Below are 71,590 nucleotides of genomic sequence, written 5' to 3'. Positions count from 1 at the left end.
TCTACATGGGTTTAGGTAGTGATCAGGCTATATTAAAACCACACTTCAATAGTGGTTGGTGAAAACCGGGACATATTAGCGTCCCGACAGGCTTTTGTCGGGACTCGGGACACGCCACTCAAAATTGGGACTGTCCCAGGAAAACCGGGACGTCTGGTCACCCTACTGAAGAGACAAACGTCTGAGCGTCTGTTCATCTTTAGAATTATTATTCCGCTGTGCAGGTAGCCTAGGCACAAAGAATACGCTTTTGTTTTGCATTTGTAAAGGTAGAACGTAAGACGATTGTGGCAATTAAAGTTTCTGTTCTAGGCTGCTGTATGGTGGTAGAATTCCAGAGTGAAAGAAAAAAGTTGGTTCCATTTAACTTGGCTAGATTGGTCATTATAACAAGTCATCGTTGAATGCATCAAAATTGATGTCTGGTTCACTAATTCAGATCTGATAGATATTTAGTATATTTAAGTGATAATGTTACTCTGAACTGGGATCAATTTTAGCAACTCGATGTAGACATGATCTAAAATGTTAGTGACACATAAAATGTACATGAATTGGAAGAAATGTAGGATTTGCCAATGTCCAGCAGGTCACGCTATAAATGGACTAGAATACAGGAAATTGCATCTTAAAAATTAAAAATGTTCAAACTCAACTAAGATCTTGCCTAGGGTGACAAATTGGTTAGGGCAAGGCCTAGCCTTGCTTATTGCTTATAACAACTGAGTTACTGTACATTTACTTACATTTTTTTTGGTTCAGATGTACTAATAGTTTTGAAAATTGAAAATAAACAAGACAAGGTGCTTAAACAGAGTCTTACCAGTGTTCAGCCGAGCCTCTGCCCTTGTCAGTCTGTCACCGAGCTCTGCTGCCTTGTCTGAGGCCCGTATAAACGATATGGCGAGTAGCAGCAGCAGCTGCTGCAGTGTAGTCGACCAAAGCCTTGACATTTTCTTCAACTAGTCGTATAAGTCTGAGTGGATGTTGCTATCGTTTCCTCATTTATATTCTTAGGGGAGGGTTGGTAATGAGCACGTGGACAAGGATCACTACTGTCAAAAACAAACAAAGAATGACTGCATTCATGTTATTAGTGTTTTATGACTCCATTGTGGTATTCAGCTGACAGCTGAAAAAAAAATGAATTGTATAATTTCAAAGTAAAACAGTTAGTTCGTTTGTTGGTTCTATCATTGCCTTTACAGTTTGACCATGAACATATCATAACTTGACTATGAACTCTCAAATTACCATGAACTTCTTGGTCATACCTCTGATGCGGATTTGTTTATATGTTAATAAGTAAACATGATGCCATTCAGAGGCGCGGGAAGATATTTTTGGCAGGGGTGCTAGGGTGGGTAGGTCCACGGTCCATTTGCTGCTTGCATCATTTCTGTTTTTTGGTTTAGAAAACATTTTGGTAACACTTTATTTTAAGACACACATATTCACCATTAATTAGCTGCTTACTAACATGTATATTAGTAGCATACTAGCCATTTGTTAGTCATTGTAAGTCACTAATTAATACCTTATTCTGCAAGACCTTATTCTACCCTTACTAGACCCTTAATTAAGAATTTCCCCTATGTACGCTCCTAATTACCCCTTATAGTTATTAAATAAATTGTTCCATATGAATCATGGCCTAAATATGCATGGCTCAGTATGGGGCTTGTAAGGTGGTAGTACCACAAGAACAGTTATTCACCCCTAATATTATCAGAGATGCTCTGTATGTGGTTATGTATATTTAAGTCATAATTCAAATGCAACAACGTATTTAATAAGTAACTATGAATAAAGGGTAATTAGGAGCTTACATAAGGGAAATTCTTAATTAAGAGTCTAGTAAGGGTAGAATAAGGTCTTGCAGAATAAGGTATTAGTATGCTACTAATACACTTGTCAGTAAGCAGCTAATTCATGGTGAATATGTGTGTCTTAATATAAAGTGTTACCCTATAATTCTCATCTCTCTCCAAAATGTGCTTGCTCTGTAGGCTGGCCAACTTGTGCCAGCCTCTATGGAAATTTAACATAGGGGTGCAAATACTTATGACCCCCTGTATTTTAAGGAAAAATATTTATTTATTTACGATACATTATTCCACTAAGATCAATTTCCTAAGGATAATTTTATATTCCTCTTTTTAGCCAATGTTAGCATGGGTTCAAATACTTATGAGCCCCACTATGCATGAACACACACACGCACGCACGCACGCACGCACGCACGCATACACACACAAATTTGAGCAGCTAAATGCCATTTCACTACATGTTTTACAAAGCATCAATGTATGTGACAGATAAAATCCTTGTATTCTTGTGTTCATAAAAAGTTAAATATTTATTGACGGCTGGATGTCATCCACACAATATTTATTTAGCTTAATTTGCTTAAGGAATGACAAATAAAGGAAGCACTGGTCTGAGCAATGCTAATATTAACTGAGAAAACAATTCTTTCCTCAAAGTTCCACGAGAGTAGATATGGTGGTGTCAACTTATCTGATTCAAAAGTTGTACAATCAACAAACAGCAGTGTTCCAGTCTGTCTGTCTTTGTATAACAGGGAGGCGACACATACTGTAACTGAAGCATTACTTTCAGGTAGAGTCTGCTGCAACTGAAAGGAGAATTCCGGTGTGAAATTGACCTTAACTGTACCGAAACATTTTGCGGAGTAGGCCTACTTATACGTTTTGAAGAGGCACCTTCGCTCACCCCCTAGGATTCCGAACTCCGCCGTTTTCAGCCGAGCTTGCAGTAGGCTTGAATCTATTTGATTGGGCATCACGTATCCTATATTTTTTAAACCATTAAAATGGTTCCAAGTAACTCCACACAGTATTGGTAGACTTCTGAGGGTCCTGACATTTAAAACGAGATACTTAAAACTTTGGAAGTGCACAGGAAGTTTATTCAACACGTGTAAGTACTCCGCAAAATGTTTCGGTACAGTTAAGGTCAATTTCACACCGGAATTCTCCTTTAAGACCTATTATGTGTTCAGAATTACTTTTGTCCAAAAAAGAGTTAATTTGCTCCATGAAAGTAAGAGGTGCATTCAGCCTAATGTTCATGAAAAGGTCACCAGTCAGTTTGGTGGATGAAAGGACGTGCTCTCTTGTGTTTTGTGGACTCACAATGCTAACTGATTTGTGCATTCCGTGGACAAAAGGCATTACAGTGTTACTTTTTTGACACACAAAATACATTCTGTTCACAAAATAAGGCATGTTACACTTGGCACCCCATAGTGTATGTATTTGGTCCTTCTCAAAAAATTAGCATATTGTGATAAAGTTCATTATCTTCTGTAATGTACTGATAAACATTAGACTTTCATATAAGTTAGATTCATTACTGAAGTAAGTTCAAGCCTTTTATTGTTTTAATATTGATGATTTTGGCAAAAAAGTCCCTATCCATATAAGTCCAAAAATCCCTATTTCAAAAAATTAGCATATTTCATCCGACCAATAAAAGAGAAGTGCTTTTAATACAAAAAAAGTCAACCTTCAAATAATTATGTTCAGTTATGCACTCAATACTTCGTCGGGAATCCTTTTGCAGAAATGATGCTTCAGTGCGGCGTGGCATGGAGGCAATCAGCCTGTGGCACTGCTGAGGTCTTATGGAGGCCCAGGATGCTTTGATAGTGGCCTTAAGCTCATCCAGAGTGTTGGGTCTTGCGTCTCTCAACTTTCTCTTCACAATATCCCACAGATTCTCTATGGGGTTCAGGTCAGGAGAGTTGGCAGGCCAATTGAGCACAGTAATACCATGGTCAGTAAACCATTTACCAGTGGTTTTGGCACTGTGAGCAGGTGCCAGGTCGTGCTGAAAAATGAAATCTTCATCTCCATAAAGCTTTTCAGCAGATGGAAGCATGAAGTGCTCCAAAATCTCCTGATAGCTAGCTGCATTGACCCTGCCCTTGATAAAACACAGTGGACCAACACCAGCAGCTGACATGGCACCCCAGAGCATCACTGACTGTGGGTACTTGACACTGGACTTCAGGCATTTTGGCATTTCCTTCTCCCCAGTCTTCCTCCAGACTCTGGCACCTTGATTTTCGAATGACATGCAAAATTTGCTTTCATCCGAAAAAAGTACTTTGGACCACTGAGCAACAGTCCAGTGCTGCTTCTCTGTAGCCCAGGTCAGGCGCTTCTGCCGCTGTTTCTGGTTCCAAAGTGGCTTGACCTGGGGAATGCGGCACTTGTAGCCCATTTCCTGCACACGCCTGTGCACGGTAGCTCTGGATGTTTCTACTCCAGACTCAGTCCACTACTTCCGCAGGTCCCCCAAGGTCTGGAATCTGCCCTTCCCAACAATCTCCCTGCAGGGTCCGGTCACCTCTTCTCGTTGTGCAGCGTTTTCTGCCACACTTTTTCCTTCCCACAGACTCCCCACTGAGGTGCCTTGATACAGCACTCTGGGAACAGCCTATTCGTTCAGGTCCACTGAATGAGCCACCACACAGCTCTGCCCCTGCACTCCTTCCCTTGTGTTGTGATATGCCCTGAGGAGGGCATGCATGCTGCTGCATGTGGGCATTTTTAAGAACATGTCTGTTCAATAAGGACGTCCACTAAATTAAGGAAATTTCATTTGATGCCTTGGTCTTAGACTTCTGACTTCCATACCCAGATGTGAAATTAAACTGAAATTGGTGCAATAAAAACTCTTATTAAATTGTTTCAAGATAATACTATCTCGTTATTTCGAGACACTGTAACACACTTAGGTAAAAATTTTTTTTTTTTTTATTTTTTTTATTTTTTTTTTACTTTCAGATATTATCTCGTTATTGGCCGCGTTTCCCAAACACGTTAAGAAGCTCTTAACGCCAAGATCTTCTTTGGAGCGCTCTTAAGAACGCTGTGAAAGAAAAACGTGTTTCCCAAAGTCGCTCTTAGCTTAAGAAGATCTTTCACTAAGAAGGAAACGTAAGATCGAGCTGACCCACTCTTAACAGCCTTCTTAGCGATCAAATGCTCAGTGATCATAGCCTGCCGCTAGGGGCACCTAGATTTCTAGGCTTTAATGATCAAGCTGCGTCAGGGAAATGTATACTCCACTTATTTAAACAATAAAACAATTTTCAATGTTGCAATGCACTCGTGGCTGTGGACCACTGGCGCAAGAAACATAGACTTAAAAAAAAATAATATTGAATTACACGTTTAAGTTTTCAACATATCTGCATATGAGTTTATAATACTTCACATACAAAAAACATATATGAGTTTATAATACTTACAAAAACATACAATACTTCACATACAAAAAACATCAACAACCCTGTGGCATTCCACGGATATCAAGGAAACAGATGTAATTGAACTAAGAACCTAATCCAATGAGGCTTCACCTGCTATACTCTAGGCGTTGCCAAAGTCCGCGATGTAAAAGTCCGGTTTACATTAATGCATATGTGCACCCCACTCGCAGGCCACATGGGCTGGAGGGTTACATCTTCTCGGATATTAATAAAGTAGACTAGCCTACATCACATGCCTACTACCACACTATCTATAAGAGAGATGGGATGCGTCTTGCATGAGTTAAAATATGAATGGCCTGAGGTAATAAAAAATAGACCTAGGCTATATTGATCATCACCCTGTTTTATCAGTTAGTTTGAGTTTTTTGGCAGACGCAAGGAGCTGCGACCGCACAGCCCAGGCTGCAGAAGGGCGCAGCAAATTATCTTCAGAAACAATATTTTTAAGCTCACGATATTCACACCGGCCCAAAATAACGGCCCACCGGTAATCCTCCCGAATCTCCCGATTAGCCACCCGGGCCTGCACACACACACACACACACACAAACACGCACGCACACACGACACATGCGTAGCCTAATTGCACCTGTAGGGGGAACACGGGGCGCTGTGTGACTTGTGCGCTTATAAAGGGGTGGGTGATCGATTTGCCTGGCATCGATTGATTCAGTTTCAGCACCAACGAGGTGAACAGCTCTCGTTAAGAGCTTCTTTCGAAGCTTCTTTGGTTTGATCTTAAGGTTCTCCTAAGAAGGCAGTTAAGAACGCTTTTGGGAAACACCCGTATCTTAGCGCTCCTTCTTAGCGATTCCTTCTTTGGAGCCTTCTTAAGTCCTTAAGAAAGATCGCGTTTGGGAAACGCGGCCACTTTGAGATTCTAAGTCGTTATTTCGTGATATCATCTCGTTATTTCGAGATAATATCTCGTTATTTCAAGATAAAAGTAACATCTCGAAATAACGAGATAATATCTCGAGAGATAATATCTCGAAATAACGACTTAGTATCTCGAAATAACGAGATTAATGTCTGAAAGTAAAAAATAATAATATTTTTTTTTACCTCAGTGTGTTATCTTGAAATAACGAGATAGTATCTCGTAATTACAGATATTATCTCGAAATAACAAGATAATATCTGAAGAAAAAAAAAATATATATGTATGTATTTTTTTACATAGTGTATTATCTCAAAATTATGAGATATTATCTTGAAATAATGAGATATGATCTCGAAATAACAAGAACAAAAAAAAATTCTTCACTTGCGGTTCAGGGCTTCTGTACTATCTATTATCCTCATAAAAAATGTGATGCTAATTCATGTATTAAAAGGGGCTCAATATAGCCTGGGAATGCCCATGCTGCCTTGTGCGCTTGTACAGAACTGCTCGGCAGCCTGGAGACCAAGGCCGAAATCTTTGCATGGATTTGGGGACTATTTAAATCATTAAAAAATCAGAAAAAGTAATCAAAAAGTAATTAGTTACATTACTCAGATAAAGTAATTGAAATAGTTACACTATTACATTTTAAACAGGGTAACTTGTAACTGTAACACATTACATTTCTAAAGTAACCTTCCCAACACTGAATATTGATTGACCAGGGACTGGGCCTTCCAGACCCAGGTGTCTTCATATTATATGCTATACACGTTCACTGCACTTAGGCGATCACCGTTTCACTAACTGTAAGACTATTAGCACCAACTGGTTGGATTGCTGTTGATTTAGGTCAGTTACTTTAAGGAGGGTGAATATATACAACCACATATTTTGCATTATATACTGTATTTCTAATTAATCAAGTCAAGTCAGTTTTATTGTCAATTTCTCCAGTTATACTAGATATGCTGAGAAATTGAAAGTACGAAAGGCTCCTATATCTCCCAGAGGGCAGGAGGCTGAAGAAACGGTGTGCAGGGTGGTGGGAGTCACCAACAATGGTCACTTTTCGGGTGAAACACACAATATTTATTGAGCTTAATTTGCTTAAGGAATGACATACAAAGATCAAAATCAAATGTGGATGTCATCCACACAATATTTATTTAGCTTAATTTGCTTAAGGAATGACAAATAAAGGAAGCACTGGTCTGAGCAATGCTAATATTAACTGAGAAAACAATTCTTTCATCAAAGTGAATATGGTGGTGTCAACTTATCTTATTCAAAAGTTGTACAATCAACAAACAGCAGTGTGCCAGTCTGTCCGTCTTTGTATAACAGGGAGGCGACACATACTGTAACTGAAGCATTACATTCAGGTAGGGTCTGCTGCATCTTAAGACCTATTATGAATTACTGTTGTCCAAAAAAAGAGTTAATTTCCTCCATGAAAGTAAGAGGTGCATTCAGCCTAATGTTCACGAAAGGAAAAGGTCACCAGTCAGTTTGGCCCATGAAAGGATGTGTTCTCTTCAGTGTTCCATGGACACGTTGATAACTGATTTGTGTGTTCTGTGTACAAAAGGCATTACACTGTTACTTTTTGGACACACCAACCACATTCGGTCCACAAAATAAGGCATGTTACACTTGGCCGCCCCATAGTGCATGTATGTGTTCGTATGTGTGCCTCTATCTGTGTGTGTGTGTGTGTGTGTGTGTGTGTGTGTGTGTGTGCGTGCCAACAATGGTGTAAGAAAAAGTTCTAAATAATGAAAATATGATGAATAAAGGAATGCTTAACGCAGTTTAACGTGGGCGTGTGCCCTTCTCCACTTGTGTTGTGATATGCCCTGAGGAAGGAATACATGCTGCTACATGTGTGTCCATTTTTGTTTATTAAGATCAATTTTCTATTGACATGATTTATATCATTCAGATATAGAGAATAAATGAAATTCCTAAAACCGAAAGCGGCAGCAATCATTTTTTTTTTACTCTCCACTGAATGAGGCTGTGGGTGACCCCCCCCCCCCCCCCCCCCCCCCCCCACACCCAGCCACCACGTGGCTCTGCCTCTGCTCTCCTTCTCTTGTGTTGTGATATGCCCTGAGGAGAGCATGCATGCTGCTGCTGCTGCATGTGCCCATTTTTAAGAACATGTCTGTTCAATGAGGATGTCCACTAAATAAAGACATTTCAGTTGAAGGAATGCCTTGGTCTTAGACTTAAGACTTAGGACCAGGGGCATATCCAGAAGTGTAATTAAATTGAAATTGGTGAAATAAAAACTCACCAAATTGTTTCAGCACATCTTTCTTGTAAACAAAGATTATAAGATTCAATATACTTAATTGCCATACCACAGTACAAGTTGCTATACAGTAGATATTTTTTTGAACACCACCTGGGGTTGATCTGTACACAGTTACTTTATTTTCAGGGGAGCTTAAATACAATGCAGGGGTGTTTGAGCAGATTATTTATTGGAGGTGCGTTTGAAAAGACAAACAGAGAAATACAGCACATACCAAAAGAGGGGCGGAGGGGTGACTTAGATTAGACATGTTTCACTATCAGATGTATCCACTTGTAGTCATATTACACATGCTGAGATGATAACAATGAGTTATAGTGCTAGAGAGACTCCAACTGGTGAGTTAGGTGAGGAGAAGGACACCTGTCCAGATCAGTTATGAACAATGATGTTCAGCTCTCTCTGAAGCCACAGATGAATGTAACCAAAATTCTATTTGACTGATTTATTTGGCAGATTGTGGAAAGCAATTTGTCTTTGGGATTTCATTTCATTTCATCTCGTCTTATCTCACATCTGAAATAGGAGGAATCCCCTAAAGCAACTCCGGTTAAATTGATCATCATAGACCATGGATGTGCGGTGGAGCGTGACATAGATGTGGTCATCCTTCTCTAGGAGCAGAGTGGCTCCGTTACCAGCACTGTCTGTAGAGTCCTCAGCAGAAGCATGATCACAGGCTGTCAGTAAACGCTGATCATTTCTGAAGAGGCTCGTGCAAGCATTATTTTCAGCGTTCCCTGATGTGAAAGTTGAGTAGCTGATATAGTAGACACCACTGACCGGCACGACAAATACCCCTTTAAAAGAACAGAAGTGAGGTCTGAAGGTGAGGTGATGTCATTCTCACAGAAGTATTTCATCAACATAATACTTACAGTTGACACTGTCACCGCTTGGAAAGCGAAATGGTGTCTTTACCTGTTGAAGGGTTGTATGCAGTGCCAATATTTGTTAAGATCTTTTGAAAGGGTAGAGTCTGTTCAACATCCGAGGGACCCACTTGTCCTCCGTCTCCCAGCGCTGCCGCAAAAGCCACCTTGGGCTTGGCTGGGTTGAAAATAAATATATACCATTAAAGACAAAGTACACACTTTTATGGACAGAGTAAATTCAAGAACGAAATGTGAGCAGCAGTAAAGCTTCCTTGATTATAATGTTCCTTGGTTCCTTGGACATGCTAGGCATACATTTCATTGTGCTGCTGATGCAGGTCGGATTGTGGGTCAGTATATTTTTTTCCTAATAAATATCCGCAATCCGAGATGCAGTCAGGTCGGGCAAATTCGGACTTCTTGTGACCAAACCGGTGCACCACTGGTGGTTGGCCAGCACTGTATATGAAGATGTATCTCAGGGTTCTGATATATGACTACACAACATAATTACAAAACCTCACCAAAACTACTTGATTTAAATGTGCATGTTTTCTTTTCCATCTCGTTAAATTACACTCATTTTAGGCAAATAATCTCAAAAAACAAAATCATGAAAATCAAAACTGAGTTGTACTTATATTAAACATCTCAAGTAAGGATATCTGTTAGATTTAACAGTGTAGCTAATGTTTTCTCAGGAGTCTCCGTACAACTCTAGGTTCTTCTTTGTATGTTTTCAAACATTGTTTGTTATAATGAGATGACCCATCTAATTTCCCTTGACACATCAACTTTTCCTTTTGATTTCAATAAGGCACGCTCAGGGTAGAGAGAGCTACTAGCCTATATCTAATTGATTACAGTTTTTTCCAATCGTTTACACACTAAAATTAAGATTAACAGACAGTTAACAATACTTAACACTTAAGAAGCAAAACGCCTGCGCAGAGTAGTACAACAGTAAGCACAAATTCAGCTTCACACTTTTTGCGAAACATTACACACAGTGAATGTCAAAACGTAAAACACATTTTCACACCTTAGACACAGATAAAGATTGTTAGGTACTTCCTTCTCATTATAAAGCCCTGGCTTGCCAATGACCACACTAATGAACAAATTGAATGATCACATCCACCAGGTGTGTAAGCACACATGTGCAAAATTGAAAACGCAGCACTCATGTGTTATGCTCGATCCTCGAGGGGCGTTCCCACTGATCTATAACTAACACTGGATAGACTATCCCATTGTTTTCGCCCCATCATTCTTTATGTCGATCAGTGAGGATCGAGGCCAGAGGAGCGAGGGAGGACGTATAAAAACCCAAATGAGAGGCACCCATAGCCTGTGATGTGGTGAACTCTTATGGCCTGATCCAGCTAGACAGAGAGATGATTAGAGTATTGTTACTTGTTTGTATTGTTGCTTTAGTTCTTCTTCAGAGACTGTAAGTGTACAGTACTTTTTGTTTGTGTACAGATTTTTATTTTTCTACACTTTACAGTAGCAAGAACTATAATTTTGCCATTTTCTGTTGATTGACTTGTCACTGTAACTGAACATATGGTACAGTGAAAGAAAGAAATATTGCCTGCAGCATCAGTTTTGTGCATTGCTTGATGAGGGTTCATCAAAATATTTTTGTCATCTAAATTATCCTAATGCTCTCAAACAATATGTCTGAATAAGATCTATATATTGGAAGAGGGTTTTTACAGATGTGTTTTGAATTTATTGTGTTGGTGTGTATAAGATGGACACAGTGTAGAATCATTCAAAGAATGTGTTAGTGATATGAGAACAGTATAAGGTTTTATCAATGTGTTTATTGTTTTGACAGAAATATTCCATTTTGCTAACAATCTGATATGTTCTGCTGATTGGGTGTGGTGTTTGGCTAATTGTGTGATATGTTTTGACAAAAAGAGCCCTGTTTTCAAAATTGTGTGTAAACGATTGGAAAAAACTGTAATGGAGAGGCAGGAGGACCCCATATGTTGGAGAACCAGTGCAGTAAATAAAAAGTTGCACAGAGGCTGTGTGTTGAACTTGAACGTACCTCTGCCAAGTTCCTCCAGCAGTACGCTGTGGTTTCTCAGACCATCCTCAGCGAAGTTTGATCGGTACCTCAGAGCTTGGATCTCTAGTCCTTGAACTACAAAGAGGAAAGATTATAGAGAGTGTGTGTGTGTGTGTGTGTGCGTGTGCGTGAGTGCGTGTGTGTGTGTGTGTATGTGTGTGTGTGTGTGTGTGTGTGTGTGTGGGGGGGGGGGGGGGGGGACTACTATAGATACAATGGGCCTTGTAATATTATCAGGGCTGATAGGCAGGAAATTACTTGTGTCTGAAATGATCAAATTCATTCAAAGACAAAAGAGAGAATAGCCTTTCTTGACATCGTACGTGGCCAAGCTCAAGCCTGAATTCAGGCACCACGCCTGAACTCTATCAGGCCTGTATTATTGACATATATACATAAGTCGATTTGGATAAACATGTCTGTATTAAATGTGTGTGTGTGTGTGTGTGTGTGTGTGTGTGTGTGTGGGTGTGTGGACAGTATGTGTAGGTCTGTCTTTCATGTTGCTTCATCTCTACATCACTTTCCTATACACTATCACATGGTTCTTTATGCACATTGTCTCTCTTGAATGGTCTGAATTGGACTTGATATGTCAATAAAATGTACGTTGTCTGTATGGTCTGTTTATTATTTACATGTCTCTGTATTGCCTGTGGTAGTATATAGTAAAAAAAAGTTTGTGCACATCCCAGGTCAAGGTGCAGAACAAGGGTAAATCATAAAAAATGGAAAAAGGTTTGCACACTTGAAATCCTTCTTTTTGGTTTTATTTTCTTTTCTTTAGCACAAAATGACGTTTCGACCGTGTGGTTTTCTTCAGATCATAAGTCTGCGAAGTGTGCGAACCTTTTTTCCATTTTTTCTGTATTGCCTGTGCTCATAGAGGGACACCATTGCTGAAAGAAAATGTTTGTACTATGTCACTTGCCTTGGTATGCTGAATAGCATTGCACATTTTTAGACAGTGACATTTTAAAATTATCACAAAAAATTACACCAAAAATGTTCCTTTACACAACTATAAATTGGTTGGACCACACACACACACACACACACACACACACACACAGTCCTGGTACCTGCTACTTTTCTTTGCAGGGCACACACACACACACACACACACACACACACACACACACACACACACACACACACACACACACACACACACACACAGTCTGGGTACCTGCTACTTTTCTTTGCAGGGCAGTAAGAGTGGAGTTCATTGACATCAACTGCCCCAACTTCCTGTTTGTGTTGTTCAGACGCTCCGTGACAACTGTTAGGTGCACTAATAGTGCTTAGAAATGTAAAACATAACAAACAATCATGAGAGATGAGACATACACAGAGTAAAGTAGACTGTACTGTATCGTTCACTAAATCGGTCACAATACAGGCAATAGAGATTATATACAATGCAGACAATACAGAACAAAGGTGAGGATGGCACACCTACAGTACTGTACATCTAATCATGTTGTTATCAAACAAATGTATCACGATAGTGTGTCCTTTGTGCGTTCCACTGTAGTAAACAGAGTTTTCAACCCTATTATTCCCCTCCCTCATCCTACATACTGTAAGTTCATATGCCTCCTCCAAGCAGCAGTGTCTGTGTAGTTATCATTTTAACATATATTTTTGTTTAACAAATTTCCCTCACGGGATCAAAAAAGTATATATTCTATTCTATTCTATTCTTCTATTCTATATCTTTGAAGATATTCTGTTTATTGAAATTACAGTGTGTAGGCTCAAAATTGCCCCTGGAAAGTTTAAAAGGTCTACTTCAAGTCAGAAAGCGATGCCATATAAAAGATGCCATCCTATTTTGCTGGACATTGATGATGGACTCATCAGTCTTACCAGTGTTCTCTCTGTTCAGCTCCTGCACGTGGTCCTCTGCAGCGGTCAGTCTGGCCTTAATGGCCCCGAGCTCTGTCAAGACAGCACACATGTCTGGATGGCACATGCGTGGGTTGGTCTGGTTAGCCTGGTGCTGTGCGGCCTGCACTGCGTTGGCATCGTCTTGCTGACTGGTAACATTGTCGCCGAGGACCTGAGTCACCGACCCCAAAAGCAGCAGAGCAGTCAGCCACGGTCTCAACATTTTCATACAGATTTCAAAGTCTTAGTGGAGGATGCTATCTCCTCCAAAGTTTTATAAGGTAAACACCTAAGGAGGAGCTACTGTTAAAAAAAAGAATAAATAAATAGGACAGGTTACAGTACATATTAACAACATTTATAGTATAAGTTTAAATATCAACAGATTTTTATGACTTGTTTGGGAAAAGGTGCAATCAAGCAACAGTTTATCACTCACAGAATCAAAAACAAGCACATAAACAAATCTGCGGAGCCAAAAATGTGACATGGAAGAAACAATAAACAAAGAAAACGATGTATTGGGGACAAACAATGATTTTGATTTGCGAGATCTCAAGTGTTATTTGCAAGATCTAACAAATCCAACAATGCATATGAGAACCACTATAGCTGTCAATGGAGAGCTTAGACACTGAAATAAGGTTGCAGTTCCTTATTTTTCCAGCATGGAAAATGTATGGCTTTGGCTATGCACAAGCTTGGCTACTGTCAAGGTGTTTAATTTCTGTGTCAGCGTTGGTGAAAGCATGCAACAAGTGATCTCAGAATTGATATAGACTGTTTACGTTTGCTAGATTAGATTAGATTAGATACAATTAGATTAGATTTTATTGTTATTTAGCAGGTACAGGTATGGAGCCAATTAAATGATTTCGGGTCCTTCAGGTATCCCTCATTCCCAAAAATGTTTGAGACACCTGGAGTAACAAAAGTTCTCATTGGCCTCAAGCGTTGCCTCCATGGCTCCCATCTTCTCCTGCATGGCCCCCAGCTCTCTCGGCAGGAGCTCACAGGTGCTGAGCTGAAAGGCCCCTGGTGCAGTCTGGGTACTGTAGTTTTGAGTCTTGTTATCATTCTCTGTCCAGTCTCCAATGTCAGATGTTCAGATGTGTCTGTATTGAGCACTGCTGCTGCAGCCGCAAACTCACCCTTACAAAAGATAAATGTTTGCGGCAGATTTGCAGCAAACTTTATGGGAAACAAATAAATTCACCAGAAAATATTGCCAGAAATTTGAAACTTAACTTAGTGCAAGCTTTCGGTCGTTAGACCTTCATCAGGCAGAGGCGAAGATTTTGCACAAAGACTTGAAGTGTGCGGATTCTTCTTTAAAATTCTGTTCTAATCACAAAGCTACTTGGAGACTCACAACACTCAAACAAGTTCAAAGACACATCAGACATCAACATGTCACCTTAACACAGAGACTCGAGGGCCTGACTCATGGTTACCTCTCCTTTCTGTGCTCAGGTTCCAGAGGATTGGCAGACATACAGTATAGGGATGCCAGGTAAGAGATGTCTGATAAGGTGCCTATTGGCATTGAGATATGAGGTCAATCATTTTACGGCACATAAGACAGGCAATAAGAACTACACGTGACACTTCATTAACACAATTCCAGTAAAGACAAATAATAAATATGATGTCATTCATTCCAGTCCAGTTGAAAATTAACCAGTGAACTAAAAACAATAGCTGTATTGTGCCGTCTGTTATGTTTAGTCAAATATGTTAAATATCAAACTCTGGGCACATACATTCATGTGTAACCACTGTACATGATAAAATCATGTGAAACCAGTGATTCTTTTTCTTCAATGTAGTCTCTGTCTGTTCTTGATCATGGATTTTGTTAAATTAATTTCGAATTAAATGCGTCCAGTGCAACAGTGCGTTGTTTTGTTTGCTTTTCAAGAGGCAATTTTTTACTGATGAGACTTACTGACACTCTGGAGCGACATATAGTCCGGAAAATACAGTACTCAAAGACTTTGGGGAAAACATTTTCAAACTTTATTAAATCAGCTCAGTACCTTTCACTTTACAGTCATTCATCAATACAAATCATTCATCCAAGATTTCAATCATTTACATAAAAGGTAATTCAGCAAAGATTGTAGTTTTTTTCTTCATAAAAACATACTGCAAACTAATTCCCTAAGCACAATGTTATACAATGCCATTATCGTGCCTAGGTATTTTATTGAGTTGGCTTTAAAAAAGAAGGGAAAAAAATGTGTATATATATGCCTTTAAAGGGATATTCCGCCATTTTTGGAAATACGCTCATTTTCCACCTCCCCTCGAGCAAAACAATCGATATTTACCTTGTTCCCGTTCATCCAGCCATTCTGTGAGTCTGGCGATACAACTTTTAGCTTCAGCCTAGCATAGATCATTGAATCGGATTAGACCATTAGCTTCTCGCCTGCTAGCTTCATGTTTAAAAGTGACTAAGATTTCTGGTAATTTTCCCATTTAAAACGTGTCTCCTCTCAAGTTAGAAAGTGCAATAAGACCAACTGAAAATGAAACCTGGCGTTTTTCTAGGCTGATTTGACATGGAACTACACTCTCATCTGGCGTAATAATCAAGGCAACTTGCAAACGTACCATAGGCGCAGTGATATCGTACGCAGCATCTGAAAATAGTCGCCATAGACAACAAGCAATAGTAGTGCCAGTAGTTTGCAAGTTGATTCATGTGCAACCAATGCAAATGATAAAATCAAGTAAATCCAGCTATTTCTTTTTTTCAGTGTACTGTATTTGCAAAAAGGACTTGCGATGTTGTTCCTGACAAATGTTTTTCAACAAGACCTCATAATGCAAGATGGGAGGATGGTATCCCTTCATGCAGAGGACAGTTGAGTCACAGAAAATGAGTTGGCGAGAGAGATGGGGGTGGGATCTGGAAATGACCACTGGCCGAGATTGCACCTGAGTCACCTGGGACACCTGGGGACTTTGTGATGCTGTGATGATTTCCCATAGAAAAAATCTCAAGATACCGGATCTCCTTATTCGGGCAAAAGTAACTTTTTTGTAGGCAAACTTCAGAGGTCTATTAACCAAGCTATTATGAGGAGATGAGGGAGGTGAGTGAGGTGTGCAGTCTCACCCCAGATAATCAGAAATGAATGGATTGACCACATAGATTCAGATGCCGACAAGCAGCGAGTTTAGTGGCTAAGAAACGCTCTTGCATCAATGATGCATGAGACATTTTATTAATTTGATTCAGCCTAGAAATAGTTTTTTAGACTACAGCTTATTTATCTGGGCTAATTACATTGTTGTATGACTCATTCTGAATTACAGTGGTTCATAAAATTTTTAGTTTTACATTTTGTGCAAGATATTTTCTAACATACTCTTGTTGACAAACATCTCAAGATATGTGTTTTCAAATAATGAAATGAAATAGTGTGAGCTATTTGTTTGCATCAGAAATGGTTGACCAGAAAACCTGTGAACACAGTATCATGGTATGGTCCATCCCAAACCCAAGTGTTTGCTCGTAGATTGACATAGACTTGATCCCCCTCCACCAGCTGCAATGCAACACCATTCGATCCGTTCTCAGGGCTAGTGGTGTCCGTATCGTGACTTGAGGCTGAGGCTACCAATGTGCTATTCTTGTATAAGGCAATTGCTGCTCCATTCTGTTGGCTAGCATGATAGCAGAAGTGGAAATAGTAAATTCCTGTGATTGGAGCAACAAATATTCCTAGATAAAAGATATAGAACAAAATAAATACATTAATAATTAATTCATAGATCACCCTCCTTATAATTCCATGTACACTAAAATTAAGTCTTGCATGTACATATTTAGTTATATTTATTCATGTTTCTCAGCAGAAATTGTTGACATATGTTCAATATGTACTTTTACAAACATTTCATTTTAGCTAAGGCCTACCTGTGGCTGGGTAATAGGAATTGCCTATGTTAGTGAACACATTCTTGTACTTTAGAGTTGTCTCTACATTATATGGGCCTGTGTGCCCCCTACCCCCAATGGAGGCAGAGAACGCTACCTTCCCTGGAAAAGACAGAAATACATGTGAGAAACGGAGAGAGCCCTAACGCATCATGGTAAATGCTTGAACAGTACGCTACCTCTGCCAAATTTCTCCAGTAGTCTGCTGTGTTCTCTCAGCTCAGCCTCTGTGAAGTTTGACCGGTGCTTCAGAGCTTGAATCTCTAGTGCTTGAACTACAAAGAAATACTGTATGTCATTATCACTCAGAGAGAAGACTCTTTTCTGATTGTCTGGAAAGGTGGCTATCAATGTTTCAGCGGTCGTTACCCCTTACTTTACACATTGAGTGCCAAAAACACAATATTACATTTAAAACTAGAAAAGCACTCAGAGAGCGCAGACCTCCGCCTGTATTGCTCTTCCTAGGTTGTCATATATTTGAACCTAAACTATTCAGATCGCCACCACGCGGCCATACCATTCCATTACACCACTAAGTGAAACACATAAACGGCTCCAGAATCCCGACGGTGATACTGATCAATCCCAATTTGGGTCGAATCAGTGACACGTGCACATCAGGTCAAAACCAGGCCATTTTTATGGGTATATCCCTAGGTGGCAGTCTAGCCAGGTCTCGCTAGATCACTTCCTGGAAACTTTACAGGCATATTTCTAGAAAACAAACAGGGATTTTGATGAAAACTAGCCACTGTTTAGCATGGTACTCAAAGTGTTAAAGTGTGTGTGTGTGTGTGTGTGTGTGTGTGTTTGAAAGTTTTATATAAAATAGTTATCTTATTTTTTTCCAACAGACTTGACAACAGATTACTTACCAGCAAAGCTTAGCACAATCACAATCCATGTCAAATGTTGCAATAGTATTTTAGCTAATATCACTAAAGGCAATTGTCAACAAACGTGTTCGATAATTTAAGAATTTCTGGTAAAGAATTCATTACATTGGCCTAGTTCATAACAACTGAGTTACATTGACTTACATTTTTGGTCCAGATGTACTGACAGTGTATTGACTGTTTGGGGTTACAGTGAGTATATACAGATTGAAAACAAACAAGAGGCAAGATGAGCACAGCCTAACCCTCCTCATTCAAGGTATTGAGCATCTCTTAGTGCTTAAAGAGGTAGTCTTACCTGTGTTGTCCCTCTTCAGCTCCTGCACCTCTGCCTCTGCTAATGCCAGTCTGGTCTGTATGGAACTGAGTTCTGCTAGGATAGCACACATGTCTGGATAGCATGAATGGGTATTGATCACATTAGCCTGGTGCTGTGGCACTTCCTCCTCATTGCTGGTGGCCAGTATAAACGGTATGGCGAGTAGCAGCAGTAGCTGCAGTGTAGTCGACCAAAGCCTTGACATTTTCTTCAAATAAGTCTGAGTGGATGTTGCTTTCGTTTCCTTATTTATATTCTTAGGGGAGGGTTCGTAAATGAACACATGGACAATGATCACTACCAAAAACAAAGAATGAATGACTGCATTCATGTTATCAGTGTTTTATGACTATGTTGTGACATTCAGCTGACTTTATAACTCTGTTTCTCTGTTTTGCAGAGAAAATTGCCCAGACTCACACCCACATACACTTCGTACAGGGAGTCATCTCTGTCATAACAGCCTGTTTAAATTATATCCTAGTTGCATTTAGTAGCCTAACTTAGTCAATTATAAACATGGATTGTATTTGGGGCCGAGGCGGCCACCCCACATAGACCTCTGAAGTTCGCCTACAAAAAAGCTACCATCTTTGCCCAAATAAGGAGATCCGGTATCTTGAGATTTTTTCTATGGGAAAATAACATGGGGATTTTCAATTATCGCACCTGTTAAACTCACCCGGGGATGATGACACTGGAAATCCAGACGTTTTTCGCTACACAGTTTTGTCCACTGCCGTCTAATGGATACTGTGATCTCCGGAAGGTGAAGACGGCACACTTTGATCTTTGCTACCCCAGAGCTAACTTGCAATGCAACTTGCCATAGGCAGTTAGCTTCAATTAACTCCCGGCTCTCCTTATATGGGCAAAAATGGCAGCTTTGGATCCTTTTTGTAGGCGAACTTCAGAGGTCTATTGTGGGAGGTGCGACACTGGATTGGTGGTGTTGAGAGAAGGAGGTGGCAGGAAACAGCAGTTTAATACCAATATATCCATTTATTTCCATAAAAAGGCAGATTGGTCATTTTATTTGACATGGGAGGAGTAACTACGTTTACGTTCTGTCGTCACATCTTCGTCGCCGTGCACGTGATATGTTACGTCAGGTGCTAAGTGAGTGAGTGTGTGAGGTCACATGGGCTCAGATTGGGACAGCACTTCACGAGATCACATGTGCCTTGGCGATACTAGGCGCGTTTGACTTCTCGGAAATCTGCGCAGATCTGACTTGATGTGATGCATGCTGGGTTAAACACAATGCATACTGGGACAGACGAAATGCAAACTGGTTAGAAATCATGTCCGACTTCTTCCAGACGCAGTGGGAGTTACCACCATGACATCATGTCACATGTCCTTAAAATATCGCGGGCGTCTGTGTCGGCCTTTCCTTAGCGCAGTCAATTTTTCAGCGACTGCACAGGCTGAAACCCACCCCAATTTATGATTTCTGGAACAGCGGTAGGCTAGCCTACTGAAAACGTGAGGATATTCTGCTATTTTATGCTGTTGGTTAAATAGATACAGTACACACGGAAAACACTTGATATTTAATTAATGTGCTACAATGCAGGCCTGTTAACTGTATGACAACAGTGGTTTATTTAAACATATCACATCAATTTATTTCGTCAGTCATCATGCTCATTTTAATGAGTAAGAATAAAAGTTTTACTGTATTTAATACAAAATCCCGCGAGGTCTCCCGCGAGTAACTTCAGGCACACGGCAGCTCAGCTGGACTGTCCGGGGCCAGCTGCGTCTGATATTCGCCCCACCCGCTAAGACTCAAGCTCTCGTTGACGTATTTAGCCAGCCTAAGTCAGCCGCAGCTCATTGTGAACGAGCCTATTTTTGAGCTTTGACGGCCCGCAAATTCTATTGCTTCGTCAAGCGCCTCCATGTTGGAAAACGTGGGTGGAATTGTTTTCAAATCAGGATGTGATGAAATATTACAGACATCTTTACAGAGGGTCGCGTTCGCACGGGATTAATATTACCTACGGTATTTTCCCCGGACCATTTTACTGAAGGTAAAAGTGGCTGTAAATTTCACGGACATACTCCGTTATGTTTAATGACATGCCGCGTCCGGACGGGACTAAATTCCCTGGTAATTATTACTTTACCTCATGTCACCCCATAAAACTAATCCCGTCCGAATAGGTCTTAGTTAGTGGAGTGAAATAGCCTGGGTGTTCCCATCCTGCCTTGCGCGGTGATTTCTTTCACGCTGCTAAGGCAGTCTGGACACTAACACCCAAATTTTCGCCTGATCTTGGTAACCAATCACAGAACATCCGAGAAGTTTCCGTTGCCTTCTTGCGTCTGCATTCGACACCAAAGGATTTACACTGATGTCAATGGCAGCCCTTAGCGTTGCATATGAACGCGCGGGGGCACTTCATGCGTCCTCGTTCGACGAGTTGATATGCGCATTTGATAGACATCCGTGGCGCCCAATGAATGGATCTGGGCATTTTTTTCAAATACGAGAAAATGAACGTCTGGTTGCCAGACCACGTCTCATTTGAGAAGTGGTAGGCGTTAGCCAGGCTAGGAGTGAAATAGTATGTTCGTGAAATTTACAGCCACTTTTACCTTCAGTAAAACGGTCCAGGAAAATTACCATGCCATTACACCACTAAGCGAAACACATAAACGGCTCCGGAATCCCGACGGAATCCATTACTTTTTGAGTTATCTTGCTAAAAGACAGACAGACAGACAGACAGACAGACAGACAGACGCTGATCCCCGATGAAAACATAACCTCCTTGGCGGAGGTAATAATAATTAGGATGGGAAATAAGAAAGTATGAAACAATGATTAACGGGGGTCACTTGCGCTTCAGCCTTTGTTGGTGCTCGCGGAACAGGACACAGGGATCAGAGGTGAGACCCAAAGTCAAACAAGGATAAAGGAGCGAGACCGGAGTACTCGATACTTTTCAATGCTTTTATTAATGGTGCAAAGTGTGTTTTCAACGTCCATGTGTCTTCTTACAGGGGAGCTACACCAGGCGTGTAACTGAAGCATTCTGTTCGCGATGCGTAAAACCCATTTTAGAAGACTGGTCTATTTTTTTAGAATCTATGCGCCACTGTCGCGTCTGGTGTAGCTACTTCCATTGATTGTCGTGATTATTAACTGCTGCAGCATACGCTTCGCGAACAGAACGCTTCAGTTACGCGCCTGGTGTAGCTCCCCTGTTAGTCACTTTGCACCATTAAAAGTATTGAAAGGTATTGAGTGCTCCGGTCTTGCTCCTTGGTCCTAGTTTGACCTTGGGTCTCCCCACTGATGAAACAAGGATTATCAGACCCAGACATCAATTTGATCCAAACTGGACCAGGGCCGGATGCACTCCAAAATCCGGTGTGAGTACAGCAAACGGATCAGTCTAAGATAATTTTTTTTATCTCCGCCTCCTATTCGGCATAATGCGCCATTATAGCATCCGATGACATCAGTGGCTTACCTTCTGAACAGTCAGCACCTCTCATGTGTGTGACGGTTGTCTAGTCATTGCATGTACAGAAGTCTTTGACCATTGCGTTCTTATTGGACCTTCTTCAAGGACATTATCCTGACTTTGTTTAGTTTTTTTATGGTGCAAAGTTGAATCATATCTGGTAACAAAGTGGTCAAATGAAATCAATCAATCAATCAATCAATCAATCAATCTCAGTGGGTGGGTGAATTTGAAGAACATTTTATTGTCATTATACATCTGAAATGGAAGAAATGCTCCACACAGTGAGTTCTGTGGACACCTGAGCAGGTCAGGCATGCTGATAGTGTTTGAAAGATTTGTGAATTTCAAATTAATTGTGGAAATTAATGTATCTCTGGGAATTTTCTGACACAAATGTCTTCATGCTTCTGACATCTGATAGAGGAGGAATCCCCTGAAGCAACTACGGTTATGATAATCATCGAAGATCATGCCCTTGGCATGAAGTGTGATATAGATGTGGTCGCCCTTTTCCAGGAGCAGAGTAGCTCCGTTTCCAGCACTGTTTGACAAATCAAAATTTTTATCACAGGCTGTCAGTAAACGCTGATCATTTCTGAAGAGGCTCACGCAGGGTGCATATCCAGTGTGCCCTGTTGTGAAAACCGAGAAGCTGAGATAGTAGACACCCCTGACCGGCACGATAAATATACCTGCAAAAGAACAGAAGGACAGACATGAGGTCTGAAGGTGTTGTGATGTCATCCACACAGAAGAATTTCATCAACTTCATAATAATGAAAGTTTACAGCTGTAAACTAGAAAATGTCACTGCTTCGAAGCTTGGAAAGAAGAATGTTGTCTTTACCTGTTGAAGAGTTATACGCACTGCCAACATTCGTTAAGATCTTTTGAAAGGGTATGGTGTGTTCAGTCATCGCTGGACCCACATGTCCTCCATCTCCTAATGCGGCCGCAAAAGCTACTTGGGATTTGACTGCATGAAAAAATAAATCATGGTTTGATCATCACAGACTACATTCCAACACAGGGTACTCCCTTTTGATCAATAGGCTACGTGCAGGAAAGGCTCTCTGTACGCTCGTGTGTTTCTGATGGAGCCAGGTGTGTTTGAGCCTGTCGCTATTGGTAATGCAATTAGTGTCTACACGGACCCGGTTGGATGCTGCACCTGGGCATCAGCACGTTACGACAAAGAAAGATTTATATGTGTTGAAATTGTTATTATTAGTTGAACAAGATATTTAGTGTCAGAGTGGAAGATTTAACGAGCATAATGTAACAGAAGATGCCGTTACAACAGTTTAATTTCCACCGGAAATAAATGTGTGTACAGGAAGAGCCTTTTGTGCAACTAGGCTATTATAGTGTACACATGTAGCATTATGGGGGTACCCATTTTGTCTAAAACCGTCAAAAGGGGTCATGCTCCTACCCACAATAACATTACTTAGTAGTGCATTATCAAACGTTCCAAGTGTACAAAAGAGACCTTTTTAGACAAAGGGGATATCATTTAAAAATATTTATTATTTAAGTCAATGAACATTCATGTTTGTGATTATGAATAGTGGCAGTGGATCAGGAGGTAGAGGGAGTCTTGCAGCAGGTTTTTGTTCATGGGTAGGGTTGCTCACATCTATTCAAACCGACAACAACCGTGAACAAATGCAATCGTATAGGCCTACATAGGCGGCATCAAAGCATCACCGACCCTGCATAGAACCCCCCACCACCACCAGCAGCAGAGATTGCAACAAGTGCACAAGTGACAAGTTAGGCTATCTGAAGGTCTGTGAAGTCTAACCATTGAGGGGGCAGGGATTGAGGATTTGAGCGGTCCTCAATCGCCTCCAGTGGGTCTGGTAGATATAGGCCTACTGTACGTCTGGAGGTCACTTGGCATGAATTTGACTTGATAACTCTATCTGTATCATGTATAGCCTTTCTCTACAACTGGCAAGAGGCGCCATCCGTACATCCTTTGGCGCGTTTGGTTCAGTCCAACCACGATGCAGAAATGAAAAATTGGAAAATGGACTCAATTTTAGTTTTGTATCAAATTCATTATTTACCGTTTCAAAGACCACACTCAAAAGTTAAAAATAGCATCAATTGTCCATTTGCTGAGTAGTCTGAAAGATGGATAATGAAAGTTTTGAACCCATTTTTCATTTTTTTCTTGTGAATTCTGCAAATAGAACAAAGCACTGCAAAGTGTTACACAGACCTTCATCCTCATCTCACCTGTGTTTGCTTCCTTTAGTTCCTCAATCTCATTCTTGTGGGCTTGCAGCTTTGCCTCCATGATCTCTGTTCTAACCAACGCTTCGGTCTCGCTGGCCTTCAACCTGGTCTCCATGGCCATTACTTTGGTCTCACTGGCATCCAGCTTTGCCTCCATGATGCTCATCTTCTCCTGCATGGCCTCCAACTCTTTCAGCAGGAGCTCACAGGTGCTGAGCTGGCAGACCAGTGGTGCAGTCTGGGAACTGTAGTTCGGCATATCATAACCATTCTCTGTCCAGTCTCCAGCATCAAAGGGGATATCTGTATCCAGCGCTGCTACTCCAGCAGGGTCAGACATCCAGGTGAGAAGCACCACCAGCAGACATAGAGGCCCCTTCATGTTCAGGCTCAAAGGCACGTTTGGTTGTCTCTGTTCAGTGTGTCCACTGATATAAACCTTCAGTAAATCAAATCATTAAGAGTTGGTGATATGTTGGTCACTTTCCCCTTCTCACACTTTTAAAACATACAGCTGATCCAGCTGAGCATGATATACATTTGTAGCAGGATCGACTGCTTAGCACCAGATTGGTGCTCTCCTTTTATTTTGAAACAACTTTTTTTTTCTTTTTTTTTCATCATGCCTACCGCTGAACATACATTAATTGCATTTCATCATACAATGTTATGTCCCAGTGTGTTTGTGTTGCTTTTCCCAACTCTGTTCTGGGGAGTATTCCATGTACTGTATGTGGTTTAGTGACAAACCTGGGTAAGGTAGCTCAGATTAAGTAGTAAACCTCCTAATAGAAGAGCTATATGGCTTCATTTACCTAACGCTACTGTATAGGGGCGTCTAGATTTCTAGGCTACATGGGTGTTCTAAACCTAAATAAAACATCCAAAACTGTTCTGAAAATTATCAAAAAATGTTTTGTGTGTACAGATGCCCTGTGTTAACAAAATCATATAAGGTGCTTCTCAACATGCCTCCTCGATGCTCGATCCTCGAGGGGGCGTTCCCACTGATCTATAACTAACACTGGATAGACTATCCCATTGTTTTCGCCCCATCATTCTTTATGTCGATCAGTGAGGATCGAGGCCCAAGGAGCGAGGGAGGACGTATAAAAGCCCAAATGAGAGGCACCCAGAGCCTCATATAGTCAAAATAAATGCATAATATTTTTGGGAGACAAGAATTGTCAATTGGTCGAATGTGACCGTAAACATTCTGGGAACAAATTTCCGCTAATAGTTTTTGGTTTTTACACTTGTTTTTGTAATATGCTCAAGCTGACAATTTTGAGTCCATGTTGGCTGTGCCCACTTAAAGGTGCAGTAAGCCTTATAGAGCTACCGTCCTGTCATATTTGCTGACAGTGACCCTATGTTCGATTAGAAGTACGAAGCAGGTCATTTTAAAAAATAAATAAATGGCTCCTCCAATCAGGGCCAGGGGGTATCTAACACAGTGGGTGGCTCTCAAACTCTCTCCTCGATCCTCGATACTCGGTCCTCGAGGCTCGTTCCCCGAGGCTCGTTCCCACTGATCTATAACTAACACTGGATAGACTATCCCATTGTTGCCACTCCATCATTATCCAGAGCAGTGAGGACGGGGATCGAGGAAGGAAGGGAGGGTATATAAAAGAACAAATGAGAGGCACCCAGTGTCAATCGCTGCTCCTCCCCTGCATCTCCCCCCTCCCCTTCCCCGCACTCTATCATGAACAGCTCTCCCTTGTGGGGGGAGGGGCTTAGGAGACCGTTTTTTGGCTTTAGCGGTAAGAGGGAAGGGACTGAAAATGTGTCGACGTTCAATTTTTTTGGCTAAATCCTGGATCTTTACAATTCTGCCTACGGGATGTTTAAGTCAAACTTAAATCATCCTACTCATAATACTGAGTCATTAGATTAGTTAGTAGTTAGCATTTGATGATTTGATTTGAATATTTCAGTTCTTTATTGTCAAGTTAAAATTACCAAAAAAAAAAAAAAACCTAGTGAAATAGTTTGATTTTCAAAATCAATTCTTATAACAGGGTGAACAACACTTTGCGGCCTTCTATCGGCTATAACCATTCTATGTAAGTTTACCAGATCGGGTAGCGGATCTGTAGTTTGATGGAATGAGATATACTACAAATCTGACTTGCTTCGATGTCTCAATACATCAGACTGTACTTTCATGAAAACCATGCAACATACTGTACCTTGTCTGTGGACATTGCTATTTGCAAAGCTAGTGCTGGATACAGAGCAGATCTGTCTAATCTACAGACATCAACTACACATAAGAGATTACACATTACCCAGAAAACTGGGGTAGAGGGGAAAAAATCAACAGATACTCACTGATTGTCGAGATTTATTCCCTGTTCCCTGGGGCTGCATGCTATCTCAGAAAGAACATGCGACAGCTATATATTGCTCAGCGAGACTATAACAATATATCCCAAACACGTGCCTGTCTGGATTCTGATGTGGATTCTGCTTGAGGGGCAGATATCTGGTATGTGTTTACTTTCCACCCGGTGTTGACAAAGAGTCAGAATTGACCATAATGAACATGTCTGTGGTTTCAGAGTCCATGTTTGTGTACGCTGCCTACGAGTGAGGCAGTGTCTGTGTTTGTGCAGAATCTCTATGCACGTGTGTGTGTGTGTGTGTGTGTGTGTGTGTTCTCTGCAGAGCTTCCCCGACAGCTTTAGCGTGTATATTTATACATATATAGGCTATATATAAATATATAAATAGCAAGCGTGGTTCTTCTTGTTCCTCACGCGTCTCTGACTTCCAGATGTAAACAAGGAGCTATCGTCTACTGCAGAAACTGCAAGGTTGCAATGGCGGATAGGGACACTGGGGGCGGGAGGAAATATGACTGTTTTCGATGAAACTGGTCAGTCAAGCAAAACAACGATTTCTGAGCGATTTTATGACTATGAAAAAGTTGCATAGGGTCTCTTTAACTGCTACACTACCATCGCACCAAGCTAAAGTCACTTCAAGACAAATTCAAACTCTACAGAGAAGTGTTAAAAAATGTGTGCAATTTAGTGCTGCTGTTAACTTTTTAACTATTTTAAGGGCACTCTGCCTTTAGTTAAAAGCATTGATCCTGGTCATTGTAAGTGTCATGCACACGTGATATTTCAGCCTCTAGGCTAGCTAGCCAGGAGTCAAAGCTACCTAGATCTGCCACAATGTCATTAATGCGTGCATTCATTTGATTTTGATTTTTACATAATACAAATACAACAACAGAACAGAACATCGGATCATCGTTTATTTCCCATGACAATATGTTTTCCATTTTTTAAGGAAACAAACAATAGACATCTTTAAATTTTGTCACACATGTAGCATACCGCCAATTCTGAATATAGTGGTTTAGGTCTTGAGAGATGGACTAATGAAAACTAATGAAAAACAATAATAATAATACGGATTAAAATTGGCACCTCAACTCAGACTGGCTGTATCTTGGGAAGTATTGATCTGAATGGAAAAAGTGCTAGAAACAGATAGAACCATCTGGCTCATAGAAAATTACCTGACTAAATGACTGAACATTCAGTGTCAAAATTCTGCATTTCTCTATGGTATGCCATCATATCGACGCCTTATTAAACTTATCGCCTAAGTCATTTTTTTTTTCAAATTTCATTTTTTTTCATAAATCTTATCCTCTTTATGCCTGCCACCTCTGGTGAAATTGATACAATCTTAAATTACTTAGAACATGTATTTTTTCCCAATAATTACAATTGCCTAAATCAATAGGTCTTGATAGTGTGACTTAGGCAATATTAATTTTGCCTTAGTCAAAGTTAATTTGACTTAGGCAATTTTACATGTGTCTTAAAATGGCGACAAGGAGAAGGAAATTGTTCTCTGTAGATGAAGTTATTGACATGATCCAGGGGTCATACCCAACTGGTAAGTATAATGAGAATTTGTATAACATTGGTCAGGCTATAGGTTGAATAGTGATCAGTTATGTTTTGTTTTTATTATATTAAGTCAGCCTTGGGCTACTGTATAAGTGAAATAGCATGGTCAGGCTATAGGCTGAATAGTGATCAGTTATGTTTTATTTTTATTATATTAAGTCAGCCTTGGGCTACTGTATAAGTGAAATAGCAAGCCCATGAAGCTATCATTCAGAATGGAGCGGCTACACAATCTGTGGCTACTAAACTTTGTCTTTTCAAAATGTTTCAAATAGCCTACATTGTTTTCTTCTAATATGTCCTTGTTTCTTTTCAAACGAATCATTGTACTTGTAGGATCATCTAGCAGCTAGATCATATTATCCTTACCAGTTACTAACAAGTTAATTGTCAGTCCATAAAGCTACAGTAGTGTTTTTCTTGCATTAATGTAGGCTACCTTTAGCTTAGCTTAACATTAGCACCTTTCTTACACTTGAGCTATAAGAAATAGGGTACTTAACTGGAATTAAATAAAGCATTCCTATAATGTCTAAAAAGAGTTCAGATGCAAAAGCCTCTAAATCCACTTTTTGTCAAAAATGAGATGATGGTGAGTGAATGCTCTTCACATTTAGTGTACGTTAATTCAATAATTAAGCTTCAGAACTCACTAAATACCATTCTCTTCCTGGTCTGAAATATTGATTTGTAGGCGAAACCCTATAGGAGCATGATACAAAATGCTCATTTAAAAGAAAAGTGGTCAGATGGATTTAGAGGCTTTTGCATCTGAACCCTTAATGCAGCAAAGTCATTAAACTTTTCCTTTTTGAGTACACTCCTTCATGAAGCCACACTACTTACAGACAACATCAGCCCACCAAACCACTGTATCATCATACGACACTGCCCCATATACACAGCACAGAGATTTCTTTGCCAATAAAGCAAAGAAAGTTCCCATCATGCCTGTTGAGTTTCATCACTTCTTTCACCATTTGCCTCATCAATAAGCAAGTGCCCAAAGAAGAGAAAGAGAAATGAAGATGATGGGAGAGGGGAGACAGGAGTTGGGATACATAATTGAAATGATTTCAATTTAGTGTATTGATATTTTAAGATGTACATTAATTCATAGTATGTTTAGTTTGTCGATTATTGCATTATTCTTGACAGAGTTGAAGTTATGGAATTGCCTAAGTCAACATGGACATGTTCATGAAATTGCCTAAGTCATTTTGTATCTGTTATGATACATAATTTATTACAATTATTATTACTATGTCAACAGTCATCAATTTGTATGGCCTTTTTAAAAAAAAGTGTCAATAAATAGCATTTAGTTTTTTGTGTCTCCTGAAAAGTTGGAAAAAATGACTTAGGCGATTAGTTTAATAAGGCGTCGATATATCTGAAATGCAAGAAATGCTCCACACAGCAAGTTATGTAGACACCTGTCTAGGTCAAGAATGCTGATTGTGTTTAAATATCCAGCTCTCAAATATTGTGAGTTACTAATTAATTTGACACAGCAAACAGATGCGAAAATGTCTTCATGCTTCTCACATCTGAAAGAGGAGGAATCCACTAAAGCAACTCCGGTTATGATGATCATCGTAGACTATGTTGCCGCTATGAAGTGTGATATAGACGTGGTCACCCTTTTCCAGGAGCAGGGTAGCTCCGTTACCAGCGCTGTCTGTAGAATCCTTTGAATTTGTATCACAGGCCGACAGTAAACGCTGATCATTTTTGAAGAGGCTCATACAAGAATTCGTTCCAGTGTTCCCTGGTCCGAAAGATGTGAAGCTGAGAAAATAGACACCCTTGACCGGCACGATAAATACACCTGTAAAAGAACAGAAGGACAGACATGAAGTTTGAAGGTGAGGTGATGTCATCCACACATAATAATATTTTCAACTTACTGGCTTCTTACAGCAATAAACTGAAGAACTTCACAGTTTTGAACCTTGAGATGAATGTTGTTTTTACCTGTTGAAGGGTTATATGCACTGCCAATATTTGTCAAGATCTTTTTAAAGGGTAGGGTGTATTCAACACTTATTGGACCCACTCGTCCTTCATCTCCCAATGCGGCCGCAAAAGCCACCTTGGGCTTGGCTGCATTCAAAAATAAATAATGGTTTGATCATCATTCATTTTTACATAGACTACATTATAACACAGTGTAGTGTATTCCCCTTTTCATCAATTGTGAATGTATGCATGTAGCGTTATGGGGGGAGGGTCTAAAACCGTCAAAAGGGTCATGCTTCTACCTACGATAATATCACATAGTGCAATAACAAGCTTTCCAAGTGTACAGGGACACATATTTAATCAATTTTAGACAAAGGTATAATCTAAAATACTCATTAATTAACACAACGAACAGGACTCTTCCATCCTTTGTATGGTTACATTCATATTCATGATTACAAATAGCAGTAGTGGCTCAGGAGGTAGAGGGGTCGTTATGCAACGGGTAGGTTGTCAGTTCGAGCCCGGCACCTCCTGAATCTCTATTTGAGCAAGACACTGAACCCCAAAATGCTCCTGATGTGCAGATTGGTGCCTTACATGGCAGCCTCCATTATCAGTGTGTGTCAATGGGTGAATGTAAGGAATGCATTTTTAAAGCGTTTTGAGTGCTTGAGGAGTTGTAAAGTCATAATAACATAATAAACCATTATTTTAAACTTGAATGCAATTATCTTACATGTAAACAACAGAGAACATTGTAGCCTGAATGGTAGTGATTCTAACTACAGTAAGTTTAGGCCCCTGTGGAGCTTGTCTGAGAACATGTGCTGTGATTATGAACAACTTCTACTGAACCTGTCTGTGCTGAAACGTACCTTTGCCAAGTTCCTCCAGCTGTATGCTGTGGTCTCTGAGCTCAGCCTCAGTGAAGTTTGACCGGTGTGTGTGTGTGTGTGTGTGTGTGTGTGTGTGTGCGTGTGTGTGTGCGTGTGTGTGTTACATTTTCAGTTATTACACTTAAGGCAACATGGAATGTATTGTAAGAGATGCCACTTTATAAGGAGCAGTGGGAAGAAATAGGGAAATTGTGCTGTACCATCAATCTTTCCACATTTTAACAATTTGAATGTCTCAATTCTATCCTTATTCATACAGTATGTCATCATTACGTGAAAATAAAACCCAATTAGAAAGCAAATCATCTACTTAAAAAAATAACAATTAGTCACCCTTACTTACACATTAATGTGGGATAATTGTACTTTGAATAGTGTTTAAAACAAGTAGGCCTACAGGTTGACAGTAGGTCTCCCATCTCACCTCCGTTTTCTTCCTTTAGATCTTCAATCTCATTCTTGTATGCTTGTATCTTTGCCTCCATGGTCCCTAGATTGGTCTCGCTGGCTTGCAGCCTGGTCTCCACAGCCATTATTTTGGTCTCACTGGCCTGCAGCTTTGCCTCCATGATCCCTGTTGCTACCACTAGATTAGTCTGGCTGGCCTGCAGCCTGGTCTCCATGGCCCTCATCTTCTCCTGCATGGCCCCTAACTCACTCAGTAGGAGCTCACAGGTGCTGAGCTGACAGACCAGTGGTGCAGTCTGGGAACTGTAGTTCTGAATGTCATAACCATTCTCTGTCCAGTCTCCAGCATCAGAAGGAATGTCTGTATCCAGCACTGCTGCAACAGCAGGTTCAGACACCCAGATGAGAAGCACCACCAGCAGACATAGATGATCCTTCATGTTCAGGCTCAAAGGCACGTTTGGTTCTCTCTGATCAGTGTGTCCACTGATATAACCCTTTAGTGAATCATTAAGTGTTAATGATATGTTGGTCACTTCCCCTTTATCACACTTTTTAAAAAGACAGCTGACACAACTGGGCAAGATAAACATTGCACTCATGTGTATATTATTGCCTTCAGCTTTGGATGAAAACAAATGCACTGGGTTTTCCCCTGCTCAGGATAGAACATTTGTGTCTACTGTTTCTTTTTTATTATTATTCATGAAGAAGCAGTGTTAACATTAGAGAGGCTTTATAAATCATTCGCATTGTTGGCATTGCATTTCAGATGTGGCAGCAGTATGTGCACTCTTTGTTATCTCTATAGCACACACTGAACTTTTGCTTTCTTGCTGTATTTCACTTAATTTACTCAGACTCGCATAACATTTCTTTTTTCACCACGGCTATCCTGATGGTTTCTCTTTTTGAGCACTCGATATCTATGTCAATAAACAACTGTGTTGTTATTTAAGTTTTATCCAGGGGGTATTCCATCATTCTCGCTAATAAAGGCGGCGCTTAAAGTATAAAGCTCTATAAACATGGTAAACACGGTGGGGGAAAAAATATATATTTTCCTTTACAAAAGGTTGATATTACCAACCTTGGCACATATCAGCCACTTGCAAGGTACTAACATCGATACATTTTTAACAAAGGAATCACTAGTTAGTGCTGATTAGAAACCCACTAAAGATAGTGTCTTGATTAATACCATCCCAGACCCAGGTATTGCTATGAAGAATAACGTACACCTGTTCTCCCACTTCCATCTGCACAGTGACACCATTAGATCCATTATCTGTCCCACTGTTAACCCGAGCATGGGAAGCAGTTGCTAGCATCTGACCATTCTTTTTTAAGCTAAGGCGTCCATCGTTTCCCGTTGAGGCATGATAATAAATGCTGAAAAAATACATTCCTCTCACTGGTGCAGTAAATATACCTAAAATGAGAAAAACAGAAATATGGTGTGTTAAAAACCTTTCATCACACACACACACACACACACACACACACACACACACACACACACACACTCAGAGAGTAAGAGAGAGAGAGAGAGAGAAATTAGAGAAATAGAGAGAAATTATGAAACAATATAAAGAAGCCTAATTGGAATATTGGAAAGAAGAAACAAAAAATCAAAGTACTGCACATTACAATGTTATCTGGCCCTAACAGAGAATATAAATGAGCAGAATATCTCTATACTGTCAGAGATAGAAAACAGAGACTGACCCTAACCAAGTACAGGCTAAGTGACCACAAATCGGAAATCGAAAAAGGAAGACACAAAAAAATCATGGCACAGAGAACACAGAATATGTGGTCACTGCACGACAGGTGAGGTCGAGACAGCGATGCACTTCTTCTTACAATGTGTGCATCCTCCAACAACACAAGAAGCCTTTTCTTCAATAAATTAAAATTAAAAAAATCTCAAATTTAATGAACTCAATTACATATCAAAATTCCTATGTATACTGTATATCTCCTACTTTTGCAGCTCATGTGTATATAAATGAGTGTGTGTGTGTGAGTTTGCTTTTGTGTATAAGTGTGTGTGTGTGTGTGTGTGTGTGTGTGTGTGTGTGTGTGTGTACAGTATATGTGTGTGTGTGTACGTGTGTGTGTGTGTGTGTGTGTGTGTGTGTGTTAGTGTGACAGTATCATTTTTAACTAGAAAAGCACTCAGAGAGCGCAGACCTCCGCTAAGCGAAAACACAACTGCCTCCTGGATCCAGACAGTGTTACGGATCACTCGTTTCTTCCTTGGGAAAAATTAATCGATATCCATCCATAACTTTTTGAGCTATCTTGCGAACAAACAAACAAACAAAAAAACAGACAGACAGGCAGACAAACAAACAAACAAACCCTGATAAAAACATAAACTCCTTGGTGGAGGTAATAACTAGCAACCCTTCGCTGAATAGCACCATTTGCAGGCCGATTGGTGTACAGTCCCTAAATGTAAAATACCATAAACATTCGGTCATCCTCAGTGCCCTGGTTCAGGTATTTATTTAGGAAAAACTTTTTTGGGATTTCGGGGGGCCAGCGCGGTGTCGAAGTGGCCCCCGGAGACCAAGCAATTTTTTTCCGTAAAAGTCTACTGGGGTTACATGCCCACCAGTTTAATGTGCCCTATATGAAAATTCAATTGAGAGAAAGAGAGAGAGAGAGAGAGAAACAAAACAGTTTACCTGTAGCTGGGTTGTACACATTACCAATGTTGGTGATGACATTTTTATACACTAGGGTTTTCTCAACATTATATGGTCCTGTATGCCCATGATGTCCCACAGAGGCAGAAAAAGCCACGACTATAAAGGACAGCGAGAAGAAGCAAGTCAAGTCTTTTTCACATTCTAATATCTCAGTTCTATCCTCAGTTATTTGACATACTTTTAGGACAAATTATTATTGCAAAATCATTTTACAATTAATAGCTAATCATTAAACTATCACTCGTTGTTATTATAGTTTTTACCGATTCACATTAATCTGACACAGCTGTGGTTGAACAGAACAGAAGGTCTCCCATCTCACCTCTGTTTTCTTTCTTTAGTTCTTCAATCTCATGCTTGTATGCTTGCAGCTTTGCCTCCATGATTCCTGTTTTCTCCTCAGTAGCCATTAGCTTGCTCTTGAGGGACACCAGCTCCTGTGCGCTGCTCTCGCTAGCCTCCAGCTTGGCCTCCATAGTCCTCATCTTCTCCTGCATGGCCCCCAGCTCTCTCAGCAGGAGCTCACAGGTGCTGAGCTGACAGGCCCCTGATGCAGTCTGGGTACTGTAGTTCTGAATCTCATTATCATTCTCTGTCCAGTCTCCAACTTCATGTGTTGTGTCTGTATTGAGCACTGCTGCAGCAGCAGACTCAGACACCCAGCAGGAGAGCAGAATCAGCAGAGAAAGACGTCCCATCATTTTCAGGATCCAATGCATGTTTGATTCTACAGTATCTGTCTGTTTGTGCAGATATAAATACACATTTGTTAATCATTAAACTGAGCATTAGCCAATCTAATTGTAATAACACCTTTTATCATATCATTAGGAGGAAGACTTGCGGAAAGCTTTGATTTTTATGAAAAGCTTACATATTAACCGTATTTTACAACGTTTTGGTGAAACTGAACTGGGGCGAAACAGGGTGGTGGAACCAAGCTTGTTCAACCTTCACTTAATCAAGACATGTTATAAAAATCACGTGTATTGATAAAGATTGTAAAAGAAACAGCTCTACTTCAATAGGGTTAAAGTCATGCCAGGAAATAAGGAATTAGGCTACAAGACTGGAGGTGATACATTGACCGATAATTCTGCATATCTCAGGTGGTATGAAGGGTGGAGTTGAGCAGTGTTGCATGTGGAAGAATGACATCCATTTCCAGACTAAGGTGGTCTTGAATGAATGAATGAATGATTTTATTTGACATTCTCAGTTCTTACATATAAAATAAATACATGATTCAGTTATTTAGTATACCATACCACATACTTAATCTAAAAAAAAAAAACAGAGAGTCAGGATAACACAATAAAGCTTAAAAGCTTATTTCCATTGTGGTCCTTTGATGTTGTGGCAGCAGATGTAAAAATGACAAGAATGGCACTGTGGCATTACTAAAACTGTAAAAAAACAAACAACACTTACATTAACAGTATTCTTCAGCTATACATATTCTAAGTGCAAGCCCTACACTACCTGATCTCTAAGCCATGTTTTCGTAGAACGTTTAAATCCATCCAAGCTACTGCTTACCTTAATGTTACCTGGTAACTTATTCCACAGACTAGTCGCAACATATAAAAAGGAGTTCTTCCCTACTTTTGATTTCACTCTTGGAGGAACAAAATCTGTGGAACTCCCCCTAGTGGAGTAGTTATGAACGTCCCTCACTCTACTGAAGAAATTATTTAAATATTTAGGGACATCTCCATGTACAATCTTGTATACCATGCTCAACTCAATTTGAGAGACTCTATCCTCCACCCTCAGCCATCCCAGCCTCTCAAAATGATGACGATCAAGGTGAGTTCTTGGGGGCAGATCTAGAATGGTCCTGACTAATTTATTTTGTGAGGTCTGGAGTTTATTCTTGAGATACTTAGTGAGGCCATTATACCAGGAGCAACAGGCATAATCATAGTAGGGCTGAATTATAGCGCCTGCTAAGGTCAGCATAGCCTTCTTATTTAAATACTTGGAAATTCTGGCCAGAAAACGCACTCGTTGATTTATTTTAGTAATTACTTTCTGGGCTTGTCCAGCTCCAGACAACTGGCTATCCAGTACACACCCAAGATAGGTGACTGAATCCTTAGCAATAAGTACAGAGTCACCAGCTAATATTTCAAAACCTGGGTTTTTGTTTAACTTAATTCTTGACCCAAACAAGATGGACTCTGTTTTTCCTAAATGCAGAGATAATCTATTAAACGATAGCCAATGGCTGACTTCTAAAAGCTCAACACTTAAGGTTGATTCCACAGTGCGTTTGTCCTTATGTGAAAACACTAGTGCGGAATCATCAGCAAATAAAAACAGTTCACATGAACAAACTGATTTAAGATCATTAATATATAAAAGAAAAAGAAGAGGACCTAAAACACTCCCCTGCGGGACTCCACATTGCACAGTTTGTGGCTGGGATAAATTACCCCCAACATCCACCACTTGCTTCCTTTCCCTCAGATATGAGTCAAACCATTTAACTGCTATGTTGTTAAAACCAATCTTGTTTGATAATGACAGATTTGGGGCAGATAAGATTGAGTTCTGTTTAGTCAGTTTAGTCAGTGTTTTATTTGAGGAATTTTAAATACATTTCAAATCAAATTAATCTAATGTTTATGACATGAATGCAGGCTGTGACAACAAGGGGGAGAGAAAGTAACATTGGATTGTGAACTGACATACATTTGCATGTCATCGGCATAACAGAGAAAGAGGACACCATGGCGGTGGATGCTTTTAGAAAAAGCAGCTTGTATGAAGAATGAGCACTACTGTATTTGTGTCACAAGCTGAGAGGGGAGAAATCATCAAAGTTGTTGCAGATGGTATTGCTGTGTACAGAGAGAATATCTGATCAGGACAGGGGAATGTAGAGATTGTCAATGAGGTTGATTGCATGTGTGATGGAAGGGAAAGACAGTCAGGTCCTTATTGGTTAGGTAAAGGTATGCTGAAGTTGAAATTCAATTGTGGTCAGAAATGGCCAGATCTGAGGACTGTTCTATAAAGCGAGTTAAGGCAGCTCCGGTATGCAACTATTGGCCTACTATTTTAGAATAGTAGGCCACTAGTTGTACAATTGCTAGATGTAGGCTACCGCATAGCGGTATATGACTGCCGCTCAGTTCTGCACATTCTCTCCACAAAAATAAAACCAGTGGAAGTTTGCCATTTTTAGCAACACTAATCTATTAAAGCCACAAGCTATAAACCTCAACAACTTGAAGATAAGCCTAAACTCTTGCTCATGACAGCAGAGTTGACACCAGAGTTCCCTTAAACACAATAACTACCTCTCCTCACCATCTGTTTGTATATCCAACGTAGAAGCCTTGTAGATCATTAAGTATTATTTTAAGGTTATGTTATTGTAAGCTTTTATGGAGCTCCAGGATCATCAAGGATATGATATGATGGTTATACATTTACTTGTGTTTTTCCTGACACCATTCTGGTGTGCATTCTGTGTTTACAGCCATCTGTGACCTAGATTATAGACTGATGTGACATGGGTCATTCCTGGGATGTGAAGATTTATCTTAGTGGATAACAATGTTATTTGCTGTTCTCAGTGTTGAGTGTGTCAAAACATGTAATTTTTTAAAGAGGGGTGAGTAAAACACAACTAAATATGCTGTCACAATTTACATAATCAGTTATGAGGATATAACATGAAGAATAACACAGACCTGTTCTTCCACTAAGTAGTTTAAGGAAGTACAATATTGTTTATCACTTTTCATAGAGAAGAGTCACAAAGTGTTCAGGTAGCAGAGAGTAAAACAAAGGTAGGTCCATTTGATGCTCCACTGTTAAGAAGCAAAATGGTCGAGGAGACCTGAGGAGCAGGAAATATACTCACACACCACACATCGAGGGAAGCGGCCTCAACTTTTATTTTGTTCTAATGGTGAAGCTACTGGGAGACTCACAATACAGGAGAACAAGCTCAGTCAGACACACATCAGACATTAACATGTCACCTTAACACAAAGACCCGAGGGCCTGAAACATGGCTACCTCTCCTTTCTGTGCTCAGGTTCCACAGGATTGACATACAGTATAGGGATGCCAAGTAATATCTTTTAAGGTGCCCAGTGCCATTGAGATATGTTAGAGAGCACACATCCTTGTGGGGAAGCCGGTTGATGAACAGACAGAAAGAGACTGCCATTCACTTGCACTTTCTGTGCCCTGCTTGTTATAAAGTTAAGGATCCAGCCCACCAAGTTATTGCTCAGGTCACGCTGTTTAAGCAGCCTTGTGATTAAAATATCAGGTTGGGTTGTGTTAAAAGCAGAGGAAAATGCAATAAATAAAAGACTGGAATGGGAACCATTTTTTCCCAAATGCTTCAAAATGTGATGTGAAGTGATTGTGACATCCTCCAACCCCCTACGGGGGTATAACCAAACTGCATTGGCTCAAATGGATGCTCAGTTTTCCTTAAGAGTTCGGCAGCAAGGCTAAGTCAATGCGGGGACTCTGAAATGGGCGAGACCTATCAGGTGACATAAAATTGAATAAATCAATCACTTGCAACCACTGTTAAATTCTGATCTATATTATCTATATTTTATTAACTATAACTTCAGCCTGACTCTGCCTACTCTATGCATCTGACTTCCCTCTGGCCACAGTGGGCATGCACTGTTGCCAAAATGTGCTGTCAAACTCACACCCAATGTGTACTTTCATTGTCTCACAAAAACTGATCAAAACAAAGGCAAAAACAAGGCAAAAACAACAGGGCAATTGCTCTGTCGCTTGTTTGGGGTTTAATGGTTTTAAACTGGAGTTGGGAGTTTGAGTTTAAAACCGTGTTAAACTCCAAATTAGCGACAGAGCAATTGCCCCAACAGGTCTAGATCATAAAGAGTGTCAAAGCCAGCGCTATTGCCATATAGTAGGCATATGTGTCATATCTCCAGTTCAAAACATTAATGAATCGTGTCGGGGTCCGGTTCGCCCTGTCGGTCCTTATTTTCCCGATAATGACCAGCGTTCTACATTATCCCTTACATAAACACTTTGATTACTCCTGGCATCTGCTCCTGTTTTCTTTTCAAGTGACCAGATATTTACCTCTGCCAAGTAGGTTATGTTTTCATCAGGGTTTGTTTGTCCGTCTGTGCTTTGTCTTTGTCTTTAATATTCATCATATTAATAAACAGTTTGCGATGTATATAATTATTTTCAAACATTAACACCATATTCTGACAAACACCACATTCTGACTCAAGATGCATAAAAACATACTGTACTGTACCTACATACATACACATCACAAATGGGTGACCAGAAAGCCAGTGAACACAGTATTTTGGTAATGTCCATCCCAAACCCACGTTCCAGCAGTAAGTTGGACATAGACCTGATCCCCAACCTCCAGCTGCAATGCAACGCCATTAGATCCGTTCTCATTTGCAGAACTGTTCTCTTGGCCATTGTGTGCGGTTGAGGCTATGAGTTCACTATTCTTGTATAAGATAATTGCTGTCCCTTTCTGTTGGCCAGCATGATAGCAGAAGTAGAAATAGTAAATTCCTCTGACTGGGGCAAGAAATATTCCTAAAAGATAAAAGATATTGGAGCAACATAAACACATGAGTAATTCATATTTACAAATAGTGTATCCTTTACAACAACACAATACACAATTCATCCTGGCTTGTAAATTCAGCAATATGTGTCCGTTTCACTACAAAAATGCATGTACACAATATACTGCACACATTTACTTTTATTATTATAATGCTTTTCAAATTCTGCCAAATCCCATAACTATAACCATAATCATAACCATAACCAATTTACCTGTAGCTGGATTATAGCCATTGCCTATATTGGTGAGCACATTCTTGTATTCTATAGTTGTGCTTACATCATATGGGCCAATGTGTCCATGACCTCCGATAAAGGCGGAGAATGATACCTTCCCTGGGGGGTGGGAGGATAAATGTATTTATGTATTTCTGAAGAAAGTATGAGTAAGTGCCGTACAGGCAATGGAAACAGGTTTTACTTCAAACTCACCGGCAGCACCTGTCTTTAACTGTTCAATCTCCCTCCCATTTTCCTGCAGCTCACTCTCCATGGTCGCAGCTTTGTCCTCGCTGGCCTCCAGCCTGGCCTCCATGGCCCTCATCTTCTCCTGCATGGCCCCCAGCTCTCTCAGCAGGAGCTCACAAGTGCTGAGCTGACAGACCAGTGGTACAGTATGGGTATAGTTCTGAGTCTCATTACCATTCTCTGTCCAGTCTCCAGCTTCAGATGTTGTGTCTGTATTGAGCACTGCTGCAGCAGCAGACTCAGACACCCAGCAGGAGAGCAGAATCAGCAGACAGAGACGTTCCATCATTTTGTGGAAAACACAATAACTGTACCTTTCCTCAACATCCAGTTATATATCTAACATCTAACAGACTTCAGTAGATAATTAAGGGTTATTTTATGGTATCCCCTGTGTTGCTGTAAGCTTTTATGAAGATTCATCCAGGAAATAGTTAAACATTTACTTGTTTTCTGGCACGTTCAGTTCTGTGTTCTGTTCATAGTTGTTTGTGGTTTAGGATTTAAGACTGGCCTGTGGGTCACTCCAGTGGTGTAAATTAGACAACTTTTTCTTTCTCAGCATATAACAATATTGTTTGTTGTACTCAGTGTGGACTAGAAGAAAACAGATTCACACAACACACATTGAGGGAAGCAGCCTTGACTTTTATTCTATTCTAATGGTGAAGCTACTAGGAGACATACTCACAACATACAAGTTCAGACAGACGTCAGGCATCAACATGTCACCTTAACACAGAGACCCGAGGGCCTGAAACATGGCTACCTCTCTTTTCTGTGCTCAGGTTCCAGAGGCTTGGCAAAGTATAGGGACACCTTGTAATATGTCTGTTAAGGTGCTTAGTGGCTCTGAGACATGAGGTCAATCATTTTATGGCATAAGATTGGCAATGAGAACTACTTTGGACTTTTCATCAACACATTTCCAGTAAAGTCAAATAGTAAATATGTTATTCATTCCAGTCCAGTTAAAAAATTAACCAGTGAACTAGAAACAATCATAAACATCTTTATCTTGCTGTATTAGGCTGTCTACAATGATATTTAGTCAAATATATCAAACTCTGGGCACATACAGTACACCCTTCTTTTTTGAATATGGTTATGGTGACAATGGTTATGGTTATGGTTCAATATCATGTGGTCACCTGACTGGTGCATACAGTAGCTGCACTCATATTTATTACCTTCAGCTAAACCATGAAGGACAACGTTGAAGCAAACAAAGTCAGCAGCACATTCTGAAGATGATGTCACTTCAAGACAATTCAAACTTTACAGTGAAGAGGAGTGTTAAAACACTAAAAGTGTGTGCAATTTAGTGCTGCTGTTAATATGAATATGATACAAACAAACAAACAAACAAACAAACAAACAAACAAACAAAAACAAATGTAAACTCAACATCATACGTGAACCCATTTTTGGCATTTCATGCCTGGATAGCTATGAAGAGTATTCTTAAAACATGAGAAATATTTCCACTTGTCAATGTAAACTCCTGACAGTTCTATGACAAAAAAAAACAAAACAGGTTTATAGTATGATTAAGCCAATAATAATGATTTATAGCTATTTCTGTTACACATCCCTTGTTTACATTCATGCGCTACACTTACATCCCTATAGCATCCTCAAAAGGCCAAGAGACCAATTAACAAAAATGTATGCAGGTGTATGTGCACTTTTTTGCATCCCGCACAACCCCCCAAAGAAATGGCCAATATGTTAACCACGTGGATGATTCAGAGGCTGAAGGCCTCAACCTTTGGGATGAAGGTGATGATGTCACTGAGCTCATCCAGGCTGTCCTGCAGCTGGGCAGCTGTCTCCCTGATCTGCAGGACGAACCTCATGGTCTCCGACTTCACCTCCGGCTTGGCCTCCCCTGCCGCACCGGGCTGCAGCTCAGTCATGGAGTCGGCCTCTCGTAGCTCCACGGTGTCCGTGTCCGTGAGCTCCATAGCGCCCCCAGTGTCACCAGCGTATTAGCACACTAAATTGAATAGGCTCTGTGTGGAACAATCAACGTTCGAACCGGAAAACAGAATTCAGAACTTCCGCTTTTCACTTCCGCACATTGCAACGCTAGTTACCCGCAGCGGTAGGTGATCTCCTCTGAAGTAACTGTGAAATTGGGCTAATTATAGTACAATTCTGATTTTTGACTAAAACGTTCCTGTATTTGTCTTCATTAAAATGTCACGATGATTAATAAATCAAAACCGGCAACATCCGCTCAGCAGTTTTAATGCTGAGATGCTGTGTCTGGGGATGATGGGGCCTTGAGTCTGCCAGATCGATATGGGTCCGAAACATTATGCGTGATAATTTCGTGATACGAAGACACTCTACGGTCTGCAGTCGGCATTTTATGTCGGGAGATATAACTGAAGGGGCCGACGCTGTTTGAAACCCGTGTTGTTCGCCTGAAAACAACTTCAGCCTGTCGGTCGCTCGGCAAAGCGTATGGCAGAGGACACAGCGGCAAGGGGAGGACGAGGAGCTGATCGATGCCAGCGTGTCTTTGAGGTGTCACGACTATCCTGAACCTTCAGTTTTGGATCTGGCATGCGAGAAAATTTCAGCACATCAGCAGGCCATCAGCTACAGAAGCGACTGGAGGAGTTGTCGTTACTAGAAAGTTCCAAGAGCTCCGATGAGGACATTTATACCAGGTAGGAAAAAAGTTATACATTTAGGCTGCTTCAGTTCAGAGTCAATTCTGCTCCTCCTTCTGTGTGTGCTTTTTATGTTACACTTGTTTATCATTTGGCTGCCAATTTCTAATTTCAGACAAAGGCAGACATTATTTGTTGACTGTTTAAAAAACATATTAATATGAGGGCAGTGATGGGCAAGTTACCAGCTGCTCTATATTAAATGAAGCTTAACTACACAAAAGCTACCTAAAGACTAAATGTTGAAGTTATACATTTCACTAAAGTAGTTTGTTACATCAGAAGATACTTTTTAATTTCCAAACCAATAAAGTAAACCAGCTTCATGACAAGTAAGTGTATGGCAATAAAATAGCCAACATAACTCAGCATAAAATAAGTAACTTAATTGCCTTGATGTACACATGCTATAACACATGTTCAGTTCAAAAACAATATCCAAAATCAATTTGAGAAAAACAGGCTGCACATAGTAGTGACAGGAAGGTAAAGCATACTGAGAGGAGTGTGCATATGTGGCCTACTGAGAAAGTGTGTATAGGCTTTGTTGCCCAAATTAGATTTGCCCATTTCTTAAGTTTGCAGGATAAACTGTAAGCTAACTTTTTACTGTAACTCAAGCTCTTAACTCTAACACTTCTAAGTACTTTATTGTTTCGACAGCCAATTTCATAGACATTGCTTAACAAAACCCCACAATAGACTACCAACATCTTTGCCAACACAATTCCGTTGCTTCATCTCTGTCATGGAAAATTTGTTTGTCTTTCAAAATTATAAAGAATATAGCTTAAATGATTGATGTATGGTTGGTCAGAAGGAAGCGTTGAGCTCCACAAATGCACCACATGAAAAAAAAAACAGCTAAGCTATTGAAAAGCTATCTGCTTCAGAAAATCTACCACCAAGCTACTGAAAAAATGTAGTTAAGCTAGTGTCTTCGCTACAAGTAGTGAAGCTACTGCCCCTCACTGTATCTGGGTCCTAGCCAGCTAGGTCATCTGTCACCAACTTGGGTGTTAAAATGGACCCACAACTCACTTTTGACACCCACATCAAACATCTCTGCAAGACTTCATTTTACCACCTCAAGAACATTGCCAAACTTCGTCCAACTCTCACCCTGGGCGATGCAGAGAAGCTCATCCACGCCTTTGTTTCCTCCAGGCTGGACTATTGCAATGCACTCCTCATTGGGATCTCTGGCAAGAGCATCCAGAGACTTCAATACATCCAGAACAGTGCTGCCAGGATCCTGATGAGGGTGCGCAAGCATGAACATATCACCCCCATTCTGAAAAGTCTCCACTGGCTCCCGGTTAATTTCAGAATAGAGTATAAGATCTCACTCCTCACCCACCAGTGCATATATGGACATGCTCCCCTCTACCTACAGGAACTCCTCACCTCTGTTATCCATTTGCATTATAATTTTGTAGCACTTTGAGATTGTCCATAATATAAAGTGCAATACAAAGAAAATGTATTATTATTATTATTAGCCCAGATATTAAGCAATAGAGAATGGATGTTTTCAATATAGACATCCATCCCCCCCCCCCCCCCCCCCCCCCACACACACACACACACACACACACACACACACACACACACTTCCACGTAGGACTGTAAACCGCTTCTCAAAGAAGATGCTGATACTGAAGCACAAATGTAATGCATGTGACATGCACTACTTCATGGGAGACATTTTGAAAAGTTGATTGCAATTCCGCTGCTTATGCTGTATGGATACAATCCAACGTGGTCTTACAATGCAATTTGATCTTTTTCACAGATTTGCCAGCTACCGCCATTTTCATGCATTTTGCCTCCAGATTGAACCTGCTACAAGGAGAATTGTCCGTTTTGGACAGTCAGCGACATCCACAATTCTGGATACGACTGTTGACCCACTGCGTAGACCAGTAGGCATCTGATTGTCTGTGTTTTTATGTTGTGAAAATAAAAGAAAATGACAAGAATTTGAAAATTGAATTGAATGTGTTCGGATGTACTGTACTGCTGTTACAAACACTTTTGTCTTGTACAATGTCCGGGGTTCCCACTCTTAAGTCAAATGTAAAATTCCATGACATTTCCTTGACAAAACCCCTGAATTTCCATTTTGTTAAGTTACTACACTATATTGCCAAAAGTATTCGCTCACCTGTCTTGACACTCATCTCTATTTTACCAACACACAACATGCCTCAAGTGCGTGTCACTAGGTCAGTCTCCATGGCCCTCCACCCAGTGCCCTCATGCAATAATGGCTTTGGGCAGAGATCCTTCATACACACTACCAGAGTCTGGAATGACATTCCTCAACACATTAGAGAATTACAATCCATCACACAATTCAAAAAACACTATAAACTACTACTCCTCAAGACATACACTTGCAAACACTGACCTCTAAACTACTGTCTTTGTTAAGTCTGATGTCTATGTTTGCCTTTTGTTGTATGTAAATGTGATGTATGATGTGCTTTGTCCCTGTTACTTGTTATATGTAATGCAGAACAGGAACCTGCTGGAAATCAGCTTCTCACTGGGTCAGGCCCGTTTTAAACTGTAACTCTGTTACTTTTAATACTTTCCTGTATAATAAACATGAAATGAAAATGAAATGAAATTACTCACATTTGAACTTCAGTCACATCCCATCTTTAATCTGTAGAGTTTATGATGACGTCGGTCCACCCTCTGCAGCTATAACAGCTTCAACTCTTCTGGGAAGACTTTCCACAAGGTTTAGGAGTGTGTGTATGGGATTTGATGTTCTATTGGGTTGAGGTCAGGACTCTGTCCTGTCCAGTCAAGTTCATCTACACCAAACTCTGTCTATAATGTTATAGCTGCAAAGAGTGGACCGATGTCATAATAAACCCTACGGATTAAGGATGGGATGTGACTGAAGTTCATATGAGAGTCAAGACAGGTGAGCGAATACTTTTGGCAATATAGTATAATGAAAGGCACAATATACCAACCAATGATTTCAGAGCAGTCATGTAGCGTTCAAGATCCTTTTACTCTTTTAAAGCGGGAGATGAATAAATGGGCATTGAATAAACAAAGTTGAGCTACTCAAACAAACTGTAAAGTTAATAACCAAATATACACCATACACAAATTCTGTGTGGAAATATTTGTATTAATGTATTTTGGCAAGTGAATTTGAAACTGCTACAACACAATTCAGCAATGAGCTGTTTGAAAGAGCAGTGTGATTACACACTGCTGTGCCAGCTTTGCACGAACACTGTCTGGAGGTCATGACGACAGGTTCTGAATCACGAAGCACTATCTGTGTAGAAAACACAAAGAGACCATTGGACAAACATTCACACTGATGTATCCTTTGCAGTGAAGTTTGTTACTTAAACAGTAGTCTGAACAGACCACTAAATTAAAAATGGGTCTAGTAAGGTTGCTGGAGCAAGTTTGTTGACAAGGGGGTTCCTACAAATCTACTAGCCTACAATAACTGCAACAGACTGCGAAATTGAACAGAATACCCAAACCCATCCCTAAACATTAGCCTACTCAAGCTGTGTGGTTTTTCATTCTTCTGCATGACCTGTGTGAATTGTGCACCCCATATGTTGAAAATATGAATACAAGTGTTTTGATTCGTTTGTGCACGATTGTGCAGGCAAAATAAACATTTGTGCACAAACGTTTTTAAGGATATTAGCCTAAACTTTAACTTCGTGACCTGGGGTCACTCGCCAGCAATAACGCTAATAACACAAGAAACAGTGCACAAATGTTCACACGAGTTTCAGCATGGACTTGTGACAAGCTGCTTTACACTGACAGTGCATGTCAATATGTCTTAGTTTGAGACTGGTGGACAAGATACAGCATTCATTCATTCATTCACTTAACAACATTTTTGCAATATGAAACACCAGCATAAACACACAGGATATCGCAGTCTTCATTTGATTGTTTTAATCGTCTGCGAGCAAAAATACAAGGCTGATAGTCTTTAGCAAACGCCATTAGCAAAAGCTATTTTGTACATGCAGCTGTTTTACAGCTCTTTTGAGTCACGGTGAAATGTCATTTTTTTGTACATATCTAATTTAGGTACACTTATGGAGTGGGTGCATGCGTTTCTTTATGAATCCGCCGTCTTAATTTGTATAGAAATATAGGTAACACACGTCTATATGACATGATATTAGGTAACACACGTAAAAGGGCGGATAGGAGAAAACGTTAGTTACATAGGCTACATACCTTCATAATTATGAATAAACTCGGAAAAGTATACAATAAAGTACAATATATTTTTTACATGTACCCGGAGCTATGGACGTCCGTTTTGGCAATACGATATACATCTGAAATAGTTATTAATGATAGCTCCTGTAAACACCGGCTGTTTCTTTTAGGTATATGGCTGTACAAGGTAGCATAACACGCTGTGTTAACGAACGACCGGAAATCGATCGTTATGTTTTGTAGAACCCGGAAGAAAGTTCCACACAAACCCTATTGTGGTCAATGCAGTCAACACTGAGTAGATTACAAAATAACCCCTCAACACACAGAGACCCTAATTACTTTGACTTTACAGTACATTTAATTAATAACCATCTGAATTGCATTTTTTTAGTTTGCAATGTATATAATTATTTTTCAAATCACCTTATTCTGACAAAAAATCTCAAAATACATACATACATCAGGCTTTTGCACAATTCCAAATTTTAGAATTGGCCTCCATTCAATTCATGAATTGGAATTCGAATTGAATTGGCCCCACCCCACAGGAAGTTGAATTTTAATTTGAATTGGAATATAAGGAAGTGGAATTCAATTCATGGCAATTCAAAACAATTCCACAGTCACATAACAGGAAGAATGTGTTGAATCTCACATACATTCAGTTTTGGGAAGGTTACTTTGGAAATGTAATTGATCACTGTTTTCAATTATAAGTTGTGTGTTTGTTGCCATCATATCTGACACATTTTGTGAAACTTCATTGTTAAACACTACCCTTAAATTATGAATTTCTTCGAATTTCATTGAATTTCAATTCTACTTCCTTTAATTCAAATTCGAATTGTAATTCTACGTCCTGTTTTTCACCTCAACTCAAATTCAATTCAAGCTCAAGAATTTAATTGGAATTTAGGAGTCGTTCTCAATTCAATTCTGAATTTTGCACAAGCCTGACATACATATACAGTACATCACAAATGGGTGACCAAGAAACCAGTGAACACAGTAGTTCGGGTTGATGCACCCCAAACCCACGTTCCAGCTGTAAGTTTGACATAGACCTGATCTCTCTCCTCCAACTGTAATGTAACACCATTAGATCCATTCTCATTTGCAGAACTGTTCTCATCACCTCTATGGACAGTTGATACTATGAGTTCACTATTCTTGTATAAGGTAATTACTGTCCCTTTCTGTTGGGCAGCATGGTAGCAGATGTAGAAATAGTAAATTCCTCTGACTGGGGCAACAAATATTCCTAAAAGATAAAAGATATTCGAGCAATATACATGATTATTTCATATTCACAAATAGTGTTTCTGTTATAACAACACCATAGAGTACAATTGGCTTCAAAATTCAGCAATATTTATCCATGTTTCACTACAGAATGCATCTACACATGTTCAATACAAATTTACTTTTAATATTGTAATACTTTTTTTCAAATTCTACCAAATCCCATAACCAAAACTAATATACCTGTGGCTGGATTGTAGGCATCGCCTACGTTGGTGAGCACATTCTTGTATTCTATAGTTGTGGCTACATCATATGGGCCAAGGTGTCCATGACCTCCTAAAAAGGCAGCGAATGATACCTTCCCTGGATGGGGAGGGGGGCGGTACATTAGAAGAAAGTAAGAGTAGGTGCCATACATGCAAGAGAAACAAGAGTTACTTCAAACTCACCAGCAGCACGTGTCTTCAACTGTTCAATCTCCCTCCTGTTTGCCTGCAGCTCACTCTCCATGGTCACAACTTTGACCTCCATGGTCTCCATCTTCTCCTGCATGGCCCCCAGCTTGCTCAGCAGGAGCTCACAGGTGCTGAGCTGACAAACCAGTGGTACGACCTGGGTACTGTAGTTCTGAATCTCATTACTGTTCTCTGTCCAGTCTCCAACTTCAGATGTTGTGTCTGTATTGAGCCCTGCTATAGCAGCAGACTCAGACACCCAGCAGGAGAGCAGAATCAGCAGAGAGAGACGTCCCATCATTTTGTGGAAAACACAGTGACTGCACCTCTCCTCACCATCCAGTTATATCTAACATCTAACAGCCTTCAGTAGATAATTAAGGGTTATTTTATGGTATCCCCTGTGTTGCCGTAAGCTTTTGTGAAGATTCATCCAGGAAATAGTTAAACATTTACCTGTTTTCTGGCACGTTCAGTTCTGTGTTCTGTTCATAGTTGTTTGTGGTTTAGGATTTAAGACTGGCCTGTGGGTCACTCCAGTGGTCAAATTAGACAAGTTTTTCTTTCTTAGTGTACAACAATAGTTTGTTGTACTCAGTGTTGACTAGTAGGAAACAGATTCACACCACACACATTGAGGGAAGCAGCCTTGACTTTTATTCTATTCTACTGGTGAAGCTACTAGGAGACATACTCACAACATACAAGTTCAGACAGACGTCAGACATCAACATGTCACCTTAACACAGAGACCCGAGGGCCTGAAACATGGCTACCTCTCCTTTCTGTGCTCAGGTTCCAGAGGCTTGGCAAAGTATAGGGACGCCTGGTAATATGTCTGTTAAGGTGCTTAGTGGCTCTGAGATATGAGGTCAATCATTTTATGGCATATACTGTAATAAGATTGGCAATGAGAACTACTTTGGACTTTTCATCAACACATTTCCAGTAAAGTCAAATAGTAAATATGATGTTATTCATTCCAGTCCAGTTGAAAATTAACCAGTCAACTAGAAACAATCCTAAACATCTTTATCTTGCTGTATTAGGCTGTCTACAATGATATTTAGTCAAAGATATCAAACTCTGGGCACATACAGTACACCCTTCTTTTTGAATATGGTTATGGTGACAATGGTTATGGTTATGGTTCAATATCATGTGGTCACCTGACTGGTGCATACAGTAGATGAACTCATATGTATTACCTTCAGCTAAACCATGAAGGACAAGTTTGAAGCATACAAAGTCAGCAGCACATTCTTAAGATGATGTCACTTCAAGACAAATCAAACCTTACAGTGAAGAGGAGTGTTAAAACACTAAAAGTGTGTGCAATTTAGTGCTGCTGTTAATATGAATATGATAAAAACAAACAAACAAACAAACAAACAAAAACAAATGTAACTCAACATCATACGTGAACCCATTTTTGGCATTTCATGCCTGGATAGCTATGAAGAGTATTCTTAAAACATGAGAAATATTTCCACTTGTCAATGTAAACTCCTGACAGTTCTATGACAAAAAAAAATCATAAAAGTTTACAGTATGATTAAGCCAATAATAATGATTTGTAGCTATTTCTGTTACACATCCCTTGTTCACATTCATGCGCTACACTTACATCCCTATAGCATCCTCAAAAGTCCAAGAGACCAATTAACAAAAATGTATGCAGGTGTATGCGCACATTTTTGCATCCCGCACAACCCCCCAAAGAAATGGCCAATATGGAAACATATCACCATGTGGGTGATTCAGAGGCTGAAGGCCTCAACCTTTGGGATGAAGGTGATGATGTCACTGAGCTCATCCAGGCTGTCCTGCAGCTGGGCAGCTGTCTCCCTGATCTGCAGGACGAACCTCATGGTCTCCGACTTCACCTCCGGCTTGGCCTCCCCTGCCGCACCGGGCTGCAGCTCAGTCATGGAGTCGGCCTCTCGCAGCTCCACGGTGTCCGTGTCCATGAGCTCCATAGCGCCCCCGGTGTCGCCGGCGACCTCCAGCATCTTCAGCCGGACGGGGTCATCTGAGGCGGCCTTCTCTGCCCTCGCTTGCCGGATGTTGTGGATCTCCTTGGCGTCCATGGCGATGAAGAAGACGTCCACTGCCAGGAAGAAGGCGGAGAAAATGCCGGTGGCCACCTCCGCCACGCGGATGGCCCTGGCGGTCTGTGCTGCCACCTTGCCCAAGTTTGCCACCTGTGCCAGCCTCACGAGCTCGGGGATGGCCCCCAGCCCTCGCCCCATCCTGACACCTGCCTTGGTCACGCTCCCTGTCCCCGTGCCAGAACCATTCCCACCCTCAGCTGATCCCGAGACACTCAGGGCGTCCAGGCCTTCACAGATGTGCTGGAGGCTGACCACCACCGAGTTCATCTTCTCCTGGAATTCACGGATGATGTTCTTCACATTGTAGCGGTCGGTGGACTGGTTGACCATGTTGGTGATGTTGGAGACTCCTGCGGTCGCACCACCAGCGACTGCAATGCCGACCCCTACCCCGGTCACGATCAGAGAGGCACCCAGAGTGAAGGGAGCCAAGATGAGGCCCACGATGGAGGTGATGCCTCCAGCTGCTCCAATCACCCCGCCAGTCAGACTGCCCACAGTGGTGCCAAAGTGCACCTTCTCCAGACCGTCAGCCAGGGTCCTCAGCTTCTGCAGGCTCTCCTGGAGCTCAGCGACCGTCCGCTCACTCTGAACAAGCCCACACCACCACCACACAGAAACAAACAAATCAGGCACCACCACCACCACACAGAAACAAACAAATCAGGCAACATCACACAAACAAACAAAATTAATATTTACAATATGCTTGGAGTATTCCTACAAATGTAACACATCCATTTTAACATCTTTACTGAAAATTCTGATCTCCGTCAACCTCGGCCCCTCATATAATAGCACAAAACAGACCTGGTCAGCTTTGATGAAAGCCCACATACACTAAAGACATAACAGTTTTGCTACCACTGGACTACTGGGTACTGGGTACAAGCGTAATATTTTGGGTACTGCTCCCTGCCCCGATAGGTCTCATCATCTCACCTGGGCTGTGAGGAGGGCGATGACAAATGGTCTCCACAGAATCTCCTGTGCAGAGGGCCTGAGTTCCGGGTCGGTCTGCAGGACGTCGCTGAGGAGCTGGTGGAGGGACTTGGAGAAGGTCTCTGGGAGAGGCTCGTAAGAACCACTCAGGATCTTAGGAACCAGATTCACTGCACTCTCTGTTGTGAACTGGGGCATAAAGAGGAAGACAATAATCATCTCATCTCATAAAGGCTCGCTAAATAGCACATGTAGAGTTAAAGCATTTATGTTTATTAATGTTTTATTTATTATTTATTGATGTATTATGTGTTTATTTAAGGCTCTAACATATATAGCAGGGATAGCATACATAATTTATACAAAATATGCAGGCTTTATTCAAATTCATACTTACTGGACTCTTCATCATACACATTTCATAGAGCAGACAGCCCAAGGACCAAATATCACTGCAGACACAAATACAGAGGGGGAAGAGAAAAGTGATTCTCTAAATCCTATACAGTATGTATACATTTAAACATATCCACTAAATAATGTATGATGTCACTGTTGAATATATACCACTTTAAATTGTACTTTTAAACATGTGCTCAAAAGTGTGTCCTAAGTTGTAGTTTAGGCAAGCTATCTATGTTAATTGTAACAGAGGTGAAGCAATGTTACCTCTTGTCATGATATGAATCTCCCTTTAGGATTTCAGGGGGGATGTTAGTTAGTTCCCCTGTAGAGTCACTCTTTACACCAGCTCTGATAGACAAGGCAGATCAATCAAATATTAAGAAACAGATTTACTATTGATGGATTGAGTGCATGATTTTGATATTGAGGTGGAGACAGAATAGGTACCTTTCTTTGATTTCCGGAAGCTCACCCAAACACACAGTTCCAAACTCAGTGAAGAGAATATTCTATCAACCAAGACAAGAGTATCACAAAGACACAAATAATGAAAAAATCCGAAGGAAATTGCTACATTAAATGCATATATCATGTTAAGTTGTGGAACTAAAGCAACAGCCGCATCAGAGGATTGCAACAGATAAGTAACATATTCTTTACATTCTTAGCATTTGTAAGACCTTTAGCCTTCGTACAGTGTATAATAACCTGCATTTGTTGATGCATGAGCTTGCATGTGTTGCTGTGCATCGTACCTGAGGTCTTAGGTCTCTGTGAACAGTGTTGCTGGAGTGTAAGTGCTTCAATGCCATGCAAATCTTGACAAAGTAATCCATAATCTGGAATAAAGATATTTACAAATATGTGAATGCAATAATGAACTGCGTAAAAATCCCTCAAATAAAGACGCTTATTTATTCAGAATGTTACTTAGGAAGTAGAAGTAAGAGTAAGAGCACCTCTTCCTCTGAAAACTGTTCCCCGCGTTCTTGCTTGGCTTTCATCTTTTTGGACACATTTTCTTCAAAGTAGTCCACCAACACATAGTATGTACCACCATCTGTACACCAAAGGAAAAACATTTGTTTGTTACAGTTTTTTCCAATCGTTTACACACTTCAACTAAGATTAACAGACAGTTAACAATACTTAACACTTAAGAAGCAAAACGCCTGCGCAGAGTAGTACAACAGTAAGCACAAATTCAGCTTCACACTTTTTGCGAAACATTACACACAGTGAATGTCAAAACGTAAAACACATTTTCACACCTTAGACACAGATAAAGATTGTTAGGTACTTCCTTCTCATTATAAAGCCCTGGCTTGCCAATGACCACACTAACGAACAAATTGAATAATCACATCCACCAGTTGTGCAAGCACACATGTGCAAAATTGAAAACGCAGCACTCAGGTGTGTTATGCTCGATCCTCGAGGGGCGTTCCCACTGATCTATAACTAACACTGGATAGACTCTCCCATTGTTTTCGCCCCATCATTCTTTATGTCGATCAATGAGGATCGAGGCCAGAGGAGCGAGGAAGGACGTATAAAAGCCCAAATGAGAGGCACCCATAGCCTGTGATGTGGTGAACTCTTATAGCCTGATCCAGCTAGACAGAGAGATGATTAGAGTATTATGTATTGTTGTTACTTGTTTGTATTGTTACTTTAGTTTTTCTTCAGTGACTGTAAGTGTACAGTACTTTTTGTTTGTGTACAGATTTTTATTTTTCTACACTTTACAGTAGCAAGAACTATAATTTTGCCATTTTCTGTTGATTGACTTGTCACTGTAACTGAACATACGGTACAGTTAAAGAAAGAAATATTGCCTGCAGCATCAGTTTTGTGCATTGCTTGATGAGGGTTCATCAAAATATTTTTGTCATCTAAATTATCCTAATGCTCTCAAACAATATGTCTGAATAAGATCCATATATTGGAAGAGGGTTTTTACAGATGTGTTTTGAATTTATTGTGTTGGTGTGTATAAGATGGACACAGTGTAGAATCATTCAAAGAATGTGTTAGTGATATGAGAACAGTATAAGGTTTTATCAATGTGTTTATTGTTTTGACAGAAATATTCCATTTTGCTAACAATCTGTTATGTTCTGCTGATTGGGTGTGGTGTTTGGCTAATTGTGTGATATGTTTTGACAAAAAGAGCCCTGTTTTCAAAATTGTGTGTAAACGATTGGAAAAAACTGTAACATGCATTCATGCTCACCAATTTGGTCAGTATTGGCTCACCACATTAGTTGGTCAGGAAAAGCCCAGAACAGCAGTCGCCCCGTCAGCCTGGCTCAATATTTTTGCTTTATCAGTCATGTAGCCTAGTCAGTGTCGAGCTCTCCACATAAATATGTTTTACTTACTTATCATTAGCCCAGTTGTCTACACTATCAGTCATCATCCTCATTTAAAAACAAAATAGCAACGTTTGTGCCATCGCATTTTCAATGGCAGGATAGGCACAAGGACAATGGAAAGCCTACTCACACAATTGATGAATGTCTCACTAGCTATCATCACATATGCCTTTATTCATGCAAACCTTTCAAGTTTGCTTACTTTGATGTAGTTTTTTTAAATTAAGTTGACAAGCAGTCCCATAGCCAGCCATGAGATGACAGAGGTCCAGACCTCTGTCATTTTTTAAGAGCTAAAAATAAGATTTGAAGCTAAATATGAACCTTATCCTGAAAGTAGATGAAAATGTCTTTGTGTTAATGGTATCAGCGTCTGCCATCCACATGTGTGTTTGTGTGTGTGTGTGTGTGTGTGTGTGTGTGTGTGTGTGTGTGTGTGTGTGTGTTTTCTTCACTGTAAACATAACTGAAGTAATCTATGATGACATCCATGTTCGGAAGTCTATATGTTCGTTATAGAGTCAAGGAGTGAAATGTGGTAGGCCTATAATGCATGGGGTAATGTTGATGTGAGTCTGACAGAAGGGAGGCCAGGATTTACTATTTCTGTCCGTCTCAAACTACGTCTCAAACATGCTGTGTTTAGTAACCAGAATTTAACAAATCTGGGGGGAGATAAAAATCCCACCTAATCATTTTAAGGGTCCAGGTCTGGCTGCGCTCATGATAGATGCCATGCACACTTCATTCGTTTCAACACACTAACGGAAATTGGTTGCAACATCTCTGCCTCTTTGCATGTTTGGTGGTAAGGACAGTTCAGTTGTTTTGGTCCATGTGCTAAACAGAGAGCTTGTTGCCTCATTGAATTGAGTCACATTGTCCTCTTGTGCAGACATTTGCTACCACAACTACCACATGTTTGCAACAAAAATCAGCTGTCACCTTACTGTAGATCAATACACATCTTGATGATACTGTGCACCAACCACACCAAGTTGTAGGATTTGAATGTATGTCCGATGTCTGTTAGTCTCAAGGCCAGTTATTGATAGATCCCCATTTATAATGGTACATGACATCCATGTCATGACTGGATCATGATACACAGCTCTGTGTGTGTGTGTGTGTTTGTGTGTGTGTGTGTGTGTGTGTGTGTGTGTGTGTGTGTGTGTGTGTGTGTGTTCGTGTGTGTGTGTGTGTGTGTGTGTGTGTGTGTGCGCGCGCGCGAATGGTACAGGGCCTATTTTTGTGCATTCGTGCATTTAGTGCATTACTTCCTTGTACTCATTGTGCATAATGTAATACTCTGCATTTGACACCAACGAAAAGAATGCTGCCTTCTGTGATAACTGTCCATCACACACCTTTAAATGACTTCTGATGTCCAATGATATGGGGATGCTGCAGGCTTTTGAGAATTTCATTCACGGTGAAAACATCCTGCAAAACGAGACAGCCCAGTAATGAATAATACTTAGCCTACATGCCAATACAAATACTTTGGATATTGTCCACATGACTAAGCAAAACCGGACGAAATTCTTGGCCAATAAAAATGAAAATGAAAGGAAGCAAACTAATAACATGTAAGCAGCACAAACAAAGTTGGCGGTTGGGATGCAGTCATAGCGATTCAAGAGCTTATCTCACCTCTGTGTTTTTATTGACCTCTCTGACGACATACTGATGGCCTTCCTGTGACTTCACCAGGCTGGCCCCGCCCTCCTGTCTCACTAGAGTGAAACCGTGTTGCTGCAGGACGCTTGGTTGGCCACCCATTCTTACCAGCTGTCAACCAGGCTTGGGCATAGCACTGACCCCACCCAGAACCTACAGTAACATTGGCATAGCTATTATTAGGGCCTATGGCATATTAACATTTCTAAAGATTTAGCATAAAGATCTCTGGCATTTCATGGTTGTATGGAGGAACAGAAGAAGGAACAACTGCTATACAATGTAGCCTACATGAAATCAAATATAAACACAGTGTTCACTATTAAGATCAAGGGAAACAAATTAACTGAAAGTTGTGTTTATTTGTGGCGGTCATTGGCTACAGCCACACACCTCACAAACCGCTTAGCCCTCACTCAATGGAGTCCTAACACAATCATCCTAATCATTTTCTTCACATCCCTCCAAGAACAGGCACTCCATCTCTTCTCCTACACACACACTGCACACAAGGAGGAAGCGGTAATCCCCCCCAGCACTACAGAACAGTCTAACCTGCACAACCCACAGTGAGTGCAGTATAGGGTTTTTAAACCATCTGTGGCCAAACAAGATAAAATACTTCAAAAGCCATTCTCAGGCAACGTGACTAATAGTATAGGTCAGGCAAGGTAGGCCTGACATCTGTTGTCACGGGCTCTCGTTGAATAAATAAAGAGAGATATTTCTGCCTTGAAGACATCGCGCAGCTCAGTCTCAAATCCTCTTTCGATTTCAACCAGACGCAACTCCAAGTTATGTTTAACTGAAACTGTAATCGACTAGCCGACAATACACATTCACCCTTGTTCTATTGGCAACAAAGTTCGGTTATAATGAAAGCTAATGATAACTAAAACAGAGGCCATCGACCTACATCGTCTACGTTGTCTCTGTCAAGAGATGCATGCTAGCTTCAGCATTTGACAGTTGGCGATAAGAGACTGAAGACTTTGGAAGTTTCAAGAAAACAAACACGGTTAACACACACTCACACAGTCACACACACCATACCTGAAACAGAAAAAGTGGTTATATTGTTCAAATTGACGGCGTCTGTTGGACGACTTGTGGACGACTTGAGGTTCATCAGAATAGAAACTCCTCCTTGTACAATGCAGCCTGCTTGACCCAAAAGTGAAACTCGGATGTTTTACGTAGGCTAGTGCAAAAAAGTGTGTTGCCAAATAAGCTATTTAGAGCGACAGTCTGATAAGAATTCCAAACAAGAGATTCGCTGCATTCTTTCAACTAACAGACATAGAAACATGCCTTAGGGTACTCTGAAATCAGTATGACACAATGTAGCAAAGTTACTCAACACATCGAGATATAGCCTACGCTTTATTTTGACCTGACTTGGCAACATCGACAAACGTTAGGCTACACTGTTGCGGTTGTTGTTGTTGTTGTTAGCCAACTTCTCTTAAAGATATATGAGCCACTTTTAAATCACTCAATCACTCAGCGACACTCAGGTGCAGAAAACACCAGCAATTCTGGTATATGGTCTGGTTATCCTAATGGTAGCCCGAATATTCATTTTGAATAGACTTTCTAAAAGATGTATCAGGATAGACATGATGGAATATGTCCCTCTCACAGACAGGCTATTGACTGGCTCAAAGATGATGTTGTTTTCGATCCTCGTGATAATTACCAATGCAGATTTTTTAGTCATACCCCCTACAGCAGCCTCCTCTGCTGGTGATAACAGTACCCTCTTTGTATTCTACTTTTCACCCATCTTCCACCAGAGGGCACACTCAGGCTACACTAGCCAACACTCACATGCTCTGAGTAGGATACTGTATCCTGTTCCAGTGCCTATAAAGTCCATACAACACCCGGCCATAGCCCTGCCCGAGGCTCTAAGTTAGAGCAAGAGTCATTAACACCCATTCATTTTTTCTGACTATAATCCATTGCACTTTTGTGCAAATTCAGTGATATTCCTCACACAATACTGGTAGCCTACCTGAATGCTGGTCTTCCTTGGAGTTTTTCTGGTAAATGGGAAAGATACCAGATTGTCTCAAATTTAGCCATATATAATCCTCCCTCTACTTTTTTTTCAATGCAATGGCACCAATCAATGTTAAGACATTACATTAATCAGAAATTCTGCCAAGTATAGTACATAGTTATAATGCAAGTGTAACGGGTGCTAGCTGGTTAGCTATGCTGTGTAACATTAGTAAACCTCACTCCCCGACACTTCAAGAGCGCTGCTGGCATGAAAGCTAGTAGCCTGGGCTTTTAGCTGGATTGTTAGCGCGCTCGACTCCCGATCCGAGGTGCTGCTGTCTCGCGGGTTCGAGTCCGGGCGTGTGCAGGGCTGGACCGCGGTGGTTCCACACAACGCAGGTTACATTGGTGCCGTGACCCGGATTCGAACCGGGGTTGCTGCGGCGCTGAGTCATGACCCCTTTGTGAAGCTTGTCAGCCAACGGCTCTTGTCTGAGTCCTACTTAGATCTGCTGCAGCGAGCTTCTGAAGTGGACAACGGCTGTGTTCAGGACATGTTCCGCCTCACCTGTAATCCTCAGACCATGACTGATTCTTCCCTCAGTGTCGATCAGCCTCTTTCCATGTCAGGTGATGATGTGTCAGCTGCCTTGGATACGCAGGATGCTTGGGAACATGGGGCTCAGCAGCGAGCCATTTCCCTCGGTGACCACCTGACAAGCCTGGGGAATTGTGGTCAGGACACACTCCATACATGGTCGACGGAAGAGCTGAAAGCCCGCCAGCTACAGGATGTGGCCGTTTCCAGAGTGATTTTCTACGTTGACCGGAAACTGAGACCGTCAAGGCGTGAACGTGCTCAAGAGAATCATCTGGCCTTGAAAATGCTGCGTCAATGGGAAAAGTTCCAGCTTAGAGATGGAATTCTCTACCGAGTTTCCAAAGACCCCCTCACCAACACAAAGAGGTTTCAGTACGTTGTGCCGGACTCTCTGAAAGCTGATGCATTGGCTGGCGTGCATGACTTGGCCGGTCATCAAGGTCAACCTCGAACACTCTCCCTTGCTCGTCAGAGGTTTTTCTGGTACGACATGGAGAAGGACGTTAGGAGTCATGTCAGAAACTGTGTGAGATGTGTCCTCAGCAAAACCCCTGAGCCAGCAGCCAGAGCTCCCCTGCAGAGCATCAAAACATCTGCCGCTCTGGAGCTCGTCTGCATTGATTTCTGGTCTGCAGAGGACAAGAACAACAAGTCCGTGGACGTCTTGGTCGTCACTGACAACTTCACTAAGCTGGCCCACGCGTTCCCCTGTCAAGACCAGACGGCTAGGCGGGTGGCGAAGAAGCTCTGGGACAACTATTTCTGTGTGTATGGCTTTCCCATCCGCTTGCACTCAGACCAGGGAGCTTCGTTTGAGAGTGAGCTGATCGCGGAGCTTATGGAGCTGGCTGGCGTGCAGAAGTCTCACACCTCTCCCTACCATCCGATGGGCAACGGTGGTACAGAGAGGTTTAACCGGACGCTGGGAAACATGCTGCGGTCCTTGCCTCCACAGTCCAAACAGAAGTGGCCCCAGTTGATTCAAACCATGACATTTGTGTATAATTGCACAGTCCATGAGACGACTGGGTTCGCACCGTTTTATTTGATGTTTGGCAGGGTCCCGAGGCTGCCTGTCGACCTGATGTTCAGGAACGTGAGCTGTGACGAGAAGATTGCAGACTATGGCTCTTATGTGAAGGCTCTGGCCAGCGATCTCCAGTCCGCCATGCAAACTGCTCAGAAGAACTCCAGGCTCGAGCAGAGACATCAGGCTGAGCAGTACGACAGGAGAGTCAAAGGTTTGGCACTTTCCATCGGTGACCGTGTCCTTGTTGCCAACAAAGGTTGCAGAGGGAAGCGCAAGCTCGCTGACAAATGGGAACCGGATGTGTACACTGTGATAGCCTCAAAGCCCAGTCTCCACATCTACAGAGTTGAGGGCAGTGACGGTAAACGAAGAGTGCTGCACAGAAACCTCCTGTTGCCAGTGAACTTTCTGCCACTCAGTGTAACTTCTGAAGTCACTCCAAGCGAGGCAGCCGAATGTGTCAGTGTGAGTGCGTCCCTGTCCGAAGCTCATTTGTCAGACCTCTCCTCTGATGATGCCCTACCCCCTACTGCCACTGATCTGTCATGCCAGGATGGCCCCGTTGCAGACCGTACCTCCTCATGGGTTGCTGAGCAGTCTGCAGTGCAGGATAACGTTCTTGGATCTGATGTGGATGGCCTGGGATCCCCCAATTCTGATGTGTCTCCTGATGGCGCCTTGGATGCCTTTACTGGTGATGTGGTGGGCCCTGGTGATGTTGCGGTACATGTCACGCCCATTGCCCCGCCCAACCCCCCTCACAACACTGATACTGACTATACTGACCCCTTACCTCCCCCTCCCATATCTAGGTTTGGTAGAGTTATTAGACCTGTGTGTAGACTGATAGAGTCTATGACTCAGTTACAGACTATCCTAGGTGGGGATGAGGCCTTAGGCCATGTCATTCACGTGTAGTAGGCACATGTGGGTTGGTATTTAGTTGTCTTTCAGCTTTTTGCTGTCATCCATGGGTTGTGGAGCCTTTTTCTCTAAGTGTGTGAACTGTTTTTTCTGTGTGACATTACAGAGTTATTGCTCACCCGTCATAGACTGTGCTTAGTTATAGCCTTACTGCTGAGGTGTGTATGGCATCTCGCGTACCCAGTGAGTGTCCCGGGACCTGATCACCCCGGTTCACGCCTGACCTTTCTAGGTAGCTGCCACGCTGGTATTTGTAATGGCTGTTGGAGGGAATTGATGGGTGCTGTTGTGTTTGAAATGTTTTTTTATCTTTGTATAATTCTAGGGGGGTGAGTGTAACAGAGTACAATTGTATTCCTCTATTGTTTATAATTACACAAAGATGGTTTTATTTTGACACACCGAATATGTACATAGTCTTCTTCTTCTTCTTCTGGGTGCTATTCAGCTTCCTGCCCCCTATCCCTATCCCCCTCTAATATTTCCTTTTTCCATATTTTTATGACCCTGCCCCCTTCACCTCTTCCCTGTTTTCTGTTACCCTGGGAAGAGGTATGCTTTATGTCTAATTCTTTCTTCTAAATCTAATCTCTATCCCCTTTCTACATTGTCATCCACCACTTTTGAAACAATAATATTGCATATTATTTCTTTGGGTACATTTCCCTTCATGTATTGAAGTGGTGACTTTTACTATTTTAATGTATTTTGTATTGTAATAAGAGCCACATGTGTAACATAAGCCTGTGGCTAACTAGCTTGTTATTACTGCATTACAGCCCTGTAGCTAACTAGCTACTGTAATACTGTATTACCCACAGACTGTTGTTAACGGCTAGTTAGCATGAATCGCTATTACTTAGCTTTTTCGTTTATTGCTTTTTGTAGGAGTTGGGAAGGAACCTGAACCCCAGCTGTACGCTGTTTGTGACTGTTTTGCAGGTGTGTCATTATTGTTGATTAATTTGATGTGTTTTGATGTTAAAACTGTGGACGAGTTAGCTATTTTGTCCGTTATGCTAGCTCCCGCTAGCTAGCTAGCGAGCTAACTAGCTCACTGTTAGAATGGGAAGCTAGGCAGTGTTTTGTGTCGAATTAAGCCTGAATTCCTAGCGAACTGTTTAAGGAACTTGACATATATTTGTTGGGGTTTTATTGGGCATTCTAATTGTAATATGTATATGTTGGGTTACCTGGCCCTGTTTTCTGTTACCCTGGGAAGAGGAGTTGGGAAGGAACCTGAACCCCAGCTGTACGCTGTTTGTGACTGTTTTGCAGTAAACCGCCCGCTTCTGAACGAAACAGCTGTGTGTCGGCGTCACGTTCTTTTATCATCTATGCTCAACCAATCACAACGCATAGAGCTAAATCCACCGGTTACACTTGGTGCCGTGACCCGGATCGGGAGTGAGGTTTAGGGGGGTGAGTGTAACGGGTGCTAGCTGGTTAGCTATGCTGTGTAACGTTAGTAAACCTCACTCCCCGACACTTCAAGAGCGCTGCTGGCATGAAAGCTAGTAACCTGGGCTTTTAGCTGGATTGTTAGCGCGCTCGACTCCCGATCCGAGGTGCTGCTGTCTCGCGGGTTCGAGTCCGGGCGTGTGCAGGGCTGGACCGCGGTGGTTCCACACAACGCAGGTTACACAAGACAACAGCAAAAAGGGTCACAAGAGGTCAAAACAAGCAGTGAGTTTGGGGTTTTCCCAGGTAACAGACATTGAACCTGAAAATGAATGCAAGTTTATTGATCATTTATCCATCCTTGTTAGGCTATCTCTCTTCTCTCCTTTATTCTAGGGATGGCGAAAACTACAAATTTTCTTGACCGACCACCGAGCCTCATTAGCCGGTTGAAACCGGTTAACTGATTCGTTTAAAATATGCAACGCTATTTGAAACAGCCACGCAATTTCGCAACTCTGTCGCATCTCTCAGTCCCCCGCTCACACACACAGCCCCGGCGCCGTCCTTTCACTCACGTCACTTTTTTTTAAAGTCCCCTACAGCGCGAATCATGAGTCCCGCAAACCAAGGAGCTTGCAAGTAAGTGGAGGACAAATGGCTCCTTCGTTTCGAAATGGTTTGGGTACAAGGTGATCGCGTTGCAAATAAAGGCTTTTGTCTAGCGTTAGAAGCTAATTGGAAAAAGAAATGGCCGATTAGAAGATTAGAAAATGACAGCTCCGAAGAGACGCAGCTTAGTTTGAGGAAGTGCTAACAATAATAAAGAAATATGATTACCTTATTTGTTACCATTGATGACCCTTCCTGAAATGTATATGTAATGTATTTCCAAATCTAAGCCCATCTTATGCGGAAAGTTGCCTAATAGACTGCAACACGAGCAAACCAATGGATAAACAGGCACCTCCAGATTGTAAAAGACGCGTCAGCCAAGGCAGAGCGCTCAAACCTCGTGCCAAATGTTTTTATTGGTTTATTAAAGGGATATTCCGCCATTTTTGGAAATACGCTCATTTTCCACCTCCCCTCGAGCAAAACAATCGATATTTACCTTGTTCCCGTTCATCCAGCCATTCTGTGAGTCTGGCGATACAACTTTTAGCTTCAGCCTAGCATAGATCACTGAATCGGATTAGACCATTAGCTTCTCGCCTGCTAGCTTCATGTTTAAAAGTGACTAAGATTTCTGATAATTTTCCCATTTAAAACGTGTCTCCTCTCAAGTTAGAAAGTGCAATAAGACCAACTGAAAATGAAACCTGGCGTTTTTCTAGGCTGATTTGACATGGAACTACACTCTCATCTGGCGTAATAATCAAGGCAACTTGCAAACGTACCATAGGCACAGTGATATCGTACGCAGCATCTGAAAATAGTCCCCATAGACATCAAGCAGTAGTAGTGCCAGTAGCTGCAAGTTGCCTTGATTATTACGCCAGATGAGAATGTAGTTCCATGTCAAATCAGCCTAGAAAAACGGCAGGTTTCATTTTCAGTTGGTCTTATTGCACTTTCTAACTTGAGAGGACACACGTTTTAAATGGGAAAATTACCAGAAATATTAGTCACTTTTAAACATGAAGCTAGCAGGCGAGAAGCTAATGGTCTAATCCGATTCAATGATCTATGCTAGGCTGAAGCTAAAAGTTGTATCGCCAGACTCACAGAATGGCTGGATGAACGGGAACAAGGTAAATATCGATTGTTTTGCTCGAGGGAAGGTGGAAAATGAGCGTATTTCCACAAATGGCGGAATATCCCTTTAAGTAGCCTAGCCTACAAGCAGGCGAGTTATGACAAATTGAGTGTGAGGTATAATTTGCTAACACACAAAAAAGATATTGGAATGAGATGGCTAGCTGTAGTAGCACTTAGTCCACTGTCTATAATAGCCTAATTTAGAGATCGTTTTTTTTTCTTTTTAACCGACTAGCGAAAACTTTGATCGGTTAACGTGGATACGGTCAACCATCGGTCAAACAGTCACCGGTTAACATCCCTACTTTATTCTCTGTCTCTCTCCCTGTCACAGTCACAGTCGATCGCTTTGATGCTTTTGTCAACTCTGACATTTAAAGATACAGCTTTTCAGTAGCTTTGGTGGTTTTCTCAGAACAGAATGAAACTTCTCAAAACTATTAGTTCAACCTCCACAACATTTAGTCATTAGTGCACATCATACAGTAATTTCCTGTGTATTAGCCGCATTGTGTATAAGCCGCAGTACAGTATGTTATGCAAGTTAAAAGAAACTAAACCATATTAATGCCATATTAACTGCCCCTGTGTATTAACCTCATAGCTGAAAAGATTTTGCTAAATCATTGCATAAGCTGCGGCTAATAGTTGGGAAATTACGGTATAGTAGCAATTTTGCCTTCCTTTGAACAAATTGCAAATGCTTTTGGACATGTATCAGTAACATTATCATTTGCTTGTCACATTCACCTCTTTTACTGTCTTTTTCTTCACCAAATAGGCAATACAGTGCTTACACTAAATGTGCCATACAGCAGATCCTTGCAAGCAACACAGAACAAACATGGCATTTCTTATGGATAATGAATCATTCCTGAATAATAATCTACTGGGTGTAGCCGACTCCACCTGTAGGCAGGCCTTATGTGGGGGAAGCTCTTTCCAGAATTAGAACAAGAATTTGTTTTGGTGAAAAAGCAAAGTGTATAAAGCACACTGTGTGATATCTAGTGGATTTGTATGCCATGCCTTCATCACTGTAAGTCAGGGACCAGTTTACTTTATACTTTAAAATTCTTATAGGCCCATTTGTTTCAACAAATCGTTAGCATGATGCAAAACAAATCACCTCTCTCTGAACTCTCTCACACATTGGCAGCATGCTGCTCTAACCACATGGCTTCCTCTCAGTGGTATAATCTGTGTATTTCCTGCGTCACTGTGAGGCCATTGAACAACGGTATTACTCCGATCAAGGTGTTTATATGTGTAATTTTTATTCCAATAGCCATTATCCTGATTCTAACATTAAATGTGTCCATGTACCTACCTATTGATGATTTGACTAGAGTCTGTTCTGATGGTTGGTGAAATGAGTTTAAAAAGATTGAAAAGTGAGTGCATTGTGTGGAGGGATTTTTTTAGTGGTGGTGGTTTCATGCCTCATGTCACGTTGCTTATAGCCCACAAACTGTCTACACTCATTGTTGCACGTCTTCAGCCACATACAGTATGCAACTTGTAGCATGACTTCCTCTCAACTAAGCTCATGTGCATTGTCTCCTTTATTGTAAGGTCATTGAACAATAATTAAGAGCATTATCACCCTTTGATTCATAAGCAAAGGATAATGTTTGAGACATTTTCAGCCTAAATGTATTGCAAAAATAAAATAAATGAGTTTGATTGACCTATGTTGTGCATCAACATGTCTAGTTTTGCAAGATTTCCTTACTGTTTACCGTCACTCTATGATTCTCCAGAAATGAAAGTGAAACATTGAATCGCCCCCTCCCTCAAAACTGAAGACAAAAGGAAAAACTGATAGGTTGGCTCCTTATATGGCAAGACATATAAGTTAAACCCTTGTTTCCTATGTCACATCACCAACCGCTCTGAAACTAGTTTTACAGCTTGTGATGATCTACATACCCCTGCATGTGTTGAACATGGAGCTGAGGATGAAATTCATACTGGCTATGATGCTTATCTCCAAAGGTAAGACTTTCAATCTGAGTAAGTCTGATAACTCACAATAAGCTCCAAATTCAAAACAAACTTCTTTCCTATTTGTTGTCAATAGATTATGCTTGATAACTTAAAACTTGCTAGTGTAAACCTATATATCGTGTTATACTGTATGTAGGGTGCTGTGTAATGTTTATAGGTAAAATTTATAAGATCACGTACCAAAAAGATTTGATATGCTTTGAACTACAAACCTTTAGGACAAGCCCTCTCCTGTTATGAAAGTCAAGGAAAACAGCCTCTGGAATTGAAGGAATGCTCAAAGGACATGATGTGTGGCACCGAAGCAAAATACGTTGGTACTGTAAGGCACATTTAGTTTCATGCAGTTTTTAAAGATGAGGGTTTTTTTCCTAACCATTGTGAGGTGTCTGTGTCTGTTACTCAGCCAATGTTCCCAGGTCTGGGGGACCCACCACAAATCAATTCCAGTCAATTTATGTAAAACTACTTATCCTATTTGTACTTCATAGCGCAATTACCAATGATATAAACATAATTTATTCATATTTGCCGTTTACTCCTGTGAGATCACATGAATGATTTTCGTTTCTTTTTTTGGTGGGAAAATTAGGAAATTCAATTATAAACCAGGTAGTCTAATTTTTTTTTATTTTTTTTTTTTTAGTATTATTGATACTTATTTCTTAGAACTTAGTCAGAACAGCTGCATGTGCTTGAAATGCAACATTTGTTTTAACTTTGTGTGGGAATAGTATAGCAGGTGCAGAAAGACAACATATCTGCACATAGACACACTCAGACATGCAAAGACACACAGACATACACACACACACACACACACACACACACAGCAGGCCTAGCTAGGAGGAGGACATTGTTAAAGTAGCACCAATTATTCGGGTCCAATAGACCCGAACAGCACATACTGTACGTAATAGTGTGTGTGTGTGTGTGTGTGTGTGTGTGTGTGTGTGTGTGTGTGTGTGTGTGTGTGTGTGTGTGTGTGTGTGTGTGTGTGTCTGTTGAAAAGCTTATATAAAACATATTCTCTGCTCAAAATACAGTGTGATGGCAGGTGAGAACACTGCTTTGCTTTGACATTCCATTATGGACCACAGGAAAATACCTGAATGTTAACTATATTTGTCAAAGCGCAAATTATAATCTATTATTATCAGTGTTGGGGAGATACATGTAATTGTGTTACTTAATCACAAAATAAATGTAACAGTATACATTACAGTGACTGGAGAAAAATGTGTAATTCAATTACAGGTACTTTTGAAATTTTTGACAATTACAATTTGAATTACATCTCAATATTGCCAGCAAAACCTTGCAAATAATATTGTATGCAAAAATAACTGTTTTTAGGCCATATATATTTTGTACAGATATTTTTTAGATATTTCACACAAATAAGTACATATATTGGACAGCTTAAGCTAACTGTTTCATGTGCTTGCATAGGTTTACGTTTTTTCCTGATAGCAATGGTAATGCCAGCATGAATCACTTTGGGTTTAAATTAGACACGTCGACACATAGTGGGTGCCTCTCAACATCCCTCCTCGATCCTCGGTCCTCTATCCCATTGTTGCCGCCCCATCATTCAGTGAGGACGAGGATCGAGGAAGGAAAGGAGAATCTATAAAAGACAAGTGATAGGCATCCAGTGACAGAGCATTTCTAGTGGGTGAGGTATTATACGTTGACACTTTTTCCACCAATGAAATGTGCCGCTGCGTCCTCAACAATGTTGTTGGAACAACGGTGTTCGAACACCGGAGGTAGCGAATTGCGACACAAGTACGATGCTTTCTGGAAACAGGTGTAACATTGTCGTTGTTTGATCGCAAGTTGCGTCGCACCACGGTGGTTTAACAACTCCGTTGCTAACTCTTCTAGAAACGCACCCCTGCTCGGCAGCCTAGAGACCGAGGCTGAAATCTTCGCTTGGATTTTATCATTAAAAAATCTGAAAAGTCATCAAAAAGTTAGTTTTAGTTACGTTACTCAGATAAAGTAATTCAAATAGTTACACTACTATTACATTTTAAACAGGGTAACTTTTAGCTAACACATTACATTTCTAAAGTAACCTTCCCAACACTGATTTGACTGACACTAATTTGCTATAATAGCAAATTATAATGTTGCATTTGATATTATTATATACTATAATAATAACTCTGAAGCTCAACTCATTTTCCCAAACCTTTTGCAAAACAGTTAAAGCCTACCTTTGGGATTTGGGAAAGATTCTTGAAAGATAGTCTTTAAAGTGTTTTTACTTTTTTGTTTGAAAACCGAGTGGATCCTTTAAGCAGGTCAAAGTAATCAAGAAACAAGTAACTTTACTTTTCTACAACTGTATTTCTCGCATGGAGATAAAAATGATATCAAATGCAATATTATAATTTGCTATAATAATCAGTGTTGGGAAGGTTACTTTAGAAATGTAATGTGTTAGTTACAAGTTACCCTGTTTAAAATGTAATAGTAGTGTAACTATTTGAATTACTTTATCTGAGTAACGCAACTAAAACTAACTTTTTGATGACTTTTCAGAATATTGTCAGTGTAAGGTAGGCTTAACACAGATGTCATTCAAGCATTCCAAACTCCATTGTTTTAGCTATACTAAACAGAAACCATCTGTTCCTATAACTATCAGAGACTACATAGAACAACATCACTGAAGCACCTGTCTGACACTCCTTCACACATCCTCGATTGGCAATCAGTCTGCAGGTCTTAAAAGGTGTAGCGTCTGTTGATATTTGATGTATTCTAATGGGATGTTCACCTCTTGCCCTCTAACAGAGATGCCCTTGTAATTCGGGGTTCTGGATGAATGCTATTTATGTTACAGTTTTTTCCAAATGCTTACACACAAATCCTTTATGTAGCACACCATTTCTAAAACCTTTGACTACAACTTCACAACTCTACATCAATTCAGCAAAACCATACACTAATTCTCAGCCTTGACACAGTTTTCAATTTAGCTTTTAACTTATATGTGCTGTACAAAACTGAATTCACAACAGCAACTGATTTATTCAGAAAAATAAGTATTCCCGGTCCCAATATTGATTGGATTGAGTTATTTTTGCATATTATTGTATTTTCACTCTTACATGGCAATAAAAAAAAAATGAAATCCATAAAAACAAATGAGCTTTGGATTAGAAAGCGTGGTAGAACCACGCTTGCAATTTCAGGAGCCCTCGGGCACGCACCCATAGTCTACTCCAGGAAGTGTCATGTGAAGTCTCATGAAAAGGCACGGCAGACTGACCGATTGAGGAGTTTTGTCAAATATACACGCTAAAGCTGTAGGGGAAGCTCAGCAGAGAAATATGCAAGCATAAAACGAGCGAAAACGAAGAGCGAAAGCGAAACCGACAATGAAATCGGCAATCCTGCATAGTTTCCCTTTAACTTTAAGTTCAAGTTTCTCGTTTGGTTAAGCTTACTTTGTTACTTCAGCATGTTTACCTGAGTTTTACTTTACATTCAATTAAGTGATATGGTCATATCTACCTACATGATTTATTGGTTAGTAAATTGTTCATCCACCAATTATCTCTCAGTCTTCTTGTATGCCATGCCAATGCTCTGCTATAGTCATTCTTAATTTGTAAAATGTAGTCAGATGAATCAAGGTTTTTCCTAATATTGCCACTGGTTCACCTGTCTGTCCCATGTTCAATACACGCTTAAACCATGAGCAGCCAACACAATTCTCATCCTCAGGAGTGCAGTGTGCCCTCTGCTTTTACTTGTAATACATGAATACATAGCCATGAGACAAATTCTCTTTCATCTGTGATTTTGCAGTGGATAATACGAATGGTCCAAAAGTGCGGAGAGACTGCATGCCAATTGCATCTTGTGGCTCATGGTCCTGGTCCAATGGTACTATTTCAGAAATGGTGAATACTACCTGTTGTAACAACAAAGATGGATGCAACAACGACACCGTCCCAGGTAGAGCACTGGTTGGTACAAAGTGTTAAAACTGTTGCTCGTATCATTTTGGAAAAGGTGTAATTCAGGTAATTTCATGTTGTAGTACAAACGCCCTTGGGAGGTCCCAATGGGATTAAGTGCCACACTTGTAAAGAAAAGGGCTGCATTTCCGAGATGGATTGCCGCGGAGATCAAACCCATTGCCTCACTCTTGGTAAGTTTGTCAAAATTTTCATAAAAAAAATAAACTATGATCTGCTGTATCATATGCAATTTATTTCTCTGTCATTTAGGCGTCCAGAAGGGCTGTGCCTCAGAGAAGGCATGCATCGAGCTGAAGAGTTTACATGACTCCGTGTCCTGCTGTAATTCTACGAACCTGTGTAACGGTGTCAATGACATCGCTCAGAATCTTCTCCCTCTTATTTTTATGTCCTTTGGATTTTTCTCTTACCTCTTCTGAGGTTCGTCTTTCCTGTATCACTTTCATACAGCCATTTTTAATGAGACGTACTGTAGCAATTCAATATTGCACAGTAATTTTTTTTCCCAACATGACCCGATGATGACATTGAATCGTCCAATCTTTACACTTTCATCTCAGCCTTTTAGGTGGATTTCTCAGATCAGAATGGACAGTCTATAAACTGTTTGCTCAAATTCCATATAATCTCACTTGTGCATACCACAAATGTAATTCTCAGTGATTCAAAGCACTTGATTGTGTACAAATGCCATTGTTATGTTGGTCAAAATGCACTTGAGGTTTCCAACCTACGTCATTGTTTTCATGTTTACAGACGGATGGCCTGGGCAATTTCAGTTTGAAAAATGATCATCCTATTACCATCAGGTGGATCCACATATTGCCCAAAATGTATTGATGTTGAGGTGTCCAAAGTTAATGTTATGGACAGACAAGTCCTGCCTGCCACAAAAATGTCATCTACATCGCATGCAATGTCCTCCTGTCCAAGGCACCGGGCTCCTTGTCCTTGTCATCCTCTCCCTCTCGCTCCTTCACCTCCTTGTCCTCTGGGTTGAGCAATTTCCTCCTCCTCTTTCTCCTACTTCTTCACCTCCACGTCCTCCTCCTAGGCCTCCTCTAATTCTCACTCTTCCTGCTCCCTCCATTGTACTCCACACGGATATCTACATTTTTACATGTGTCCATAGCAAGCTGACAGCTTGACATGACTTTCATGTTTGTGTAGGCCTGACTGCCCCAAATCTTGCAATATAAGAACCATGGTGGAGGGATAATTTGGGGTTGAGCAATGGCCTCCTCCTCTTTCTCCTACTTCTTCACCTCCACGTCCTCTTCCTAGGCCTCCTCTAATTCTCACTCTTCCTGCTCCCTCCATACTCCTCACGGATATCTTACCTGTGCCTTATTTACACTGCTTAGGCTGATTGCAAAGTGAACTAATTATCTACAACAGTTTCAATTATGTGACCGTG

At 40.8% G+C, this 71,590-nt stretch overlaps 6 protein-coding genes across 6 annotated transcripts in view; all 6 read right to left on the bottom strand.

Moving 5' to 3' along the window:
• Positions 1–962, bottom strand: part of LOC134060011 (uncharacterized) — a 5,267-nt gene extending 4,305 nt beyond the window's left edge. Inside the window, exon 1 of the mRNA XM_062516580.1 lies at positions 824–962. Within this exon, the coding sequence (XP_062372564.1) occupies positions 824–953 (130 nt within the window). The 5' untranslated portion in view covers positions 954–962. The remainder of the gene's footprint in view (positions 1–823) is intronic.
• A 15,732-nt stretch (positions 963–16,694) lies between these two features.
• Positions 16,695–18,719, bottom strand: LOC134060380 (complement C1q-like protein 3). The gene is made up of 4 exons (XM_062517067.1): positions 18,521–18,719; positions 17,503–17,598; positions 17,303–17,425; positions 16,695–17,107 (listed from the first exon to the last, which is right to left on the bottom strand). Exons 1-4 carry the CDS (start codon positions 18,609–18,611, stop codon positions 16,824–16,826), a joined length of 594 nt encoding a protein of 197 aa, XP_062373051.1. The 5' UTR covers positions 18,612–18,719; the 3' UTR covers positions 16,695–16,823.
• A 13,918-nt stretch (positions 18,720–32,637) lies between these two features.
• On the bottom strand, positions 32,638–34,925 carry LOC134059565 (uncharacterized). The gene is made up of 3 exons (XM_062516009.1): positions 34,529–34,925; positions 34,183–34,302; positions 32,638–32,918 (listed from the first exon to the last, which is right to left on the bottom strand). The coding sequence occupies exons 1-3, from the start codon at positions 34,923–34,925 to the stop codon at positions 32,638–32,640; spliced, it is 798 nt and encodes a 265-aa protein (XP_062371993.1).
• Positions 34,926–39,286: 4,361 nt separating this feature from the next.
• On the bottom strand, positions 39,287–40,580 carry LOC134060127 (complement C1q-like protein 4). Its single transcript, XM_062516738.1, has 3 exons — positions 40,258–40,580; positions 40,039–40,161; positions 39,287–39,792 (listed from the first exon to the last, which is right to left on the bottom strand). The coding sequence occupies exons 1-3, from the start codon at positions 40,577–40,579 to the stop codon at positions 39,506–39,508; spliced, it is 732 nt and encodes a 243-aa protein (XP_062372722.1). The 5' UTR covers position 40,580; the 3' UTR covers positions 39,287–39,505.
• Positions 40,581–47,583: 7,003 nt separating this feature from the next.
• Positions 47,584–49,215, bottom strand: LOC134060552 (complement C1q-like protein 4). Its single transcript, XM_062517283.1, has 3 exons — positions 48,911–49,215; positions 48,702–48,824; positions 47,584–48,477 (listed from the first exon to the last, which is right to left on the bottom strand). Exons 1-3 carry the CDS (start codon positions 49,212–49,214, stop codon positions 48,191–48,193), a joined length of 714 nt encoding a protein of 237 aa, XP_062373267.1. The 5' UTR covers position 49,215; the 3' UTR covers positions 47,584–48,190.
• A 335-nt stretch (positions 49,216–49,550) lies between these two features.
• On the bottom strand, positions 49,551–57,621 carry LOC134060551 (serine/threonine-protein kinase PLK4-like). Its single transcript, XM_062517281.1, has 10 exons — positions 57,489–57,621; positions 56,409–56,588; positions 56,123–56,198; positions 53,337–53,437; positions 53,133–53,216; positions 52,825–52,886; positions 52,642–52,725; positions 52,370–52,424; positions 51,973–52,161; positions 49,551–51,618 (listed from the first exon to the last, which is right to left on the bottom strand). Exons 2-10 carry the CDS (start codon positions 56,535–56,537, stop codon positions 50,677–50,679), a joined length of 1,722 nt encoding a protein of 573 aa, XP_062373265.1. The 5' UTR covers positions 56,538–56,588; positions 57,489–57,621; the 3' UTR covers positions 49,551–50,676.
• Positions 57,622–71,590: the final 13,969 nt, after the last annotated feature.

Source organism: Sardina pilchardus, chromosome 16 (genome assembly GCF_963854185.1).
Source record: "Sardina pilchardus chromosome 16, fSarPil1.1, whole genome shotgun sequence".
Lineage (NCBI taxonomy): Eukaryota > Metazoa > Chordata > Actinopteri > Clupeiformes > Clupeidae > Sardina > Sardina pilchardus.
This window is presented reverse-complemented; position numbering and strand designations above follow the sequence as displayed.

Excerpts from the sequence above, each read along its gene's own strand:
- LOC134060127 (XM_062516738.1), bottom strand. The coding sequence starts at position 40,579 with ATGGAACGTCTCTGTCTGCTGATTCTGCTCTCCTGCTGGGTGTCTGAG. Across the intron at positions 40,162-40,257 it reads GTTAAAGACAGGTGCTGCCG|GGAAGGTATCATTCTCCGCC; the intron begins GTGAGTTTGAAG and ends CCCACCCCCCAG. Across the intron at positions 39,793-40,038 it reads TGGCTATAATCCAGCTACAG|GAATATTTCTTGCCCCAGTC; the intron begins GTAAATTGGTTA and ends TTTATCTTTTAG.
- LOC134060551 (XM_062517281.1), bottom strand. The coding sequence starts at position 56,537 with ATGGGTGGCCAACCAAGCGTCCTGCAGCAACACGGTTTCACTCTAGTG. Across the intron at positions 53,438-56,122 it reads ACATCAGAAGTCATTTAAAG|ATGGTGGTACATACTATGTG; the intron begins GTGTGTGATGGA and ends TTTGGTGTACAG. Across the intron at positions 51,619-51,972 it reads TCGCCCTCCTCACAGCCCAG|AGTGAGCGGACGGTCGCTGA; the intron begins GTGAGATGATGA and ends GGGCTTGTTCAG.
- LOC134060380 (XM_062517067.1), bottom strand. The coding sequence starts at position 18,611 with ATGTGTGCTATCCTAGCAGAACTCAGTTCCATACAGACCAGACTGGCA. Across the intron at positions 17,426-17,502 it reads ACTGGAGAAATTTGGCAGAG|GGAAGGTAGCGTTCTCTGCC; the intron begins GTAGCGTACTGT and ends TGTCTTTTCCAG. Across the intron at positions 17,108-17,302 it reads TTCCTATTACCCAGCCACAG|GAATATTTGTTGCTCCAATC; the intron begins GTAGGCCTTAGC and ends TCTTTTATCTAG.
- LOC134059565 (XM_062516009.1), bottom strand. The coding sequence starts at position 34,925 with ATGCATTGGATCCTGAAAATGATGGGACGTCTTTCTCTGCTGATTCTG. Across the intron at positions 34,303-34,528 it reads ACTAAAGAAAGAAAACAGAG|TCGTGGCTTTTTCTGCCTCT; the intron begins GTGAGATGGGAG and ends TGTCCTTTATAG. Across the intron at positions 32,919-34,182 it reads TGTGTACAACCCAGCTACAG|GTATATTTACTGCACCAGTG; the intron begins GTAAACTGTTTT and ends TTCTCATTTTAG.
- LOC134060552 (XM_062517283.1), bottom strand. The coding sequence starts at position 49,214 with ATGGGACGTCTCTCTCTGCTGATTCTGCTCTCCTGCTGGGTGTCTGAG. Across the intron at positions 48,825-48,910 it reads GTTGAAGACACGTGCTGCTG|GGAAGGTATCATTCGCTGCC; the intron begins GTGAGTTTGAAG and ends CTCCCCATCCAG. Across the intron at positions 48,478-48,701 it reads TGCCTACAATCCAGCCACAG|GAATATTTGTTGCCCCAGTC; the intron begins GTATATTAGTTT and ends TTTATCTTTTAG.